At 36.9% G+C, this 72089-nt stretch overlaps 2 protein-coding genes and 1 non-coding gene across 7 annotated transcripts; 1 reads left to right on the top strand and 2 right to left on the bottom strand.

Annotated features, from left to right (window-relative positions):
• Window positions 1-13746: 13746 nt before the first annotated feature.
• LOC149067963 (RING finger protein 145-like) lies at window positions 13747-23164 on the bottom strand. 3 transcript variants are annotated; one of them, XM_089252177.1, is made up of 4 exons: window positions 23039-23126; window positions 22775-22815; window positions 15773-15941; window positions 13747-15668 (listed from the first exon to the last, which is right to left on the bottom strand). In XM_089252177.1, exons 3-4 carry the CDS (start codon window positions 15933-15935, stop codon window positions 14077-14079), a joined length of 1755 nt encoding a protein of 584 aa, XP_089108303.1. In that variant the 5' UTR covers window positions 15936-15941; window positions 22775-22815; window positions 23039-23126; the 3' UTR covers window positions 13747-14076. The 3 variants fall into 3 exon arrangements, with proteins under 3 accessions (XP_089108303.1, XP_089108302.1, XP_089108301.1); XM_089252176.1 differs by having other exon boundaries at window positions 22906-23111; XM_089252175.1 differs by having other exon boundaries at window positions 22775-23164.
• A 4945-nt stretch (window positions 23165-28109) lies between these two features.
• On the top strand, window positions 28110-60242 carry LOC149067961 (actin-binding LIM protein 1-like). 3 transcript variants are annotated; one of them, XM_089252290.1, is made up of 22 exons: window positions 28110-28277; window positions 30448-30543; window positions 30653-30836; window positions 32532-32701; window positions 32813-32939; window positions 33572-33665; window positions 35850-35940; window positions 37337-37437; window positions 37674-37742; window positions 40686-40851; window positions 42596-42643; window positions 44696-44710; window positions 47260-47427; window positions 47545-47678; window positions 47961-48102; window positions 48396-48509; window positions 49490-49590; window positions 53741-53810; window positions 54172-54203; window positions 54327-54461; window positions 54587-54658; window positions 59748-60242. In XM_089252290.1, the coding sequence occupies exons 1-22, from the start codon at window positions 28274-28276 to the stop codon at window positions 59859-59861; spliced, it is 2247 nt and encodes a 748-aa protein (XP_089108416.1). In that variant the 5' UTR covers window positions 28110-28273; the 3' UTR covers window positions 59862-60242. The 3 variants fall into 3 exon arrangements, with proteins under 3 accessions (XP_089108416.1, XP_089108417.1, XP_089108418.1); XM_089252291.1 differs by having other exon boundaries at window positions 49493-49590; window positions 59748-60017; XM_089252292.1 differs by lacking the exon at window positions 37674-37742 and having other exon boundaries at window positions 28140-28277.
• On the bottom strand, window positions 49037-49110 carry TRNAS-GGA (transfer RNA serine (anticodon GGA)). The gene has a single exon. It is a non-coding gene; the product is annotated as a tRNA-Ser (tRNA).
• Window positions 60243-72089: the final 11847 nt, after the last annotated feature.

Below are 72089 nucleotides of genomic sequence, written 5' to 3'. Positions count from 1 at the left end.
TTAATGACATTTGTAGGAATTCATATCACAAACTCGGTTGCCTTAAGAGAATAACTAAAGATTTCACCAATTTGGATACAATGATTGTTCTTTTCAATTCTATAATGCGATCAAAACTTGAATATGCATCTGTTGTTTGGAATCCTCATTACAATAATGCTATTGATGATATTGAAATTATACAAAACTCATTTATGCGATATTTGTATTTTAAGAAATTTAGAGCATATGACATTACAATTTCAACAACTTCTCTCCGACAAATTTTTTTAATTACCAGTCTCCAAAAGAGAAAAAACTTCTTTCTTTTGAAGTTTTTCTGGAATTTGGTTAATGGCAATATCGATTGTTCTTTTCTGTTATCAAAAATAGGATTCTTGATCACACGGTACAACACAAGGTCAAATTAATTATTTCATACAGCTCGCTGAGACATTGATTGATCTGTCTTGTGCTATAAACAGATTTTGTATAATAGTTTACCTGACTAATTTGATATATTTGCGACACCTATTGGTAAATTCAAAGAGCTGCTTCTCTCCGATTGATCAGCGATTTTTTTCTTAATTATTTACATGGTATTACATAATTATTTAAATGGTGATTTCTTGTATTTGACTGTTGAATATTTCATTTTTTATTTTATTTTTAATCGTCTCGTGTGTTATTTAATTATTTTCATTTTTAATTGATCTGGTGACTTTATACAGGCCTTTATTTTACTTATTTGGTATTAACTTGTGTTTGTTTCTATTTTATGTACTTTATATCTGTGTATTGCATTTTATTCTGTTTGGTTTTATTATGTTTAGATCTATTTACAATGTTTAGATCATACCTTGCTTTAATTGGATTGTTTTCTGTAGCGTAGTATTAAATAAATAAATAAAAATTTGCTGCAGAGATCAACGGAACTTACACCACCAACCCTTTTGAATTTAAACATCATGACCTGAATTTCAATAGAGTTTACTTGGATGGGCGCCCAATGCCCCACAAATCCCTGGAGCCCAACTTCCGGAACGTCAACATTGTTAGGGCTTATAAAAACCTGTTCAGGGTTGACGGAAGACCATGGAATGGATTTGACTCGAGAAAAATTTGAAAATGCATACTCATTATTTTCCTTTTCCCTGCTTCCTGATTAGTGATTGCGGGCCTTTGCAGTTGGTGAGACAAGGAAACCTCCGTGTCAAATTAAAATTCGAGAAAGCACTGTCAAAAAACATTTCCGTTATAACACACGGAGAATTCCAGAATCTCATAGAGATCACGAAATCAAGGAGCGTGCTGTGTGAATATTTCAGATACGTCGAGCTCTTCGAAAGACATTTAGAGATGTTTATGCAAGCAACGCCCTACCAGCGCATATAAGAAGTAATCCAGCTGCTCTGGTTGTGAACACAGACAGCAGCTTCGAGGGTGGAGAACCCTGGCTGGCAATATATCTGCATGACAACATTAATGCAGAGTTCTTCGACTCCTTTGGAAAAGCACTTACAAACTTCCAAAAATCGTCAGCTTCCTAAAGCAATATCAACGAGTCCGCTATAGTGATATAGTGCTGCAGTGACCGGATACGGAAGTATTCGAGCAATGCGTGATCATCTATATATATCGTAAATGTTTGGGGGAAAGCAGGCAAGTCATTGTCTCGCGTTTTAATGTGAATAACAACGAGCGAGTGCATACTTTTGTGAAATTGTTATTCAGCATGCAACCGTTAACGTTGCATCATCCATCCATTCACAGCTGTGCGTGTAGGGGAATACATTGGGAAATGTGTGAGGGGAAGCGGGAAAACTTTCTTTTTAAAAGAATTATTACAGCATAGTGAAAAACTTATGAAACCTATTCCAAATAGAGGGTGCTATGATTTTATAAAAAATATCGAATTCAAAGAAAATGGCGATTTCGATAACGTTTCTAACGCGCTTATTTTTGATGATCTTGTGCTGCCTACACAAACCCATTACGGTTATCTACCGCGAAGATGAAATCAAGCGTCATTCCAAATATTATTGATTTCGTGAGGTTCGGGTTATCTTGGGATGAATTCAACAGATTATGTGACCTTTTTAAAGTGCAGGAAGAATTTTTTTGTTTTGGATTTTATATTCATTGGCGCAAGGACCAATTTGGTCAAACTGCGCCATAACAAATAATTATATAAAAATAAGAAAAACACCTTTTGTCATGTCAAAAAATAAAAACTATGCATGATAAAAAGTGACATGAATTGTAAAAACTATAATTTGTTATAAAAACCAATGGCTTTAATAAATTTGAAAATGCGAGATTTATCGCAATGGTCAGATAAAATGTCACGAAGTGAAAGATGATTCTGACCAAAAGCAGTCGTAAAATGATGAAGATGATGTGAACAAGTAAAAGCATGAACAATGGACTTTGACAATGCACTCTGGTTGACTCACTCTTAATAACATATATGATTGTGTGAGGCGACTGTGTCCTATGCGTAACCGGGCAAGCAGATTTTTTTCTATGGATATGAGTGAGTAGTTGGGAGTACGTCCCAAGTCATCGAAGCGGGCAGCTGAAGCTTCATCAGGACTAGCATCTAAAAAGCAGAAAAAGACGAGTGTTTATCTAATGATTATGGAGGGATAGTTAAGTGACGTGACTCACGTAAAAGTAAAGCAATGTTAGCATGTTTGAAGCAATGTATATACACATTTTTAATTTATTTTCTTTATCAACTGAATCTTGCGAGGATTTAGTGAGATACCTTTTAATCAATAGCAAATCTAAAACCGGTAATATATAAGTATATTTAGAGTTTCATGTTTTCTATGGTTTTTAAGAATTTGAGGAATTTTTCATATGTAATTATTGATTATTTGAATAACATATTTGAGACGTTAATTTATTTTCTTAATGTGATTTTTTCTATTAGTGAACTTTTCCAAAGTAAATAACTAATAATTACAATCATTGGAAGCCTTGTTATCATGCAGTTAAATAATTATTAGCGTCTCAAATAAAGAAAGTTTCCTATTTCTCTGAAATTTATTTCCGGAAAATTACAAAAATTTTAATCCGTAAACAAAAACTATGTATGGTTTCTACTAGACCTCCTCCGTTCACTTTTCATGATTTGGTTTATATCATCACTGTAGCTTATTTTCTGGAAATTACGATAACACAGGAATCCATAATAATAAGCCCAAGTTAGGCTTTGGTATAATGGTATTTATTTTACATTGGTCCACTATAAAAATTAGTTTACAAGCCTTCCCGCCAACGGAATAGGTAAATAAAAGTTGTTTGTTAAGACATCATTACCATACCGAAGTTAGTATGACAGATGAGGGAGGTATTTCCTCGATAATGTAGCGTACCGACCTGAAGAAAAAGATTGTGATGCGAGACTGTGACGTGAGACTGTTCGGTAAAAAAAGAAAAGGATTATGACGTCACTCAGGCTGACTTTTTCCTGTATTCGATTCTTTGTGAATATGCTAATTTTTATAGCGTTGTTTCAAAAGTATAATAAGAGGACTAATGCCGTTTTCTTGTTGCTCACTTGATTTTTATTTGTACTAGCGCTGGTTGTCTTATTCAACTAGTAATTTTAACGTTTTAACATTTTACAACTGTTTGATTATTTTTTTATTAATGCAATTGTGTTCTTATTTTGAATTAAAACCTTCTAATTATTATGGAATCGTAGAGTGCTGCATTTCGCCTCAATAATTAAAAGGGGGGGGGGGGAGGTATCTTTTCTATTTCTTTAAGGGTTACACATGCAAGATTTGCGTGAAGGTTTTTCGAAGAAATTTGAATCACAATTCCACAACGCACATGCATGATAGGCTTTATGATTGCACGAAATATGGGGCTTATTTTACGAGGTGAGATAAGAGTCATGAAATACGATGTGCAATCAATCAACGTGGAGAGGGGTTGGCTCATCTGGGGATTGCCAATGACCCGCGAATGGCAGCGAACCAGTCAGCTGTCAATCAATATGGGGAAAGACCAGTTCATCCTGGAGCAATTGATCAGTCTGATGCTAGACCGCCGGCTTTCTCTAATCCGAGAGAAATGAGGGCGATTTAATGCATTTTCTAAATAACGTGCGAGATCAACTTTGGCGTATTTTACTTCACGAAATCCAAGTGGGGGAGGGAGGTAAAGTGGTGCATCGCAGTTAACATCCTTTTTCTCCAGAACCGACAAATCGGGGAAACGCAATTCATCGAACCGTTTTTCCGTTCCATATGTGAAAAGGCACTTTCAGAACACGATTTAAATAACGGTATCGATGTACAGTATTGAGAAAATTTTGCCGACATTTGAAGATTGCTCAAGTCTGGAAGTGGATGAGTGGTTTGAGAAGGCACTGAAGCTGGATATGAACATTGAAACATCTGAGCCGCTAGCAGCAGCATCTTTTATCCCCTCCCCCATCAGTCGCATGCAAGATGGGTGTCATCAACGTGCAGAACACAGATGTTTTCTCTGGAGTGAACTGGCTGCGCTTCACCCGTAAGTGAAAAACGCACATCACATCGCGTCACGAAATACTTACAACTCGAGCATGAGCTACACATGCATGGAATATCTTATCCTGTGAAATTATCGCAAATATCCCGGTTCGAACAAAACAATATCTCAATCAAAGTCTATGGCATCGTTGATGAACACGCAGTCCCAATGAGGGTGACGAAAATACCCGGTGCTCCCAAAACATGGGGATTTATTATTTCTAACTAATGAAACTGCATACCATTACGCATGGATAAAGAGTATGACTCATCTGCTGTGTACACTCACCAAACATAATTGCCAAGCCTTTTATTGCCCATACTGTCTACAAAGATACAGTAGTGAACGTTTACTGGCCGAGCACAAGGTTCACTGCGAACCACATGATGATGCCAACAGAGAACGAGAAGTGGCTCCGGTTCACGTAGCGCCAGTTTCAGCAGCGTGTCCCTTTCGTGGTGTATGCCGACTTTGAGTCGGTGTTGATGAAAATTGACGGATGCGCGTCTGACCAGGAATGCTCATTTACCACCAACATACAACACCTCGTCCCCAGTGGTTTCAGCTACGTGATCGTTGGACCAGATAACTCTCTATAAATCCCCGGTGGTGTATAGGGGTGAAGTGAAAACTGTGTTCCGGTGTTTATGAGTGTGCTCATGAAAGAACGAGATAAAGCCATTGAAGATGTCGCCCGGTGATGAACTGAAGTTTCAGCAGAAGTCCATCTGTAAAGCTTGCGGTAAACTTCTTGGTGCCGATAAGATGCGTCATCATGATCACCTGTCTGGAAAATTCATTGCCGCAATTCACAACACTTGTAATCTGCAGCTAAAGTATTCGAACCATGCGCCGGTTAATCACAGTCGGCGTGGCTATGATAATCATTTGATTATGCAAGCCACCGAGTCATTCAAGGACAAAAATATCCGAACAGTTTATTTGTCAGAAGCGATTATTACGCTGGTACTGAACAGTAAAATGTAAATATTTTTCTGTCTTCAGTACTTGACCTCGGTACTCATATCCACAATACTTCCTTGTTCGAAGACTGAGTGGATTTTAGCATAGTCCGTGACTCACAAAAACATTCAAGATTCATGTAGCAACAATTAGAAGCACCCTTTTGTGGCTCAGATCTATGTGGTATATTGAAATTTGCATAAATTTGATTCTGTGCCTATACTTTTGAAGCATGTGAAATTAAATTTTTTAATGTTTTCTACTATGTGGTCAAAGAACTCTATTTTCGTTTTCAAAAATCTGCCCTTTTGGGGAGATTTCATATATAATCAGACATCATATAATATCAGACATATTCACTAGAACTATGCTCAAAACAAAGGCCACTGAAGTTCCTGATCTGTTTCAGGTTTCCTCTATCACCTACTGTTTCACAAATATAAGTTCATGCATTTTTTTATGAGCTTCATGGAAGCACTTTTTATGTTTGTATCAATTTGGGTGATTTCTCCTAAAAGAATCTCCATTGTACTCGTCAGAAGCTGATCAAAATACACTCACCCTGGAAGCCACAAAATCTTAGTCATAAGAAGGAATACTTCATCTTAGTCTTAAGAGTGTTTCTTGCTCTCCCAATACGAAACTGATTGTCATAACAAAAAGCACGGAAATCATCACCAATAAAGTCGTTGGACACAAAGGAAACCACTACTTTATCACACATCAACTCCTGTCATATATCACCATATGCCAATTTCCAACCTATGGAGTTGGGTGGGAAATAAAAGCTCCATCTATTGGTGGTCGTCCCGTCAAATCAGTCATTCTGAACAATATATCTTTCTCCGGTTTCTAGACTCTGCAATTCCTACCTACATCTCAGGAGAAATTGATAGAAAACCTATCCCGGTGTGAGTTGGCTCATGGACAATGTTTTCCCAGTAAGAAATGTCGATATACGCGTTTGAAAGGGGGTCTACTCATAAGAATACATTAACACGTTCACCCGGTTTAATGAGACGGCTTTGCCACCCCGCAAAGAAATTTCCAATGTATTAACTGATGAGGAAACCAGTCAGCATGAAGAACTGCACTCATGCTCAGCTGATGTGGGAAAGAACAACCCAAAATGCCCAGATACTTTCTTTTATGGGTCTAAGGTCGAAAATGTACAGTATGATGACGATGGAGGAAGAAAATAACTGCAAATAGGGTGTGCAAACAAAAGACGTTAATAAAAAACAGCTGCGACACCACATGTATCGCTCTTCCATCGATGACCGCGTGGGGTATTGGCATGACATGGTGAAAAAATTGCACATCAAAGCTTTTCACCACATCAAGGAGGAAAATAAGTCTTCGTTTTTTGGATGATAAAAGATATATACTCTCTAAAACACCAGCAAGGTAAGCCACTGAGAAGTGAAGAAAAAAGAATCATTTTGTGTCTTTGAATAGATCTCAAAGAAAAATCCAACTTCTACTGTCAAAGACGTGGAAAATATGATAGCAGAACTAACAGGTGTCGGAAGAACCAGTGTATAGAGAGCTCGGAAAGTGTTTCAAGACACCGGAACAGTTGTTACACCAGGTAAGAAATGGAAAAAACAAAAACCAGTGCTCAGTAAATGTGATGATTTTCTGCGAAGTGCAGTTCGAATGATGATTCACAATTATTTTACAAGTGAAATTCCAATTTTGAATAAAATTCTGCAACTGCGTTAATGACAATCCAGATTTGCTGAATTTGGGAAGAATGACGCTTTACAAGTTAACTACAAGTCTTGGATTTGTGTATAAATCGAGGAGCAAGACCTGTCATTGTGGAAAGAGATGATATAATATTATGATAGAGGCAGTACTTGAGAGCAATCAGGCATTTTCGAGATGAAGGTAAAAACCATCCATTTTTAAGATGATACTTGGATCGATGAAAGGCGCACAACCAGTCAAGTGTGGTCTCACAGCACAATAAAGACAACAACAAGCGTACTTGGAGGATTTATCGACAGGGTTAAAGCTTGTTGAGAAAGGTAGAAAGCTAATCGCCTACATTGGAAGTGATAGTGGTTTCATCGAAGGCAGCCTATTGTTATCCAAGTTCAAAAAGTCTGAAGATTATCACGAGGACATGAATGATAAAGTTTTCAAGTCCTGGTTTGAGAGCATACTGCCCAAACCTCATCCAGATATTGTCATCGTCAGACAACAATCTATGCCACAGCATTCACATGAAAAAAAAAAAAAAAACAGAATTAGTCTTGGAAGAAACAGGATATCATCAACTGGTTTAAGCAAAAAATGAAATATTGGACTACTCCCTCATCAAAGTGGAACAGCTACAGCTTGCGGAAAATACCAAAGTGAATGTGATAAGTATGTGACCTGCATGTTTTGCTAATTCATCTGCAACAAAGTCCTTCGGTTACCTCTATACCATTGAATGCTGAATCAGATATAATTAATTTCGAGCCAAGTTTAGGGATTTATTGGTTGAAACAACAAAACATTCAAACTTCCAGAAGTCTGTGAATTATTAGCTACTGCTTTGGATGGTGTGATAGTGGACAATTGGCGAAATGTGATTTCTCATATCATCAAGGAGAAGCTGTGGCAACTGGACGTTAAGGTCAATCTGACGGTTGAAGAGCTAATCATCAATCCATCACAGAGTTCATCAACATCCAGTGAAAGCGAAAAATTGAAGGAATTTCACTCCTACCAGTATCTATATAATAATCTCCAACTAGTAGAATATTGAAATGCAGTAAAAAAAATATAGACCCGTAAATAATGAAGAATGGCAACAAAAGGGTAAGTTATTCATAATTTTAATTCATAATGTATTTGATAGAATATTCAGCTCAGAAAATCATGTATGTGTGAATCAGCTCAAAAACAAAATTTTAGGATTTTCAAAGGGGAAAAATGAATAGAAAATAAGTAAAGGATTTCTTAGTATCTGCTGTAAAAAACAGTTGCCATTTGGAGTATGTGACAAGTACGATCGCACCGAGCTCCCATGCTTTGAGTGGCCCTTTCCATACTAAAGACTTATGGTATATGAATTCTTAATTTTCATCAATTGTGGAATTATTTCATTTATTTTAAATTTTCATGGTGGGGGGAGTTGCTGGAATTACCACTCAATTATTTTTAATTTGATTCTAAATTTGCATTAATTTCAGATAATTTTTTTTTGTTAATTTAAATTTAATTTTGTCTATTTTATTTCTTTTTTTGTGTGTGTGGATATTTTGTAGCATTCCTGTATATTTTGTAATAATATATGAATATTTGAATCATCTCTGAAAGAAAAGTCGTCCCGTCTCCACTGGGACGTGAGACGCGATGACTTTTCTTTCCAAGTTCACCTCAGCATAATATTTGGGAAATAACTGTTTCCTTGATAGTTTTTTTTGATGTATTCACTAATATTCCCATAACTGGTAGTATTCTATGTCTACAACAACATCTTAAAACACACAATTTCTCACAGCCTGAAGCATGTGCCTTTGTAGAAGTCTAAATCGGGCCGTGGATCTCACTTTGGGAAAAACTCTTGCTTCCTGAAATTTGAATCCACGGTCCTCTTGCCAACAGTGAGCAGCGATAGTCAATTTTGCACATTCTTGATTTTTAACACAGCAAGCATGTTCATTTAATCTAGTTTTTATGGGTCTCCGTGTTTGTCCTAAGTAGCCAAGCGGGCAATCATCACATGGAATATAATAAATGTCCCATTGTTTATTTTGTGGTATAGCCTGGGAGAAAAATTCGGGGAAATTCACACAATGTTTGGAAATTTGACACTTTGTTATTTGATGTCATTGGCAATTTAACAATTGTTGTCTAGAAACTTTGGGGATTTAACACTAGTTTTTGTAATTTGTAATTTGTGTTAATTGCATTTTTAATTGGGTTGCTGTATTTTTGAAACATATGACAACCATATTTTTATGGGCATCTTTTTATCAGCCACCTCGTTGGGCATTTTGCCTGTTGTGGCGTTGTATTTGTATTTTGCTACATCAGCAAATCTACAATCATAATGTGGGAAAGAGATTGTCACTTTCCAAGAATACTGACCACATGTAGTTAGTGCTGCAATCGACTGGGGCATGCATGTTGATGAAAAGAGAACAGGTGACGGCAGTGTGTGTTACATCACCCAGTAAAGACATGTTTTTGTTTATAATGTTGCTGTAACATTTTTTGTGTCCGTATATTTCATAGCATTAAGTTTCCTGAATGTCACTGGTCAATGTTCCTTAAAAAAAGTTGGGGGCTCTAGTCAGGATCAAATGAGGACTACAATTTAATAATTATAGCAATTTTGTAAGGCACTGGTTTCTTTTTTGTGCCCAAGTGGCACAGTGATAAGATGTTATTCTTCCATTATCAAGGTTACTGTCAAGGTCAATGGGTTCGAATCCGGGCATAGAACGTCAGAAACAAGTTTGTTACCCACCAAGCCTGGGACGACTACCAATAGATGGAGCTTTTATTTCCCACCCAACTCCATAGGTTGGAAATTGGCATATGGTGATATATGACAGGAGTTGATGTGTGATAAAGTAGTGGTTTCCTTTGTGTCCAACGACTTTATTGGTGATGATTTCCGTGCTTTTTGTTATGACAATCAGTTTCGTATTGGGAGAGCAAGAAACACTCTTAAGACTAAGATGAAGTATTCCTTCTTATGACTAAGATTTTGTGGCTTCCAGGGTGAGTGTATTTTGATCAGCTTCTGACGAGTACAATGGAGATTCTTTTAGGAGAAATCACCCAAATTGATACAAACATAAAAAGTGCTTCCATGAAGCTCATAAAAAAATGCATGAACTTATATTTGTGAAACAGTAGGTGATAGAGGAAACCTGAAACAGATCAGGAACTTCAGTGGCCTTTGTTTTGAGCATAGTTCTAGTGAATATGTCTGATATTATATGATGTCTGATTATATATGAAATCTCCCCAAAAGGGCAGATTTTTGAAAACGAAAATAGAGTTCTTTGACCACATAGTAGAAAACATTAAAAAATTTAATTTCACATGCTTCAAAAGTATAGGCACAGAATCAAATTTATGCAAATTTCAATATACCACATAGATCTGAGCCACAAAAGGGTGCTTCTAATTGTTGCTACATGAATCTTGAATGTTTTTGTGAGTCACGGACTATGCTAAAATCCACTCAGTCTTCGAACAAGGAAGTATTGTGGATATGAGTACCGAGGTCAAGTACTGAAGACAGAAAAATATTTACATTTTACTGTTCAGTACCAGCGTAATAATCGCTTCTGACAAATGAAGCACTTTCATTTCTAGCTCTTTGCTGAGCGTTGCATTGTAAATATTGTTTATGCCTCTGCACACACACATGCCCCCTAAAAATGCAAAAGACAATTGAATGCTATATATCCAACTGCTTTATTATGCAAACTATTGTTTCACCTATACACAAAATGTGGACCATAATTCTAAACGATGAATGTTAGTTACTGTCTAAGACCATGAAAAAGTAGTAAATGAAAAATTATTTTTTCATGGTAGAAGTTTTTAATGACCACTCTACTTGTTAATTTCTCAAACTAAGCAATTGAAAAATTAATAAACCAAATGTTCCACATACACCCACCCTCCAAATAACCTGAAAAACAATACAATTTCTGCTTTGATAGCAGGGTTTAAGCTACATTTGCATTTTTTGCAAAAATGCGTACAGGAGGTATGCAACGAGACGTCCAACCATCAATCATTACATTAGCATTGCAGCATTTTGCAAAAGCTTTTCCCCCCATTTTCACTTTTTTGCTAAAGGAGTTTTTTATCCAGCTTAAACCCTGTTTGATAGAACAGACTACTACAATTGTATTATTTGGCAACATATTCATGATTTCCTCCCTAATTAAAATCAATTATATGAATTCTGTTGATATAATGCAGGAGACAAAATACGTTAATTTCAATCTTATACAATCTGATTTACATCTTAATCTTAAATTTCACACCCTCACTTGTGATTTTCAACCTCATTGTCATTGCGATGCAATTCATGAAGTAAATAGTATTAAATACTTGGGTTTAAATGTAGACAGCAATTTAAAATGGAAATCTCATGTTCATGAACTACTTAAAAAATTTCGTTTTGTTTTATATAATTTTTATTATATAAAGTAAGAAAGTTTCCGCTAATTTCTTAAAAGACCTTTACTATGCTTGGTTTTATTTACTTATAAATTATGGTACAATTATATGGGGTGGTGATTATAAAACTAATTTATTGCCTTTATTTTCAATACAAAAAAAAGAGTTTTCAAAATTTTGAATTGGGCTCAGTCTCATTCTTCTACAATTTTTAGAAATCTTAATCTACTTCCTTTGTCATAATACTCTTTTTCGTATTATTCTTTTCTTAAACCGTAATAAAGGCTTACGCAGTTTAAAAGATGTTTCAGAGTGAAGACCTCATATGATTTACCGTATTCCTACTTTTAGGAAAGAAATTTTTCGGAACATTTTTATTATTTAGCTCCGAAATTATATAATTCACTACCGCTAGAAATACAAAATATACCCACACACGCGGCATTTAAAAAATCATTATTCAAATTATTAATTTCAATAGACGATGTAGACTCTTATTTTGACCTTTAGGAGGAGCAATAAAATTTATTCAATTTAGCTTTGCCACTTTAATTACGTATATTTTTTCAATTAAAAAAAATTGTTCTTGTTTGTGTTTGTCTATGCATGTGCGAGTTTTATTTTTTTCCCTAATGTTCATATATTTTTTATCTAATGTTTTGTTTTATTTTACATTTTTCGCCAAGAATTAAGAACTTTGTCTTTTTTGTATTGTGTGTGTGTTATTTCGTTCTTGATTTTTTATCTTTACGTATTTTTTTATTTGACAGTGATAATTTTATGTTGTATATGAGTCTTTTTTTTTGTTTCTGTTCATGTCGTATGCTTTATATATTTTATTCATTAATTATCATGTAAATTTTCAATCATCCATACAGGCATCACAGCCTCTAGCTAGATTATGTTTTTTTTAAACTAATCTAAATCTCTATGTGTTGGAAATGAATAAATTTGATTTGATGTAAAAAACTGGTGCAGTTATTAATTTGCATGCATAATTAAATTTGTCCAATGAAATTTACACAAGGTTAGAAGAAAAATATATTTATTATCTGTAAAGCAGCTGTTCTCAACTTTTTTCCACCCACTGAGCTTGTAGTCCTTTTTTTGAAATTTATCTATCAAATTTACTGATTAATTGTAGCCCTAGAGAGTCCACGGAGGCGTGCTTCCCCCCTTCTCGCGAGAAGAACATACAGAGTACATCACTAAGGCAAGGGTCTGTCCAGACTTTATTTATAGGGTCTTATTTTTGGGAAAATTTCCCTTATTTTTGCGGGAAGTGAAATAATCTTGTTATCACAAAAGAAACAAAATGCCAAATTTATGGTTTCATAAATTTGTATTTTGTGAAGGGTCTGAAAAACAGACCCAAATTTTGGCCAAACAGACCCCTGCCTAAGAGCTCTGTGAAGCACATATTTAAAGCATAAATTATAACCTACAGTGAAACCTGTCTATAACGATATTGTAGGAACCTAGAAAAAATACTGTTATAGACAGTTTGAGCATTTGTGCTATTTCCTATTGAATACAAATTCCACTGGGACGAAAGAAAATATTAATATACGCAAGTTTACTATTATACGCAGTATCGTTATACACAGGTTTTCACTGTATATAACAACTTATCAAAGACAAACTAGTTTCTTCTGGCCACTTTTTTCTCGCTTTGGAAGGAACTATCCAAGGGTGGGTTCAGGCCCGTCATTTTAACTTTTTCTGGGGGGGGGGAAAGCAAAGAAAATATAGTCAATGTATGTGTGTATATATATATCAGTTTTTAAGCTACTGTCGCATTTTTCGCAAAATGCGAAAGAAAATCTTAGTGGCTACTATTTCTTTCGCATTCTTAAAATGCGTACAGGAGGTACGAAATGAGAAGACATCCAACAATAAATCATTAGCATTGTAGCATTTTGCTACAGCTTTTTCCTCCATTTTTGCTTTTTTTGCTAAAGGAATTTTTTATTCAGCATAAACCCTGATATATATATATAGTATACCATTCCCAGTGTATTTGTTAGAGCCAGATGATGGTCTGGCTGAGCCTAAATTAATCGACAGTCATCATACAGAAGACGTGTTCAAATCAACAGAGATAACCATCATTATATCACCTCCATGAATAAAAACATTTTATTTTCCACATGGCGACGGGTCGTCCCCGGCGTTAACAACCACACAAAAAATCACAACAGCGATAACAACATGGAAGAATCTCACAACATATACATCCATATATATATATATATATATTAAAGAAATGAATACTCACAAATTTTTGTCGTCCACGAATGATGATGAGGATGATACACGATAAAATCTTCTGGAAACAAAAAAAAAATGGGACAAGAACATGGTAAACATGTATATTTTTCTCCATATCACAATTAGTCTCCACTTCACTGCTGTTGCCGCAGCAGCTCTTCATCTACTCCTGGAGACTCTTCACAGAGGAGTAGCTGGAGGGCCCATGATACTGATCTTGTCGTGACACAGCGGACATTTATCCTGGACATACAGCCACTTGCGCAGACAGTTCCTGTGGAAGTAGTGGCGACATCGGGTGATGCAGGCGACATTCATTGATGAGTAGCAGATGCTGCAAACGTCGTCAAGCTGTTGGAGCTGCTCGCCCGTTGCAGCAGGCAGACAGTCAACCTTCTGCGCGGCCTCCCGCCTCAGCAGGAAACTCTTCCAGCCTGTTCGCAGCCGCTGCCACACGTTGAAGTAACAGTGCACTGTCAAGATCGAAGCATGTACATGGTTCCATTGCGCTGAGACCAGGACCCACAGCCCCATCCCAACGACAACGACAGCCACAAAGAACTCCAGGATCTTGGTTATCGCCCGAGTGTAGTAGACGATATCATCGAGATTCTCCCAGATCTCTTCCTGAACAGAGTCGTACACAAACAAGCAGTGGACAACCAGAAGGTCAATGACATGGACTGAGGTAAGCATGCAGCTCGACAGAGCGACCATCATCCAGAAATCTATGAATGTGCCAGGAAAGATCTGTATCAGCTTCCATGTCAGGTATAGGGGGAAAATCAACAGCACCAGACAAACGCTGAGAGTGCGCAAGTGCCTGAAGATGCTGCGGTTTCTAGAAGCACTCAGTGCTAGCACTATCGGCTCAGCTATCTCAAAAGTCGACTGGAGAAGTGATGACAGCACGATGAACAGTATTATCATCATCACTGCAACCCTGTGCGGCATCTCTGTCTCAGCCACGCCTGTCTGTACTGCGAGGAGTATCAGGGAGAGGCCCTCAGTCCAACCGTTATGCATCGGGTTACCCAGGAAGTCCAGCTCTCCAAGGAGAAATGCCCTGGTTCCATTCAAGACGAAACAGGAAACGTAGGATACAGTGACAGAGGTGGCCAGCACGCTAACTGGACTATTACAGACATAGCTGACTGCGGTCAAGACCAACAGGTACCACGAGTTCACCGCCTCGTACTCATACCTCACCCTCACAAGCTTTACGCCGAACTGTATAAGCCAGAACACAGCGAACTGACTGGGAACGAACAGCTTGTTAAACAGTCCCATCAACAGGAACAGGAGTCCCGATGCGTTAACAGTCAGCACTGCATCATTGTAAGTCACCCACAGGAAATCATACATTTTCGGCATCTTGCACGTGAAGTATATGCTGACACTGCTGACGACAACAGCACAAGCGCAGTTGTGGATGAGGTGCAGGGTCTTGAAGGGGAGGCCGCCCATGTGGGAGATGATTGGCAGTGTGTAACAGCAGAGCAGAAGCGGGAAGTGCTTCCACACTCCTTCGACAAGGTATGGGATGATGTTGCTGTTGATGATGTGGAATGCTATGAGGGTGAGCTGCCTCTGGTAGTAGCTCAAGCTGAACATCTTTGCCATTGTCAGAGACTCGCCGTCCTCACCAGCAGTGACATAGTTAAGTGACAGGAGGTGACTGACCACCATTAGGCAAGCACACAGGAAGTGGTTGTGCAACGACTTCACATGAGGCAGGGGAAGTAAAAGGAGCAGGAGCCCAAAGAAAACAACTGTAAAAGAACGACACGAAAAGGAAAAAAGAACTCATCACACACATATATACATAAAACATTCATTATAACCAAATTACGTAAAGAAAGACAAAAATACTTACATAAATTAGTGACTAAAGCGTTCGTGATCTCAGTTATGTCTAGAGCTTTGGGAATAGACTTCTTCCGCTCATACTGCCACCAGTAATCCAGTATAAATAGACCGGGTGCCCTAAGAATGACAGCAACAACTGCATCCAAGTGCTCTCTGGTGATAGATAACATCTTTTCCTAACAAGAAGAGAAAAACAACCCTCATGATATGTCATCATCACTATAACTTTTTCTTTCTCTCATCATTGGTTATACCATTTTTTTTCACTCCACCTTTATGCTGCCAGTCATTTCAAACCCATTTCTCTCTCCATAAGGAAGTGATATCTGCTGTGCAGCATGACCACACATAAGACGCGGAACCTAGATTAAAGAAACATCATGGGCAGAGATATAGGAGGCATGGGGGAGGGGGCAGTGTCAAAGGTAAAGCTGACTGAACTACTGTATACATGAATTGACATCTCATCATGCCCCCCCCCCAGAATTTCAAGTTTATCTCCGCCTATGAGCAACATAGCTTGTTTCTTTAACGTATAGATGAAAAAATGTGTCTGAAAACTTAAACTAGTAATGTTTGAAAAATTCATAGAAAATATAGGCAACAGCCAAAGTTCAAAGTTCTTCGGAGCCAAGCACTATTTTCTTTTTTTCGATTTGACACTGAAACCCTTATGCTGTTATCAAGGCAGCAACAACATGGCAGCAGGCGATCTAGTGCACAGCACCGGACTAGAGAGGACATAAATTTCATCCTTGCATCTCTCCTTCAATATTACAAGGGGATGCCAAAATATGTACTTGGCCCCATTTGACCAAGCATCTAGTTGCGGCTCTGGCTGTCATTATATACACAGACATGAATTCAGAAACTTCTACGTTCCAATTTAATGACAACAACATACAAAATTTTAAGTGCAAATAACGATTTTTTTATTGTTATTTGCAGGTGCACCTGAGATTTGTCAATCGTTTTACTATTCTCATGACATAGTAAATGAACAAATCATTCGGTGATAGTTCCACTTTTTTTCACTGGTCTTTCATTAGCACACTGGGTTACCTTTTCCTTTCTCTTCTAGAGCTTTCCTTCTATCTGTAAGCAGGTGGTGTTAGTTCCACGGAGTTTTCCTTTGCATGGTTTTTTTTTTCTCCTGTGGCTATTATTATTATTTCCTCTGGAGGTTCACTTTGATTATAATAGGCCACAATATTTGAATTTATTCTGTTACGATAAGCAAATTTATTTATGCATGTTTTCAGAGCTCAATTTTTGTTGTTCGTTACATGTTGCATCATATATACCGTTTATATGATTCAGAGATGTCATTGACGTGTTATAACGCGGCAAATATCAGAATTTTGAAAAAGGATGCGTATAAAAATTTTGTAGACTAGAAAATTTCTTTCCTAGTTCTAAGAAGAAAAAAGTAGAGAGAAAAACCTCCCCAACTTTTTTTTCCCTTTCTTTTTTTTTACCGTGTATCATGATCGCGCGACCTTGAAAAACTAGTTTTACTACTTTGTACACTGTACTGTATTGATATACACGCGGGTTGTTGAAGAATAAAGCTGGGTTTTCCTAAAAGCAGATTTACTGTGCTGCGCGCAAAGCAATTCGCCCAGCGCGACACGCCGTCCACTCACTGATAAGAAAAGCAGCACGACTGTTTTCCTACAGAGCGCAATACGCCTCACGACAGTGCTTTACATCGGGCGTGATTGGCCCACTGCTTCTGGAGGAGTCAAAAGCGTTGTGTGCGTTTTGCCGATGTTCTCTTCACTCGCTCTCTCTTTCTCTCTGTGTGTTTTCTTTTGCTTCCCTTCAAACCGGAGCATGCAGACGACAGAGTAGCTGATACCAAGGCCATATCATCCACTCAGTAGCTCACTCACATATTCAGTAGGTCGGTCATTCACTCAGTAGCTCGCTCGCTCACTCAATCCCTTGATCACTGACTCAGTAACTCAATTGCTTACTCCCTCGCTCACTTCCTCGTTTTCTGACTCTCATCGAACTGTTGTCGGTGAATTTTTCTCGCTGTGAATTTTCTTAGCGGTGAATTGCATGGTGGTGAATTTTCCGTAAACCACAAAAAACTACACCTCAAAACTGCACTTACTTGCAAACAGTATGCTTTCTAATGATTTTATTGCATTGTCATACTCTATCCATGCTTCCCCCCCCCCAAGGGTGGAGCTGGCAGGGCTCTAGCCCAGGACAAATAGTAATTTTAGTAATATATGACATCCATACTTGTTATGGGCATCTTTTTCTCAGCCACCTCGTTGGGCATTTTGCCTATTGTGGCCTTGTATTACATTAAAATAGTGAAAAAAAATAATGCATTCTTATACTATGTGTTAATTTAAAATTATTTTTTTCTTTTTTGGAAGAAATCTTTGTCCCCCTTTAGAGGCAGAGTCTGTGTGATGGTTTTCGCAATGCAAAATGGTGACTACTGCGTAGTGGCTAGGTGACAAACCTGTGGATATATTACTGCCAAAGCCCGAAGTTTGCCACTTCTGGCTTTTTTGCTAAGTGGCCAGCCCAGTTGACCCAGACATTCACCCAGTCCTATATGTCGATATATTTCTACACATTGCTATATATAGATCACTAAGATATTTGTATGTCACCCCAGAGATGGAAGAGTAGCCTACCTTTGTCTGGGTCTTTGTTCTCTCTCTTTTTTTCTTTTTTTTTTGTAAATATTGTATATACTTCTGTAAAAGTCAGTCTAATAAGCGTGTCCGTGCGAGAAGGTTGTGTTTTATGTCTCTCTTTATTTTAAGAGTTTCATAGTAGTTTTCTCATCTTTTTGATCCACACACAAGCTATTGACATTCGGTCCATACAATATTGATATTCATATTCCTTTGTATATCTTCCCATATATTTGTAATCTTCCTATTTTATATCCCTAATTATCTCCAAAAAGGCACTGAAAAGATCAATATTTTTTTTTTCTTTGCAAGACAGCCAGAACAACAACATAGCCAAATAAAATTTGAAATCCCTCTGCCTACTATATTCCAGTAGCAAAGCCTGTGCCCGAGTGGCATGGTGGTAAGATGCTCGTCTACCATCGTGAAGGTTGTTGTCATGGTCCCAGGTTTGAACCCAAGGGAGGATATAGATAAGATATTTTCCCTTCCGCCAGAGTTGGTGTTTGGTGAAGTAGTAGCAAAGCCTTGACGTGTTGCCAAGCACTCTCATTAGTGTTTGTATGACATCCTGTTATGGAGTCAACAAACTCCACAATATGGTTCACTTTCAGATGGTTATAGTATTTATCCCCTAGATCAGGGGTTCCCAACCTTTTTCAGCTCGCGTAGCCCCAGCTAACTCAGTTCCTTTCCGCGTACTCCGACCCCGAATCCTCCGGGCATCTCCCCCCACCCAATCTGTTTTACCCATTGCAGATTCCGAAAACTTTTCTAAAATAAGTATATGTTGAAAATTAAATTAAATGATCTATTTTTTCATTATATAGTTTTCTATTTTTGAAGTAATCAAAAAAATTAACACAAAGATTGAAAAAATATATATATGATATTTGGGAGTGTATTGAATTACGAAGTTTTGAAAAATTTGGCTAAAAAGAGGATTAATACAAACTCATATCTGGAGCTGCATTCAATTTGCTTCTATATTTATTTTTTATGTAAGTATACGAAGAAAACGCCTGTTCAAATAGCTTCGTGCTAACAAACGGCAATAAAAACATTATGGCTTTTTTAGAAAGTTCAATGTATTTGACCGCGGCAAGAACAAAAACTGACTAGGTTCATCATTCCACCATTGAAGAGAATCTTCAGAGTGGTATCTGATGTGAGCTCTATCAATTTCTCCTTTTCTGGAATCGACAATGAAGCAGCAGTACGGCAGCTAATGTAGTAGGAGGCCTCAGTAATTTTGACAATCACTTTTGGCAAATTCAAAATATGTTTTCACGTTCACACGTGCACAGTACTTCATTTTGGTGTTTCAGTCAACTTCCGCACCGATCCAGTTTTTAGCCACTGATCCATAGCGTAAATTACGTGAGTAGTAGGTGCTTGATAGAAAAGTTGACGTAAAAAATTATAGGAATAACACGCACACGCCTCAATACAAACACCCACAACAAGAATTAATTAATTCCTATTCATTTTTATGCACAGCCTGGCATCATAGGCGGAGATAGGAGATAGACTTGGAAGTCTGGGGGGGGGGGCAAGTTCATTATTGCTGGGGGGGGGGGGGGCACGATGTTAATTCCATATACATATGTACATTAGATCAGTCAACTGAACCTTTGAGGCGGGGGGCATCACACCTCTCTTATCTCCGCCCATGCACGGCATGCGTCAACAATTAAATTTAAAAAGGCGAAGAAAAATCCGCCGAGAGGAAAGAGTGCGCAAATCTGGATCATAGGTTGGGGACGGCAGGAGGAGGAAAGGCCGATCCTTCCAGCGGACGCAGCCTCTCAGTTATAGAAGATTTTATTGATAGGGAAAGTCAATATATTACAACTGACAATATTAATAAAAACCTCTACCTACTTTTTAAAATTATTTTTAATCTTTTGTAATTATTTTGTTCTTTTTTAAGATGGGTGGCCGCCATTACCATTTTCTTTTCGCGTACCCCCTAACAGCCTCCCACATACCCCCGGTTGGGAACCACTGCCCTAGATGATGATGAGCTTTCCAACAATCTGAATAAATTGTTGTACCCTTCTCTATAAATGTCTCAATGACCCCCTATGAGAATATCTGCAGACCTATCGTGTGAACGGCTACCAGAAACATCTTCCTTGAGCACCTATCTCTTTGCCACCAAAAGCCCACTACCCCTCCGCCCTATGACCTCTATTGGATTTCCTCTTCTCAAACTTTGATTAATCTATCTCTACCATCTTCTCTGTGCCGCCTATTTTTTCCGACTTGAGCTCAATGTGATTTAGAATCATTTTATGGATGAATTGCTGCCAGTCGGCCAAGGTGCGAGATGAAAAAAAAGTACTCCTCTACTATCCTACAGGAGCTTTTACCTTGCACAATGGAATAGGATAGCAGCCAAATCTCATGGAGATTCAACTTGCTGCAAACGAACCACGACCCATGCCTAACTGACTTCTGAGCTCTACAACTCATAACTGTGCATTCCCAAACGAAACCATCGGAAAGTTTTTTTTCTGGACCAACCTCATGGCACAGTTACATTTACTGCAAAGCATTTGACTTAATGAGCCAGGGTTTGTTCAAGAATTCTAAGAAAAAGGGCTTATTTCGTCACAGGTAAGACAAATAAAAAATGATGTTGCCCACTCCCTCTTTTCCCAAGGTTGGCCTACCATTAGAAAATGTCAGATCAAGGTCCTTCGAAATTATGTCCTGATATTTCATCACCACGTTAAACACAGAAGGCATGACAATCAGGGTTGTAAAAAAACCCAGCCTAGGTGGGTTTTGTGGGCAAAATTGAATTTAATTTTTCCACAACATTAAAATATCTAACTTAAACATGTATGTATATCCTGTATGTATATCCTTGCATTATATCTAAATATACATTTCAGATGCATGTTAAACTATGCATTTAATCAATAAAATTGACCAAACAATAAGGGAATAATTGTTCACTCACAAACACCCACTTCTGCATAATTGTATCTGAACCTCGAGTTGTATGCAGAACTGCAGCAAGAAAATTATTTGCAGTAGAATAAATGAATTTGGATAATGAAAATGCTCAGAAATCAGGATGGTGCCTGAATTTTTGTTCCCCAAAATTTTTCAAACCCTGCAGAAAATGTATCCAAAAGTGTGTCCTGATCCATCAAAAATAAAATTTTTAGCTATGTAACCATGTTAACCATAAGGTTTTTTTTAAATCTAACTCAAACGTTCATGAGCTAAAGTCACAAGCTTCTGTTTCTTGAATTCCCGATTCATTAAATTAAATTCTGAAATATTTCAAAAGGAGCAGTAATAATTAAATTATCTAGCTATATTTCAGTTAAAAGTTAATAAAACTCATTACTTCAATCATTTATAGCCAAAAATTCTATTAAAACATTTAATAATGATTCATGACATTTGAATTTTACCAAAACTTGGAACTTTAATTGAATTAAATCCAAAATGGAATCATTAAAAACTGAGACTACGTCAGAAATCCATTGAATCATTAATTTAATATTCTAATTTTTAATTTATAAGAAGGGGAATCAGCAAAAAAGTATTCCCTTGTGAAAGGATACTGGTCCCCCCTTTCCTAAACCGTTCAGAACATCCGAAAGCTGCGCAAGTGTTGGCCATTCTAATCAAAAATAAGACAGCACGTGTAGATCGTCATACGAATAGCTATAAGGAAAGCATTGAAAGCGAGATTCCCTGACCAGCCTTTTGACCGGAGTCACGTGACTCCGGATCTTTGCTTCACATTGTAACCCCTCACGCACTCTCTATATTATTCTTACTCTGGGGATTGGTGCCATGCCAATTTGTCCCCCTTCTTTCCCTCGTACTAGCTTCCTTGGCCACTTCTTCCTCATACAGTCAGTGCTCGATATAACAACCCTCTCCATCGAAAACGGAGAGTTTTTAAATCAAAAACACAACATATGCGATAGTCATTCCATGGAAACATTTGGGATTTATCCTACCGGTAATATTAATTGTCGCTATAACAAACGTTGACGACTATATCAGCCACCCATTCGAACTTGACACCCCCCCCCCCCGAAATACGCCAATGCTCCCACCTGACTTGCTTGATTGCTTCCAAATTTGTATGCTTGATCTCATTATTCTCTTTAGGGGCCCTCTCTGTGCTTGAGCATCCCCCTCCCCCGGCAGTGCCCGGGTAGACCCCCCATGCATTAAGACAGCACTGCCCCAGATCATCACTTTTCCGGGCGCCCCCCCCCCCCCATTATTGAGATACCCAGCGTCGGATTTTTGTGGGGCTTTACAAACCGAAAATGAGGAAACCACTTGTAATAAAACAAACTCACCTCGATTCAAATGGCGACGATGAATGTCTCTTTGGCACAACCTACGGACAAAAAAATGGGAGATCAACAACAAATGGTGTCACATTTTACAATTTCACAACATCAACGAGACACAATCAGAATTCACTCACGATATGGACGTTCTTACGATTAATCTCTCCCCGATTATTAATTAATCCGATCAATATAATTAATAACTAGATTATCAATTAATTAATCGATCAATAGAGTCATATCAACAGTTTCGTCAATTAAAATATATACTTATGAATATGTAAAAAAACACTTGTTCGATTTCACAACTGAGCAACAAGGTGTCCATTTTCCGCTTGTTATCGTGTTTGGCCGGCGGTCGCGGTTGGTGGGATTCATCGATCGATCACCATCATCGTCATCTGCTGACAAATATCAGAAAACAAAAACAATTTCTATTTATAGCATAAATGAATATAAATAGATACGAATAATTTTTTTAACGCGATTCTAATTTTTATTGAATTTAATCAAATTAAGGTTGCGTTTAAAATTTAATAAAGACTTAATTTGGAATCAGTAAAAAATGCATAAAATTTTCAAAACAATAAAATTTATTGATTTTTTTTATGCGACGTTTGATGAAATTCCAGCACGATTGTGATTAATTGCGTTGACGTCTGATCGATGGTGTTTATTACGACGAATTTCTGGATCACGTGATGTTTCTCTCTTTCTTGAGGGACATACAAGTCAACAAATATGGCGACTTCCTGTGGAGACTTATAAAAGGAACCAATCTAAATTAAAGAAACATAGAAATGAATCGTTTTTTTTCCTTTTTTCCGAGAGGTAGATATTTCGAAATCTTTTTTTCACTTCAAGTTATCGATCTGCCTCATTAGTTTGTTCACTGACTTTTTGATCTGATCTATGTTAATGGCCAGGGGCGGTGCCAGAAATTTCGTTTGGAGGAGACCACTTTCATTTCGGAGGGGAGACCAAAGTGATAGAACAATAGATTTGGCCATCTTTTCCCCTTTTTTCGGTCATTTCCTCACATTTCGGGGGGACCAGACCCTAAAGTCTTTTCCCCCTCGCTACGCCTTTGTCAATGGAAAATGTATAAAAACAGAAAAAAGATTTTCTCTCTCAAGTAAGACCTCCAAGTGGGGATGGGGGCCTGGAGCAACACCACACTAGAGATATTTCTAGTGTGGTATTGCCTGAAGACCCTGATCACTCACCCAACGCCGCTTGACGTGAATAAAAAACGTTTTTTGTAAGTCATAATATAGCTCCTCATTGTTGAATGATGCTGACTACAGTTATTTTAAAGAATCCATTGCTTGCATGTTTTTTAACTCTCCTCACAACGACAATTCCGATATATCTAGGGTTCTTAAAACCCTCTCTCATATCGGCAACCCGAACCCGGATATCGTTGTAATGCTTATAAAGTTTGAGATTGACAACACAGGAAATAATAGGCGTTTTGTTCATGTACAAAATTATGTGTTTACATAATACGTCCAGATATTGCATTATTTCCTCAGTTCAAATTGGAAGAGCAGCACCTTGTTTATTCTGTGGATAAAAAAAATCTCCTGTGAATGCAAGAAAGTCAAATTTTCATTTTAAATTATGGCAGAGACCTATTCCACTTATTATATTTTTCAGTGATGTTTCTTTTTCACAGTTTTGTCAAGCCTATTACATATATTACATTGTTTTCATTGAATATCTGTGTGGCCCCTTACTGGTACATGGGCTGTAAATATTATTTTATTTATATAATTCTTAGCAGTCAAAATTTGATCTAGTAACAATAACAAACGAGTTTGAATTATAATAAAACAAATTATTATACAAAATAATTACTTAATATCAAAAACAACTGATTGAATATTTTGAACTGGCTCACTATTGTTACATTTACCTTTTGTAACAGTAAAGTTCTATTTTTTACATTCAGAGCACATAAGTGTTAGTAGTACTAGTATTCATAAACTGAATTCTGAACTTCACTAGAACTTTACTTATGCATCAGAGTTTTTCAACTAGTGTGCTAGGTAAGAATTGTAGTTGTGCCATTAAAATTTTTTAAGGAAATTATCAGATTAATTTTTTAAAGAAGTTAAGCCACAGATATTGATTATACAGTATCTGAGTACTTAAGTGCGAAGAATTTATTTAATTTTTTATTTTCAAATTAGAGAAGTATGTGTAAAATTGAGCAATTGAGAGAAAACAATAGTTAAAATATTGGTCATGGTTCATTTCTGTTATCACTTAATGGAAGAATTATCAAGAATTGCACAAAAAAAAGGCATATAGAAATATTTCTGTCCTTGTTATTTAGCATACGCTATTATATTTGTGGAAAGCAGTCTTTTCTGCATTTCATTTGATACTATGGAATACAGAAATCTATTACAAATAATAAATTTTACAAGAAGATATTTAAACCTAACTTACTCGGATTTAACGTTAAATTAAATTAATAGCAGAATGTCTGAGTTTTTAAATATTAATTTATTTTCTCTCTGTAACCAATTATAGTGAATATTTTTTAAAACAATTCTGTGACTAAATCATAATAAAAAATTATTTTTCTACTAAGTCAAGTGTGCCGCAGGATGAAGAAAGGGCCGACTTCTCGAAATAGAACTGTGTCGACATATTTTATATTATAATAACGTAAACAAGGGCGTAGCGATGGGGGGACTTGGGGGAGTCGGGTCCCCCCTGAAATGTAAGAAAATGACCGAAAAAATTAAAATTCAAATTTTTCAAATTTCCTTTATTTAAGATTTTTAAACACAGTTACAAAACATTTAGGGCTAAGCAAGCTTGTGTGCTCACATCAAAAAGGGAAAAAGATTGCCTATTCTATTGTTCTATCACTTTGGTTCCCCCCCCCCGAAATGAAAGTGGTCCCCGCGAACGAAATTTCTGGCTACGCCCCTGAACGTAAATAATAGATAACGTAATCGTAAACGTCAAACTACGTCGACAAATGTATGATATTTTTTTCGTCGAACGCTATCGAGTCAGATATAGTTCGACGTCGGATTCGCTACGTCGAACTATACAGACCAATATATGTCATTTTTACGTAGAACGACATTGGTAAACGACGTCGAACGGTATCTTGTCAGATATAGTTCAACGTTGGATTTACTAGGTCGAACTGCGTCGGTAAATGTATGCCATTTTTACGTCGAACGGTATCGAGTCAGATATAGTATAGCATAGAACCGAGCACACCCAGGCTCTGTTGCTTTTGCAATATAAGCTCATTGATCGTGAGATTGTGGGAGTGCCGGGAAAAACTCAAACCGGCAAGCCGACCGGGAAAGCACACCCGGTTCGGACCAACATCCCGTCAATCCCCAAAGCAGCACAACCACTCCCCCACACCCAAACCCCCAATCCCAGGCACATCACCGCTCGACTAAGCCAGGACAGCACCGCAGGCACGACCCCCCCCTCAGCCCCGACAAGGCCCGCCGGCGCGGTCCACAGCACCCCAACACGCCCCGCGAAGGAGACCCACGACCACCCCCAAGAACCTCCACCGCGGACACGAGAGAGAGTCTGCCACAGGATGGGAACACCACGCCTCATCAAGGAAAACATGGAAGGCCTCGCGACGAGGGCCCAATCGGCGTGCCACTCCCGACCACGCAAGAAGTCATTTGACCCGCCGACACCCAATACCGCCCTTCTTGTCACTTCCCGCACCTCCGAACGGTAAGGCCTCCCGTTCCTCTTTTCACCCGAGGAGTCACATGCGGGTGCGACAGTCAAAGCTGCAATTTGCTCGGATCAGATATAGTTCGACGTCGGATTCGCTACGTCGAACTGTACAGACAAATGTATGCCATTTTTAGAACGACATCGGTAGACGACGTCGAACGGTATCGAAATCTCTACGTTCTATATCGAAGGGGAAGGCCTTCTTCATTCATCCGACACTTCAGACATCGAATTACGTGTTTATACGCAGAGATGCCGTGAAGCCTTCACTCGAGTGCATCTATGATGACCCATTTCAAAAGTGATGCAGCGGACGCCCTTCATGCTCTTGATAAAAGGCAAACCTGAAACGGTGTCCATAGAGCGACTGAAGCTAGCATTTTTGCTGCAAGAATATGTGCTAATACCAGAAAACCCTCAACCAGTGACGACGATCACTGAAACTACAACTTGTGTAGCGGCAGTGCCGTCTTAACGCATGGGCCCACCCGGGCACGGCCCGGGGGCCTCAAGCCAAGGAAGGGCCTCACAAAATGAGATTTCGTTGAAATTTTCGAGAATTTACCAGGTGGGCCTCGCAAAAATCACTTGGCCCGGGGGCCCATGATGGTCTTGAGACGGCGCTGTATAGCGGGAGGAAACATGGGCGAAGATACGCCCCCCAGCGTCAAAGGTGGAGCCTACTGATCTAATGTATATGCGTATATATGCACTGACATCATCACCATCCCCCCAGACTTTCATGTCTATCTCCGCCCATGGGAGGAAAGTTCAATTCTCCAATCGAGACTGAAATCTACGGTACTGAGGAGTCCACAGTTAAATAAAAACCCGAGAGATGGCAACACGGGTGCTAACCGATGAGAACAAGGGAAAAAGGGAAAAGTTTTTCTCTCTGTCGACACAACTTTCTTCGACCGTTGAGTTCGCCATGTGGTGTGATCGACGCCAACGCATTTTTCGTTCTTGTGCAAATATGTTAAATAAATAGGCCTAATTATATTCATCATGAGCACTGTCACCCCCTCCAAGTGCTGCCATCTATCTAACTATGAGTGAAGTACGCTGATTGAATATTTGTATCGTTGTTGCTCTCTGAGGTGACAGGCCTACAACTCTCAGTTTCACCTCAAAGTTGGGAACCACAGAAAACCAATTGTGGACCCGAAGTCAGATTCTTCACGGACTATTTTATAGTTAAATTATAGCATGAAAAACAAAAAAAAGTTTAAAATCCTCTTAGCCCCACCCTTTCGGAGGCCATGTCTTTGGCGATAACTTTGCTATTTCCCATGTTTGGAAGGCCGATTTCCGTACTGTTTTTAGCAAAATATGGTCAGATAGTCTATCATGTCAAGGTATAGCCTGGCGCAAAAAAAAAGCAACAACAACAATTTCTCCGATAAAATATCTACCAAAAACAACTGAAAAGATATACAGAAACAAAAGACAAATATGTTTCATCGGACATGTATCGATTATGTGATTATTAATTTTTTCCCCCACCTTGAAAATTTGATCAACTTGATGAAAATTTGAATATCATGCGCAAGGTCCCTTCCATCATCATCATCAAGGACGGAATCTGATTGGTTATCAGGAATCGGTTTCGGGTCGCGAGGTGTGGTGTCCCTCCTGTAACTAAGGCAGCTGTTTACAAAAGAAAGAAAAGAAATAGTGCGCAAAAAACGCCATTCATTAATATTATTAATGATTATTAAAACCGGACAATTAATAACAGCGTTGGGTAAATATTAATAGAAAATGGGTAAGTTGTTTATTTGCTGTTTGTCTTTTTTTTGATTAATCTCCCGGCTTATCATGTAGGCCTAGAAAACTTTTCAAAGTAAAAGTAAATAAACCTCCTTGTTACGTATTTTATTCGTGGACAAATTTTATTCAGTTCGAGATATTTTATAATTTAACAAGCCATAGATGAAGCTCTTTAATGGTAACCATTATTATGAGATCTATCGATTCGATAGGGTGTGATGTCTTGCTGTTGGGAATGGCCACAATCAATTGATGAGCGTGAACTTACAGCCAAGTAGGGGGTTCTCAGAAAACCACACTTCCCCTGGGGTCCCTCACAGTGATAAGGCTGACGGGGTTCCAGTCCTGGGACCAGAGACGATTCTCATTTTTTTCTTGGTTTTTCACTATATAAATTCACTATAGATCTGGCCCCATGGCAAAAATCCCAGCGCAACTAACAGAGATTAGGATATTATATAGATCTTGTTGTACCCTTAGCTTCAATATCAGTGCACATTGAACATCATAAGACTATAAATTCTAATCAGTGTGATAATGGCCTCTAACCCTGTTTACAGATATTGGGGGGGGGGGGGCACCACGGGCAAGCGTTGATCCAGAGGGAGTGCGATCACCCCTCCCAAGAGCCCAATGATATGGGAAAATACAACAGGATCATCTGATGCAACTACGCGATATGTCTATTCCCCATGACATATATCCGCCCTGGATCTGTCTGACTCCGCTCTATTCGCAGCTGAAGCTATCTTCCTTTGCTACAGATTTCAGCTGAAGATGTCTATCTTGGCTTCATTTGCAGCAGAAGAAATCTTCATCACCTTCATTCGCAGCTGAAGACATCTGCCTCTGCTTTATTTGCCCCCCCCCCTTCTTCTGTATCTCTGCCTATGGATGATATAAGGACTATTTTCAAGGATTATAAAACGGGATTAGCCAAATGCTGGAAACTTATATGCATGGTACTCAGGGTTTAAGCTAGATAAAAAAAATTCTTCATAAAAAAACAAAAATGGGGAGAAAAGCTTTTGCAAAATGTTACAATGCTAATGTAATGATTGATGGTTGAAAGTCTATTCGTTCTGTACCTCCTGTATGCATTTTTGCGAAAGTGCTACCACTTCTTTCGCATTCTAAGATTTTCTTTCACATTTTGTGCAAAATGCCTCCGTAGCTTAAACCCTGATGGTACTATTACTAGTGTAGCCAGGATGGAAGCATGTAAGAGAGTAAAGCAATTATAAACTTTGCATTCTGGTTTTTATGTAGTATAATGATCTTTTCCATAATGCTCAAGTTGATAATCGCAGCAATCGAAATTTAAATTCGCCAATTCATATAAGAATCGTTCAACATAAACTTTGAACATGTTTACACACTAAAGGACAACTGAGAATGAAAAGATTTCTTTGGCATGTGTAGTATTTTTTCATTATTGTTAAGGGAAATGAGCTTGTTAGAAACCTATGCTTAAACAGTTTTGTTCGAAATACACACCATTTTAGATAAAAAGCTTCGGTAATTGTTATTATCAATATTTTATTGATTGACTTCAACGATATCAATAGAAACATAGGAAAAAAAACAGATTTTGGAAAATTGTAGTTTTGATAATTGGTACAATATCGTTAATGAAATATTGCTTTTAATATTTTTTTTTTTATTTTTTTTTATTTTATCCACTTTTTGCCACTGTCCGGCCAAAAATTAGATCCTGATTAGCTCTAACGGAGAGTACTTTCAACGCAATTGAAGAATATTTGTAAAATTGAAAACAAATTTATAAAAGAAATCATGGTTGTTTTTAGGTATCCCCCTCGTAGTTCCACTGTTCCCTTTTGCACTCGTACACAGTCTGGTTATGTAAACATCCACAGCCTTCTGTTATGTTAGATGCGGAAGTTTCTTTGATAAACTGGAAAGATACTAATACTCGCTTAAATTAATCTGCCAAAATATCACTGAGGATTCTGAATAAAAATCAGATGCATTTAAAATCGGGTTTTATTTTAAATTGTTTCTATTTAATAAGAAGGAATATATATATATATATATGTGTGTGTGTGTATAGATGACACAAGATATGTGGCCTCTACCTCTCATTCATCACATTATATTTTGATTGTTTTTCTTTTTTAAATTGATTTGTTCTTTTCTCTTTAAAGGAAAAGTTTTATGTGAAGTTTGCAAGAAGAAATGTTCCGGAAATGCCCTTAGAGTGCAGGAGAAATATTTCCACTTGGATTGTTTCAAATGTGCGGGTGAGTTCGTTAATTTTGATAAAGTTGTATTTATAAGTATCAATTTGTTTGTCATTAAAGATTCTGTTGTACAGATGTTACTCTAACTTTTATTTGTTTGTGTTAACAGAATGCACATTGTCGCTGGCCCAGAGTGGATTTTTCGTCAATGATGGACGTTATTATTGTTCGAAGGATTACCAAAGGCTTTTTGGTACCAAGTGTGTGAAATGCGGGCTGTACGTGGAAGGTGAGGTGGTCTCCGCGCTCGGGAACACTTATCACCAGAAGTGCTTCACTTGTGCTGCTTGCAGGTCAGATTTTTCCCTTTTAAAGAACCATGTTTTTCCTGTAACAAAATATAGACACACAAATTCTTACTATTGGAACTATTTTGCATTACAATGTTCAGGATTTTCTGAAAATAGATCTAATATCATACTTGGTTTAATGTTCTCTCCGAACTCTGTATAGTAGAACCTTGCTGTATCATCACTCTCTAGAGCAGCCACTCCATTGTATATCAATTTTTTTTTTGTTCATTTTGGGTTACTAATAGGACAATTAAAACAGAAGAATGACAGCCTTTATGCACAGGACAAGGTGGCCCCGATATCTTATAAATTTTATTTGGTGGGGAGGGGGGGCAAGGATTCTACCCCTCAGTCTCCTATGCCCAACATAGTCATGTTTTTGGTAGGTTTTGAAAAAAGGTTGGCCACCCCTGTGGTATATTGCATGAGTTTTCAGGTACACATTCCTCTGAGGAATTTCTAATGACTCGGTACATGTCAGGATGTGTTCCGTGAGTACTCTAATGTATTTGTGTTGTTAGATCTGTGTCTCATGTTCTTGGTAGTGCTGCTGTCTATGTTCCATATTTTGAGGTTCACTAACCGAGAATGTACATAGACAAAGATATGTGCCGAGCTAACAAAAGGAGCAAAGAACATCTTGAGAGAAAAAATGAGAAAATGTCTTATAATTTTGGTGCATTATCAGTTGAGAGTAAATTTTGGTTGACATTTTTCCTTAATTAGATTCAAAATTGTAACAAGTGTTAAAAAAATTGATTCTTTAAGTTGTATTAAAATACAATATATCGTTAAATTTGATTGTTAGTATCATTGCAATAACAATCTTTCAATTACCAGTTTTTTTATATAATAATGAATAATATATAATTGGTGTTTTTAATAAAGACACCAATCTCTTATACATAACTGTGATGAATTTTAAGAAAATTGATATTTGACTGCGGAATATTATTATTTGGCCAAATCACTGTTCATCCCATCGCTAGTACAAATGTTTCTCGATAATTTACAGCTGTTGTTCTTTAGGTCATGCAGATGCCTACAATTGGAAGAGCTTTAGCCATGTCTCGGGATGGAAGCAGATGATAACCTGATCCAAAGCTTGACAAATTCTATGTCACCACAGTGTCTAAAAGTTTGGCATTGGCACATAAAATTTTCTATTTGCTATGAATGTCTGAAGGAAAAGAAAATTTAAAAAATTCCAAAATGGCACCAAACCTAGTAAAAGTCTGAAAAACGTGTTTCGACTTTCTCTCTAAAAGAGCTTGTTTTCTTAAGGAAACTTTTGACTGATGCTTAATTTATTTTCCCATTAATTTTAGGCCCTTTCCTGAACCTTAACTGAGCTTCATGCACAAAAGATGTCGACAAAAACAAATTTTAAGAAAACAAGAAAAACTGACTAAGACGGTAACCTTCTCTGCATCAAGTCGAAAACTTGTGCTATGAATATCTTTTACCAGACATTACACAATGATGTGTTTTTGTGAATGTAAAAGCATAATATTTAATTGAATAGGCTAAAGTAAAAAATGCACAAAGTTCCTGAGGTTTTTTTTTGCTTAGAAGTGATTTATTTATTCAATATTATAACACCTGTTGATTTCATTTATTTGCCATTCAGTATGAATTTCATTAGTGTGTGTCTATGCATGATTTTTAACATTTTCTGTTTTTCTTTCTCAACAGGCAACCATTCCCCTCTGGCGAAAAAGTCACGTACAATGGTAAAGAGTGCCTTTGTAGTAAGTGCATTCAGATTCCAATAGTTTCTCCCCAATCTCCCGAGGATAACATCTGTGGCGAGATCCAGGTTTCTGAATTGTGTTACTCTTCTCAGAATGGCTCTGGACACAAAGGTGGGGTGTTGATTTTATTCAAATGTTATATTGACTGTTCTAGCTAAGCACATTTCAATGTGGAGAAATTGTATTGGTCAATATTGTTAAAAAAAAATTTTCTTTCTAAAGTCTGCGCTGGGTGTAATGAAGAGCTAAAAGAAGGCCAGGCTCTCATCGCTCTTGACAAGGAATGGCATATTTGGTGCTTCAAGTGTTCGACTTGTGAGGCTGTGCTCCATGGCGAGTACATGGAATGGTGAGGGAAAGTTTGCTGCGTTATTAACATTTGTTACCTTCCAAAATGACTTGTGCTCATTATGCTCTCAAAATAACTCTTGCTTTATTATGACTTGATGTCTTTGCCAATATTTCGAGTGACATATCCTATCGTACAGGGTTCAATTTATTGCATACTTTGTAGAAAAAGAATTGGGGAGATTTTCGTGCAGACCAGGATTTTTATACAGACAAAAATAAAAAGGGTTTTTGATTATCAAAAAGTATAGTTGTAAGGAATTTTTCCCTTTTGGATGAACGTGAAATTGTGCTGGCCATCACCAATTAATGCTAAGTTGTCACTTACCACTGAACAATAAATATTATGTCATTAGTGTACTCAAATAAAAAATCATCCTTACAAAACGTCATCTGGCCAAAAAACAAAGAAACTGGGACACCCAGACTGAATGGGACGTATGGTCATCCAGTATACCGGTCATCTTGCAAATATAACTGTGGAGGGGATGAAGTGACACTGGCTGTCAAGCCATTTTTCTTATCCCCACCAAAATGAAATGTTTCCTGGTGATTTGAAACAGTTCAACATATCGTGCAAGTTTCTTTCCATGTTAGTGTTCGTTTCATTTCCTTCGAACTTTTTTTTTTCAGTGACGGAGTTCCATATTGCGAGAAGGACTATCAAAAACAGTTTGGCGTGAAGTGCAATCATTGTGAGAGATTCATTACCGGAAAAGTATTGAGGGTAAATGCTTATTAAATGTCAAAATTATGTTTTGAATGGAGGAATGTACAAATAATAAATGGCTATATTGAGGAGTTAATAGACTCTGCATGTCTCAAGGCAGAGATGCACAAAATTTTCAATCCTCTTTCCAGATACAGTCAATGCTTGTTTTTATAAACCAGTACAGATTTAATTATTAAGGTTTTTAATAGTTGACTGATGCGAAAATGAATTTAAGAAAGAGAAAATTCAACCGCTCTTGCAGGGAATTGAGCCCATGCCATCTCACTTGCTGGGTGAGCGCCCTATGCTACAGAGCAATGAATGTCTCAAACTTTCTTTAGAGCTTTCGTGCTCTGAACAGGACCATACATAGACTGTCAGAATTAGGTCAGATTGTCTATGTATGGTCCTGTTCGGAGTACAAGAGCTGTAAGAAAAGATTGACATATTGGTTGCCTTTGCAGTCTAGTGGTATAAAAGCCACTGTGTTGATCGAGTGGTCACAGTGATGACTCTCATCGTGAGGACCCGAGTTCAAGTCCCACTGTCGCCACAGTTGTGGTCGGCTGAAGTTGATATCGTGTGTCTCCCAACTTCAAGGAAAGAATGCAAGCCGATCTCCCTGTTAAAGTCTCGCCACAGAGAAACAGTCCCACAATGGTACAAACATTCAATCATTACGCTTCGGTTTTGAAATATAGATGGCAGTACTAGAAAATTAGACACTACACTCAGACTATTAGGTACACACTCTCACACTTCTGGTACAACTCACTCTGTTGTAAATTGCCCTTGGGGATAGACCAGGGTTATGCTCCGTGTGAAAGACAGTCTAGTGGTCTCGGGCAGTGTTTCTCAACCGCCGTGCTATCAGTCAAACCAGGCTGACAGTGAATGACTTTAATTTTTTCCCATTTATTTTTCATCAGTCATGTGCATGACTGGGCTTTCTACTTACAAAAAAAATATCAACCGAGCAGCATGCTTTCAAAGGTCGAGAACCACTAGGCACTCGCCCATTGAGTGAGAGGATGTGGGTTAGATTTCCCCCGTAAGGGCAGTTAATTTTCCAATTTTTCTAAATTCATCTTCGTACAAACTAGCTGTTAATATTGCTGGTTTAATTGGTAAGGAACTTTGTTATCAAGGTTATACTGTACCTTTTTGATGACAATGGTACATTGGGATGACCAGAAGTTACTCAAAGATTATCTTATTGATATGCAAAGGTTACTGATGTTCATGATATCGGTATGATTTTCTTAAATGTAATGGATTCATTATTAAATAAGCATTTTTGTCAGATTAGCTAATGAAATAAAAGGAGATGCATAGCCATCCATTTTTACTTAGTGTAATTTTGAAATATTGTTATTAATCTGTAATTCGTATCATAAACCAAGGGCTTGACAAATCATAAAAAAAAATTTATTTGCCAAGAATGATTTTAACCTCAGGAAAAGCAGTCCTAAGTAGTTTTTTTCTTTTATGGTACTTCATATCCTTCACCTTGTTAAAAAGAGACTGTCGTGAACTCAGAAAATTTTGTCATTCGTAGTTCATTTTTCATTCGATTCCCCCTTTTTTGTAACCAGATCATTACCCGTGCTGTGTCTCAATAAAGAGATTTTAGCAGATGGTCGAAGACTTTGGCCATGCTGGGAAATGTATGTGTTGTGAACCTCATCACAAAGTTTGTTTCTGTGTAATGCTTGTTATGACGCTTCAATCTGCCATAAATTTTTCAAGCTACGAGTGAAGTGTAATGATTGTATCGTTGTAGGGTTGTTGCTCTTTGTGGTAAGACTTTTAACAAAGAGGTTGGCTTGCATTTGTGGCTCAAAGTTGGGAACCACAGAAAACAAACTTTTAACAACTTGGTGATGGGGTTTGAACCTGTGTCCTTGAGATAAGAGTGCTTCACTATTACCACTCGACCACTGCAGTGGTTTCATTTGTAGACTAATTTTGCAATCACATTAAATTTTAGGCGCCAATACCAATGTTATAGTTACCATGGCGACCTGACACCTGAGATTTGCCAACCCCTGTCAAAAAAACCCTCTTTTGTAATTAACAATTACAATGCATGGCATTTCAGGTTGATGTGTGTGTGCATTATTTTTAGCATCTCAGCTGTGTATTTATAAACGATTACTTGTGAACCTGTGCTAAATTTTGTATCTGCTCTATGGTCAGGCTGGAGAAAAGCACCATTTCCATCCAACCTGTGCCCGATGTGCTAAATGCGGTGATCCTTTTGGCGATGGCGAAGAGATGTACCTACAAGGTAAGGATACTAATGCATTACGGTTGAGTATAAGGAGTTGTAAGCGATTGAACAGCCTTTTCAAAAAAAAAGGTGTTCCATTCATATTTCTGATTTTCTGAAACACTTGTTCTGGAATGAATTGGCTTTTTTTTACCAGTGTTTTTCAAAGTGGGTGATATCGCTCCTTGAGAAGGGTGGTAAAGGCTACAAATTTAACTTAGGGATCCTATGGGTTTGCTTAACAAGGAGAGTTGTGATGAGGAAAAAAAATCTGAAAAAGGAGGTGGTGAAAGTTTTAAAGGCTCTGTTGTAAACTAATACAGTGAAACCTCGATATAGTGATACTCTGTGGATCAGGAAAAAATATATCATTGTAGAGGGTATTATTTAGAAAGGCAATAAGCAGCTCAACATTAGAGAATAGACCAGGGGTATCTTTCAAACATAGTAGACAAAATTGAGATTTGCCCACGGAACCCGCAGGGCTATCAACTCATTCTGAGATATTTACAATTATAAGAAGAATTGGCACACACACACACATTTACTAGGGTTTGCTTGTGTAATTTACAGTGGCATCTTAATAGTGGTGCCCAGTGGTGTCCTTGAGTTAAACACTGGCAATAACTGCTGAAGGCTTTTATTTATTCCGAAATTATTTTGTTATCAGTTTTGATTTAGTTCTGAAATCATTTTTTGATTAATTCTGAAGAAGTTTCTGATTAATTTTAAACTGAAATTACTTAAATGATTGTTTAATTATTTGTTTTGGTAATTCTGAAATTGCCTTCTTAATACAGCTAAAAGTAATTTTCAATAATTATGCGATTATTCTTTTCTTAATTTCGAAATCATTCCTGTCACAAATTACAAAATTATTTTTCCTATTGACCTGTTTTTCCACTGATTCTGAAATTATTTGCTATAAAAATTCTAAACTCTTTCTTTCAGTAACTTAAAAATTATATCTTCGAAAAAATTCTGAATTCCCGTTAATTCTGGAATTGTTTCTTCCGTCGACTAATTCTGAAATTTTCCCTCATTGGATCCATAACTCTTTCATTCTAAATTTAATTGATTGTAAAGTTTTCAACAATTTTTCTGAAAATGATGAGTGGGCTGCGACAAAGCTCCAAGGGCCAAATGTGGCCATGCATTGCAGACCCCTGGTATAGTCATTTCCAAACAAGACGAAAAAATATTGTTGTACAGAGGTTTGTTATATCGAGTACCCTTATAGCAAGGTTTCATTATATATGTACTGTAAACAATAGTTTATTTTCTTAATTTAGATTCCTAATTTTTTAGAAGCCTTTAAGGTTTGTTCTGTTTTATTTGCTGGTGAGTGGCATGTAGATAATTAATTACCTTTTTGTTTAATTTTGAGAGATATATATTCTTTGGTTTTTTGAAGGTGAAGCTATATGGCACCCAAGATGCGGACCCTCACCAGATGGTAAGATTGATGACGATTTCTTGGAAGATCAAAAAGCAAATGGCATCTTAGATGGGCATGTAAGTTGTATGATGCACTCATGAAATTGTTCATTTATTACTAAAACAGGCATGTCCTTTGAAATTAACAGTCACTAATGCGATTGCGATGAAATTTGTATTAAATATTTCCGAGGATTATTTGCCAAGTACAATTTTGTTCATTTTCATTACCCAGAATGCTTTGTATTTAATCTGCTTCAAACACTTTTTTTTCTTTTATTCATTTTATGATTTTGTTTATTTTTTGTTACCAGTACCCTCCTTATTCCCCGAGTTTGTCAAGTTCTCGATCCACGAGTCCTTATAGTTCGTTGACCAGACAGGTTTGTTCCGTTTTTTTTCCCCTTTAATACGTTATGATTTTTTTTAGATTGTCATGCCTGCTTGTAATTTTTTTTATATTTTATCTTATATTGCTGGATATCGATGGTTATAAAATCAATTAATTAGATTCCATAATGAATCATTCTAATTTACTCCTTGATAATTCGTAAGCAAAATTTTTTTTTTCGCTCATCAATTCCCATTTTATTTGTTTTACAAAAGAAGGAAAAAATCGGCTACACTTTTTGACATCTTCAGTGTTTTTGCTTTGTGTGAAGTTGAAGTGCTTAACAATACAACAGCTGGAACACTGGCACCATAATGCGTGACAAGACGAGAGTACTGCTGTTTCCAAACATTATACAGGGTGATTCTATAATTCCCTTTGCCTCTAGGATCAATGGTTTGCCAGTAAAATGTGGCAAACCATTGATCCTAGAGGCATACTTCCAGTTGGAAAAAGTATCCAAACAATGTGTAAAACTCGTATACGCCATTTATGTTGCAAGGGATTGTGTATCGGGTCTATATAGTAAGTGCGGTGTCATCCCTTTGAAGTTGCTCTTGCCGCCTTGCCCTAGTGGGCATAGTCTCGGATCAGGTGTGTGACTAATACTGCTCTAATACTTTAACTTGTAACATTTTAATTGCATTAACATTTTGTATACGTCGCTGCAAGTGACCAGGCAAAGACACATCAACGATGACCAACCAATTTATTAGGTTTCCTAACAAGCAAAGAATTTTGAATAGTAAAGTTTTTCTTTTCCACAAGTCAGGGAATTCGAAGAGGTAGAGGCAAGTTCACAATCAATCAGTCCTCTTGACAAGTAGTAACAAATCTGTAGGCTCCGGTTTGTGGAGATGAGAGATCGGTGAGATGGTGAGTTCATAGGGTCCAGTCGGTGATGGGGACGAGTGTTTGAAGATGAGTCCATAGGGTCCACTCTGCAGAAACGAAGTAGTAGGGTCCGATTGGCAACAATGAGTGTTTGGCAAAGACTAGTCTATAAGGTCCACTCTGCAACGAGGTAGTAGGGTTCTGGTCAGCAGCAAAGAACGATCTGTGATGACGAAGCTGTAAGGCCGGTCAGTGGTGATAGATGCATAGGCTCCCGCTAATATGGCTAATCCATCTGATGATGAAAAGGGTGTTCAAGAACAATAGATTAGTCCAATGTAGTAGGTATATTTATTTTTGTATAATATAATTTGCTAGCCAATCCTTATGTTGTGTGGGGAATGTCTTGTGTGCAGGGGGGTTTAAGCGGGGATGCAAGGGGTGCGATGCACTCAGCAACAGGTTGTGAAGGGTGGCATCCTACGCCTTTGTTTATAGACACATAAAGTTTTAAAATTTTGTATTCATAAAATTCATGAGACCCCAAGGGCGTAGCCAGGGGGGGGGGACTTGGGGGTCTGGTCCCCCCCCCCCCCGAAATGTGAGAAAATGACCGAAAAAAGGGAAAAAGATGGCCAAATCCATTGTTCTGTCACTTTGGTCCCCCCCTGAACGAAATTTCTGGCTACGCCCGTGCGAGACCCCACACACTGTCACTTTTTTTGAGCCATACCTTGACAACAAAGATGTCGCGAAAACTTGAAGGAACAAACAGGGCCTGGCCAATACCTCCGAAATATTACGCATAAGCTATGTAGAAGGTATTGGCCTTAATACAAGAAATACGAATGTGGACTATCAATGGGGGCAAGTGTGCATTGTGGTTTCTCCGCCCAGTAATTTTTCAGGAGCGGTCATGGAAAAGAAAATTCTGGTTTGCATTTGTCCAGGGCCTTGAGCACCAGAACCCCCAGCACTTTCCTAGTTTCGACCCTGGGAATCTTGGAGTAGATATTTTGGTGTTAACAATGTTCAACCCTACATGGGAGATTTGTGACTAATTTTGAACGACTTTTTAAAAAAAATTCAAACCCTAAGGGAAGAGAAATACATATGATAGCTCATCAATAGAATTTGCAAAAATAGGACAGTTCCTTGAAAAGCGGTCAAGTGTTTCGTTACATATAGAATGGTGTGCATCTATGAACAGTTTAAAATTTCAGGGTTGTCTGTAGGGGCAGCACGTGAGGCTTTGCACCCGTTCTGCAGGTGAGCTTGAGATGCCTCTGGTCTTGCATAAGAGACAATGCTATGTATACAAATATATTGATGGGGCTCCCGCTATTGAGACATATTTTTTAATGGGTTTTATTTCATAACTAGGAACATTTGGCTGAATAACAGCAGGCATGATCAGATTTTACATAAACCTTGAAAAACCATACCTTTTGAAACTGCACTTATTCAGAGACAGTGTACTTTCTAATTTCTAATGGTGTTATAGCATTTTATCATACTCTGTCTAAAGAAGAATTTATAAATTTATGTATTAAATGCTATTTTTTTAGATCATAAGGGTTAAAGGAAAAACCCTTGAAAAAACCCATGTTACAAACCCATTATAATAAGGTGCAAAACAATTTTGGTGCCCCTTTCTCAAGCTTTCTGTAATGAGCCGCCAATGATATAATTACACAAACAATTGCCATGTATTACTAAGTCTATTATATTTATGTAGGCTATTACATTACTTTCTTCCTCGTGCTGCAGTATGATTAACCCAAAAAACCTGGGTTCTTGCCAATCCTGAATAATGGTCTATGCTACATTTTTGCAAAATCAGTTTTTCGTTTGAATAATGTTCCATATAGTTTCTGTGTCACTGCAAGTCAGTACTTGCAGAAACCAAAAGATGATAGCGTTGCAGTGCCACTTTACATAGCTGCTATCCAGGTAAAAAAAAAAGGAGGGATGTCTCCTCTAAAGTTTAACAGAACCATCTATGTGGTTTTTTTAAACGTTTCAATTTTTTTCCATGTAAGCTGGATGTGTGACTTGTGCTCCCTTGTATTGCTTTATATCACTGTTCTGTTACTTACAGTACGGCCGAGGCAGTCCCGGACTCTATCTCGACAAAGATCCTTTGATCATGGATCTTAGCAGAGTGTACACATACCAGTACTTGACTGCTGAACCAACTCAGGGATATCTACGCCGCCCAATCCAACCTCACCCACCAAAGTCTCCGCAGTTTCATCGACCTCCAGGTAAAACCATTTGTTGCTGATTGGCTTGTTATTAATTATTCAGTTTTTGCCATGGTGTTAAAACAAGCAATATTCTTGAGTGAGCCCTGCATGTCATTGAAATGATAAAAGCATAATTACTATTATGTGCCTGTTGAATATCCTCTTGACTTGAAAAGAAACCAGGGTTAGCAGGTTTTTGACGCATGGAAGTTTTTGATGGTTTAAACGGTCACGTCAGAAACCTTAAATATTGCTTTTCAGTATAAAAATTCCTATTGAAAATACACATATTCACTGCATGTAATGTTTAAAGCCATTATATTATAGAGAATAAATACCTAATATGATTGTAAAATAATTTTATGTTCTCCACTGAATTATTTTAGACAATATGTGTATTTTTTGTGTGTAAAATATACAATTTGAATAGAGTATAGCATACTGAAGGAAAACCATAACTATTTGATATTCTTCAAATTCAAGATGATTCTTGACCTCCCAAAAATTTTTTAACTGCTTATATATGCTGTACCCTTTTTAAAAGTTCTTGTGTGCCATGTTTCTGACTCTGCTATGTTAAGTGGACTGTATCTGAATAAAGTTCTCACTTGTTGAAAACTTAACAAAACTTCAATCTTATATTATTGGAACGTACAACTCAAGACAGCGACGGAAAGCCTGTGCTCTTTCTCTCATGCTAAGGCAGCAACTCTTGTCTCCCGTGCAGTGGGAGGGTTTGACGCATGATGCAGCTTGGTGGTCTTAAAAAAATCCCTCTGATTTGAAATTACATATGATTTCAATTACACTACAATTACAACAATGAATGTTGCAATAAAGAGTTGCAGGTCTGGGTTCGAATCCCGGGTCAGGCATGGATGTCTACTAACACTAACAAATTCCCTGGACAGATCGTAACAATCTCTTGGGAATGCGTGCTGATCACGTTTATTAAATAAAAAAAAATTATACACAAATACAAAACTAATTCTTTTACTGAATAGGTAGAACACAAATGTTTCTCTCGCTTTTCAAAATTTTGCCACTGGGCAAACGTATATTTATAACTCTTATCTTTCCATCATTGCCGTGGAACACTTTGGTGATTCTGGCAGTACTCCATTGAGTGCTTGGTAAATTCTCATCTTTTAACAGTACAAGTGAACCAATGTTTATGTTATCTTTTACGAACCTCCACCTGTTTCTTTCTTGTAGATTATTGAGGTAATCTTGTTTCCAAACTTGTTGGAAAAATTTTGTTACCATCTGCTGAGTCTATTCTCATTGATATCAATAAGTTGGGGCTCGGAATAGAAGTTATAGGTCAGCCAATCAGAAAATGACCTGGAGTTAGTCTCAAAGTTGTCAAATTCTGATGGCAAAGGTGTTAGTGGCCTGGAGTTGAGAACCCCTTCAATTTTTGAAAAGATAGTAAGAAATTCTTCGAGGGTAAGGTTTGCATTACCAACAACTCTCTTCAGGTGAAATTTGAACAACTTCACACATGCCTCCCGAAATTGGGCGGTGTGGGAGGAATGAACCTCCACAGTCAATCTTCTCGTTCATTAGGTGAATAGATAAATACTTCATCTGGATTTTTCATGATTTTTTTTAGATGTTTCAATTCAGCATTTGCGCCCACCAAAAAATGTCAAATTTTTTTTAGTAATTTATTGGTTAATCCAAAATGCTTATTGATTTAAAGTGATAAATTTATTATCTTTTAGATTATTTCTGACATATGTTTCTTTTTTGTTTTCAGAAGGTTTTCATAAAAGACAAGTGGTGTACAAACCTCAAGTGAAAGCAGGTAAGAGTTTCTTTTCAGTGCCAATCTGTTATTTAAACGTTTTCAGGTGAACATTCTGAAACAGCATTTCCTTGTTTATTTCTTCGAATGTGGTTGCTGCAAAGCAAAAAATAAATTAAATAGCAGGCTCGTTCTAAAAATTCATGAATTGGAGGACTGAGCTGCCGTGAATAGTTAGATACAGGACAGTGGTTCCCAAACTTTTCAAGTCACTGATCACTTTTTTAGGCAAAAAGAGGTCATTGCAGGAGAGCATTAACAGTTGACAAAGATACCAGAAGTCACATCTGACTTGTGCGAAACTAACATTTATTTTTTTCAATATATGTCAGACCATACAGCAAGCTCGTCATTTAGGAAGGGGGCGTCCCCTCCCCCCCGGCTTTTGAAAATACACTAAAAATGGTTTGTGTGTGTGTATGCATATATGTATATATATATATATATGTATATGTGTATATATATATGTATGTGTGTGTGTATATATATATATATATATATATATGTGTGTGTGTGTATATGTATATATATGTATGTATATATATGTATGTATGTATGTATATATATGTATATATAATATATATTAATTACACACTGAATACATGTTCTTTGTCCCACCCACCCGGAAAAAGTTTAAATGATGGCCCTGCCATACAGCTCAATTTCAACTATATATCTTGTTTATGGAAAATGGAAGTAATTTGGTACAATTCGGTTTGGTACAAGACCCCTGCACTATGCCAACTTCTCAGACAGATTGGTGATGTGCCATTTTAAGAATTACTACTAAACCCAGACATGCACCTCGTCCATATTCCTTTGCGGAACCTCTAACGAATTGGTATGTGCGTGTACGTGTAGTGAAACCCGATGTGAAGTTTGTTTCTGTGTAATGCTTGTTATGTGTAGTGCTGCCATCTTCCACCAGTTTTTTCTAAGGATGAGTGAAGTGTAATGATTGAATAATTAATCGTTGTAGGACTGTTGCTCTCTGTGGCGAGACTCTAATGGGGAGATCAGCTCGCATTTGCGACTTGAAGTTGGGAACCACAGGAAACCAACTTCAGCAGACCACCACTGCGGTGACAGTGGGGTTCGAACCTGGATCCTCGTGACGCGAGTCCGTCATTATGACCACTCAACCATCGCAGCGGCTTTTTTAAGAATCACTGGTTTAATTCAATAAAGTTGGATTTGTCAGGACTGATGGTTTCCTTTAAGGGGGACTGACTCGGGCTCTACTATCCCTGGAGCCCCCGATATGAAAATATTTTTTGCACTAAGAAATTCACTGTAGAAAGACCTGTGGAAGATTTTCGGCACTGGGGCTCCACCAAACACCTCAACCTAAGGATTAAGACCTCTTAAAACTGAAATCACTTGCATTCATTGGCATAATCAAACAAAAGAACTAACATAAAGCACTTTCATAAGGAATTGTGGAAATTTCAGCACCTCGTATTATCCAGAGTTTCGAACTTTCTCAAATTATCAAGACTTTGCACAGAATTTTATGTTATTTAAATACAGCAAAGACATGCAGTGACATGTTTTACTCTGCTACGATTTAAAAAAAAACACCCAAAAAAATGTCAGATTACTTGACGGGCCAGATTAGAGACTCTCTTTTGTAATTTGTTAGTGTTGCCATATTATGTTATAACATTCAAAATACAGTCTCTCATCATTTGCTACTCTTATTTTACCATCAAAAACAGGCTTCTATATCAGAAGTAAAACATAATACAGTTTTGTTATATAAAGCATTTGGGACTTATAACAACCTTTCCACTGCAACAACTGGTATGAGTGGGACTGTTTGCATAGTGAAATCTCTTTATAATGGACACCACGGGACCAAAATTTTTATCTGCTGATAAAAGGAGTGTACATTAATATGTACGAGATTTTTATGGCTGATTTTAATTTTCCTGTATCTGTAAGATTCAAGATACAGATAATACTGATTTCATAATATAACTTTATTACGTCTGATATATGGCTTGAAAAGTAATTTTCTGTGTTTTTTTTTTCTTTTCATGAAATTGCAAGGAATGGAAGCATTAGGTAAGTTCTTTACACCCTATCAATTTGTTTTTGATTAAGAATGGTAATGGGATAACATTAAAGAATATTTTTGGAATAACTTCTGCATCTGCTACTACTGTTGAACCACACATTCACCTTGTCCATTCTTTTACGGAATGTCTATTGAATTAGTACAAGTTCAAATGTGTGTCTGTGTTGTGAACCTAACGTGGTTTGCTTCTGTGTAATGATTTTTGTTATATTGCTGCCATCTGTCATCAAATTTTTGAACTATGGGTGAAGTGCAATTATTGAATGATTGTACCAATGTAGAGCTGTTGCTCTCTGTGGAGAGACTTTTTAAAGGGGAGATTGACTCACATTTGCATCTCAAAGTTTAGAACCACAAAAAACCAACTTCAGCCAACCACTGCTGTGGCAACTGTGGGATTCGAACCCTGGACCCTCATGATGCTTCTACATCTGTCGAAAAATCCTGGGTTATACAGTGAAACTTGTATAAAATGGGAGATCAATAAAGTGAAATTATTTTCCGTTTCAGACACGTTTTCATTTTATGTAGGTGCACATCAAAATATATGCAGTGATTTATTTCTTTCATTTATGAGCTCTAGTTTTCAGAACATCAGCCAACTTCTGTAAGCCAACTAGTGTTAAACAGAGACATACATCTTACTATTTTGAATTCTTTCATGCTTGCTGTTTCAAATAGCTATACATTTGAAATTTCATATTTATTGCACTAATAGTTGAACTTCAATATAAAAGGTTCTCCTGAATAGCAATAGAATGGACACTTACTTTTAGTAAAAATGAAAATTTTAATACAGTGAAACCTTTGATATAATGATATTCTAAGGATCATATCGTTATAGAGGGATTATCTTTATATCGAGAGGCAAAATTATCCTTACGTGAGATCAAATTTATGCTGCTGTTTTCATCTTTTCTACATCAGCATTGTTAATCCATCAGAAAATGCTCTTATGTATGTATTCGCCACAAAAAATTGCAATTAATTTGTTATAAAAATTCATTAAGGTGCATTGCCCCTGTAAAAAAGTTTACTGTATTGCATTTTTGTGTCATACACAGAAAATAACTCCAATACCTTTTTTAGCTTTCAGTGATTTTTTTTTTTTTTTTTTTTAAATACAAAATATTGATGTGATCAGATGCCTTCGGAAGAAGGAAAACAAGTGACGAAGTTAAAATTAAATTCAGAACAATTTTGAACAAAATATTTAAAAAATATTGTTATAGCGGTTTCAAAATTTTCCTAAAAATATCGTTATAGAGGAATTTATTGTAGCAAAGGATATCGTTGTAGCAAGGTTTTACTGTATTTGAAATAAAAATTGAGAAATTACATACCTTTTTTTTCTTTTTTTTTTTTAAAAAAAACAGTGACAAGGAGATCACCAACCAATGACATTTGTGAAAGAAAGAGTCTACATGTCTATAACACAGAAATTTTGTTCTTTTACGCCTCTATGAACTCTACTTTTGTGTTCAAATTCAATATGCGTTTGTTATGGTTGGTGACCATCTCTACACTAGCCAAAACGCAGTATCACTAAATTGTGATCAATAATTTAGTCTCCCCTCACATATGACTCTCCCGAAATGATAGAATTTTTTCCAAGAAATCAGACTCTTTTTAACAAAAGTCACCATTTCCATCATAAATGAAATGTTAAACAAACTTTTACTAAATTTTGAATAGTAAATCTGCTTTTTCTCAAACCCAACTCCCAGAACAAGTTAAGATAGATAGTAAACATTAATCTTTTTTCAAGATGTGAAAGTTTGCCTAACAAAAGGGCGATCAGAACGACTTTCCTCCCATCCAAAGGACAAAAACTTGCACTTGGACAAAAATTATTTCAATTTTAGCAGGTTTTATATCTACAAATAGACTAAATACACATTGTTTCCATCTTGAAGAGATTTTCTATTATTGAAAAAGCATTACTTATTCACAAGACTATATTTGTTCCATTTAAGACAAGTTTCCATCTCGTACAGTGTCCGTCTTAGACAGGCTTCACTGTATCAGCTAGTGATATATGGGAGTAATTTGTGTTTATATAATGAGCGTTTATATCCAATGTTTTAGTCACGCATGTTAGAAATTAGTTTTCATAAATGACCAAAGAAATAATCAATTGTCACCCAGCAGTGATTACTAGAAGAGGTCGCAGTCAATCTTGACCAGTGAAGTACTTTGTGGCTTTTACCGCTTACTCGATTCCTGTGTATGGTACTGATTTCTCAGGCAAATACTTGGAAGGATCCCCTTAAAGCCTGGGAGCCAAATCTAATGATGGGAAATAGTTTTTTCCGGTACAATATGGGGCACAGCATGGTCAATGTTTTTCAAAAAGTTGCCTGTCCCTTTCTGTCTCGGCACATCACTGTGGATCACTGACTTTGCACCCACTCCCCAATGTTTTGTCTGTCTTATTACCACTAAATTCAGTGGAAGATTATTCTCACGGGAATGAGATTATAACCAACCTTTTGAGTTTAGATAAAAAGTTTGACATCATTTTTCTTTCGTGCAGTATATACAATTCAAGCAAGCACGCCCAGGCCTCGATCACCACATATGAATAATGAAGAACCAATTAGCTTGGCCCATTATCCCGATGCAACTAAACCTGCTCCAAACGAAGTTGCACGCATTGAAAGAGATGATTTCCCAGCTCCGCCTTTCCCATACACAGACCCTGGTGAGTTATACCTATATTATTTAAATGCTTTTCTTTGCATAATTTTAGTTACTGATACATGTTTCTTTATCCGAAATATATATATATATATATATATTGCTATTTCTTTGGGGAAAGAACGGAGACGCAGGTGGAGTGGCAGCTTCAAAGGCGACGAGTTTGATGAAGCGGAAGAAGAACTGATCGAAGAAGATCCTCAGCTGAAGAAAGAGGAAGAGGAACTGTCTAAAATTGCAACTGGGATTGGCCAGGTCTGCTCATTTTCTAGTCAGTGTCATTGATGGTGTCCCTCTACAAGGGGGAGGCTTACGGGACTGTGTCCTAATTTTTTAAATACAATAAAATTCTACTATCAGTTCAGTATAAGGGGTCTGTTAAACGTCCTGGCTCACTGAAATTTCTAGTTGAGGAGTCCTATTCAAAGATGTGGGGCATCCGTTCTTGAAGTTTAAATTAAGACCAATTGCCAGCATACACATTCATGTCCACAATGTTTCTTTTAATAATTTATATTATAATATTGATTTATTCAGGTGTTTCTGAAAACAGTGAAAGAGCGGGAAAAACTCAGAGCATGGAAGAAAGCCAACCTAGACCCGAGAAACGCTTCTAGAACGCCATCTGCAAGTCACGAGCCTCCTATTCGTCTCCGCTATGGCAGCGCTATTCATGCTTGTAAGTGTGTTTCCCACCTTTTTCTTGCATTGTGTTAACAATTTAGTATAATTTTAGCTGCTGATATCTATGATACACAATATATTTTTTCTCTGTATTTTTGGCCGGGCACACACTCGACAGATACGGAACCGACACAGATTGGTTAAAAACTTGTATTTCAGGTTTTTTTAACCAATCTTTGTTGAGTTGCGTATTGTGTCGGTTATTGTATTGGTCCAGCACTCTGCCTTACTCTGAAAGCTGCATGCAAATGTAGAAATAGTAAAATCAATTCACATATTGTGTTGCAGCGCCTTCACGTGACATTGATAGACCGAAACCGTGGGAAGATGAAGTGGACAAAGGTTCTGGATACAGATCGTCGCTTGGTCATTCTAGTAGTGGGACAGCTCCGTTCTACAACGGTAAATTTGATCAATATTTAGTTCAGAAAACTATGCCATTTTTTTTAAAGATAATGTGACTTTGCACTTGTCGCTTTAGAGTCCCAGTTACTCTGGTCTATGTCTTGTGATCAAATGATCTATGGCTACACATCTTTGAATAATGATAGTGAAAAAAAAAATCCTTCCTGCCAAACCAGTGATTTTGAGGCTCTTAATCCATCACACTACAAAATGAGCTAATGGCTTATTCCAGTCTTCGTGGTGTCTTCCTGTGTACCTATTGGGCGATCTATTTCTCTTATTTGAAAAGCAATGTTATGTAAATAAGTGATTCCCAAAAAGTGCATAAAAAAAGACAAATTCAGATTTGAAAGAAGGGGTGTGGGTAATTGCCATATTGGGATGTATCATTGATCACATTGAAACAAAGAGTTCATGGGACACAAAAGGTTAAGAATCCCTGTTGTAGAAGGAATATCGTTATACGAATGTTTTTTTAACAGCTGGCTGATGCGAAAATATATTTAGGAAAGAGAAAATTTATCTGCCCTTGTGGGGAATCGAACCCATGTTCTCTCACTTTCCAGGTGAGTGCCCTAGACCACTAGACTACAAAGGCAAGAAATATCTCAATCTTGGAGCTAGTTCTGTCAATCTCCAAGGATATATATATTATCATAATACCGAGCGACATCATAATGATGCTGCGGTCTTGCAACTAAGTTTATGATAATGTTGACCTTTTTTTCAATCAAGATGATTAGTAACCCCAGAAATAATGCATGTGAGTGTTTATAGCAACAATTGCAATACTTAAGTTGGGGACATGGGGCCAAGTGTTGTAAAGTACTGATATGATTAGATGCCCTCAGGAGAAAAGAAACTAGCAAGATGTTTGAAAATTAACAGTTTTAAATTTAGACTAGAAAGTTAATTAATTTTTGTTTGCTTGGATTTTTTTATGTTGCGCATATCTTGATCATGGTGCTTTTTTTCAGTAGTATCATCGTTACGACAAGTGCCCAAGCCAGGCTATGGATTTGGCACCAAATCAGCTACTTTGCCGGCGGCAGGAAGGGAAGGTGGGATGGGATTTATGGTGAGTGATTTTGTGTCTTGCTCTGTGATAAACGCAAAAATAACCCAGTCTGTGTCCGTACATTTACACCAAGCAGGGCTCGTAAATATCGGTTAGCCAATCTGTTGTTGGTTATGAACATTTTTGGGCATGATAGAAACTAACAGTTAAAACATATTCCTTAATCTAAAATAACATTCATCTGACATTTTTAATGTTTTTTAATGCAATTTTTTGAAAATCATCATACAATATTTTCATTACAACAGTTAAGCTATCACAGATTACAGTCGAATCGGTATTTGTTTAAACAGGATATCGTGGGAAAAAAATCTCATTTTAACAAACACTTTTCTAATCTCCAGATGGAAAATACATGGAACAATGCAAAAACCTGGAATTCCTTTTATAACAAAATTTTGCTATAGCGAAGTGATTTCTCCAGTCTCTTGGAGTTTGTTATAACGGAATTCGACTGTAAATGTTTTCAACCAGCAGTTCTCAAACCTTTTTCACTCGTGGAACCCTTTCTGGTATATAATTTATATGGCAGAGCCCTGTAGGCCATGTATTCATCAAAGTTACTGATTAATTTTTATCATTTAAAAATTATAACTATTATTTTTTCCAAATGTACTGGTTTTTTTTATTTCCCTCGAGCGGTCGCAGAGCCTCCAAGGGCACCGTGGAGCACTGGTTGAGAACCGCTGGTGTAAACTAAAAATTAAAACATTTCAAACTAGACATCAAGATTTAATGTTTATTAGTAAGATATTTTAAATCCCTTTTCACATTGAACACTAGAAGCGTCGTTGGGGGTCATTATGACTATTATTTTCAGTTTCCCCTGCATTATCTCAACACACAATGGAACATTGAAACTGATGTTTTCTGACTTTTAATAAAGCACTTCAAGAAACACTGATAAATTTTTATATTTCTGTTAATTATTACAATAAATAATTATAGAAATACTTAGAACAGCCAACAAGGGTAATTTTGACCCCCATAAGAAAAATGATCGATTTTAAAGTAAATATCTGTAGATGATTAGCGAAACAAGTATTGGGGGTCACCTGTGTTCAAAGAAACAATGTCACACAATCGGTACCATGAAATCATGCTGTATCTTAGACTTGGCCCCCGAAGCATCAGAGCTAAGCACCTGGCTACTTAAAGATTTGCTCTCACTTCAGACATTTGGTACAAGCTGACGAGAAACCTGTTATTAGCGCATAGTCCTGGACCAAAAATAACCCTGGATGAGCAATTGTTGCCATGGAAATAATGATAAATTTATCTAATACATGACAAATATGCTGGACAAATTTGGCATCAAGTTCTGGTTAGCAACTGTTGATATCCACATATGCGTTGAATGACTATCTGTATTTGGGCAAAGATAAGAGCAACCAATCAATGCACAACTTTGGGGGATAGTGGTGTTACTGCAACCACATCTAAAGTCTGGATGCGGCATCACAACTGACATCTATTTACTTCTGTGAATAAAATTACAATTGCATGTGGCACTTCAATACCACAATATTGTCCTGTTGTACTGAGAAATGTAAACAACAAACTTGAAATATATAGGTGCAAGAGCAAAAGTAATGTAGTAATTCTTAGCACCTTGCACACGAATGTGTCTGCAGATGACAGCAAAAAAGAACAAAAAAAAACTGAACACTATCACTTATTACGGTAGCTCTAAATGCAACATAGATGTAGTTGACAAGATTCTGAGGAAATACACTACAATATGCGGAACTCGCAGGTGGCCGGCTCATGTATTTCAACCTCCTTGGCATTTTTACAGTCAATGCTTGCATACTTTCCAAGGAATCCTCAGGCTCCACAGTATGGCGCCAAGGATTTCTTCTTGTGCTGGTGCCTTGCACAACAAATGCCCTCCAATTCTCCTACACACCAAAAAAAAAACAAAAACAAAAGATGTGCCTTAGCTGTGCAAAAAATAGAATAAAGCTTCTGATATTTAAGAGTTTTCTGGTTTTTTGGCCGACGTGAAATACAGTTTTTGTCTTCTGGCATTTTGTCCGCCACTCTTGCGAACGAACCGTCGGAAGACAAAAACTGTATTTCAAGTCGGCCAAACAAACGAGAAAACTCTTAAATTTAATTCGAATTTACTCGATGGCCACAAAAGCCTTTTTTTGTTTCATTAAAGCTTCTGATAGCTGTGAAGGATACCAATGTCAAGCGTGCATGTTCAAAGTTGTGCTGATGTCTAACAAACTTTAGAGCACATTGTGGATTCGTTCATATTCATGAGTATAATTTCACTTTGAGACATTAATTTATGTGTTGAGCGACATCTTCCTTTTCTGCTTTATTATTACTTTTACTCATGCAAAAGCACACTGTGAAAAAAGTTAGATCTTATACAGTCAGATCTCAGTATAACGTCATCTCTAAAACCGAATAAAAATGACTGCATAAGTGGAGTGGTACTTTAACAAGTAAAATACTTTTTTCCAATTATGCTAGCCAAACTTTCGAAAAACTGGCATTATAGGCAGGGTGATGTTAGCAAGTGGTCAACACTATAGAGAGGTCTTACTGTATGTATGTTATTTCAATATCGTTTATCAATCAAGCAACAGTTACTTTTAATGGGGCTTGAATTTCTTACGGGAGTCAAGTTGATCCCTAACAGCAGGTTTAAGTACAAGATTCATCGAAAGACTGGTTATTTGTGGAGATGAAGATTACAAGGAAGAAAATTCATCACTGTCCCCACGGGGACTCGAACCCTGGTCTCTCGCTTGCCGGACGAGTGCTCTACCATCTAAGCTATGGAAGCAGATAGAATATTTCGACCTTGGAGCGTATATATATCTGCTTCCATAGCTTAGATGGTAGAGCACTTGTCCGGCAAGCGAGAGACAAGGGTTCGAGTCCCCGTGGGGACAGTGATGAATTTTCTTCCTTGTAATCTTCATCTCCACAAATAACCAGTCTTTCGATGAATCTTGTATTGACAAGTGGAGAGGACGTTTCTATATGCAGCGTGTTTAAGGTCTAAAATCCGGCTGTTCTGGTGTTAACTGGAGCAGCAGGTTTTGTAAATATGATATTTTTGAAAATATCCCGTTTTTTTTTAACTGAAGACCATTCTTTTTGAAAATATGAAACTAAAAATATCAAAACAATTTCGATCGAAAATAACGTATATCATGAATTTTGAAAAATACTGAATATTTTTATACTATACAGTCACAAACCTCTTTCTTGAGAATCTGTCTCGAAAAATAAAAAAAATCCTTGCATTTACTGTTTAAATCAATGCAATGATAGTAAAAAAAAATGTGGGAATTCCTTTTCTTTTGCACAAATCTGTCTTTTCTCCAGAGGTGAAAAGAAAAGATGAAAAAGGTGAAAACTGATAAGAAAGGATGATTCGTATTGCAGCGTATCGTGTTGACAGATCATGTCAATCATAAGCAGATACTATGACTGACAGCATGGCAAAAAGCCAGCTGACAGACAATTCAAAAATTTCAAGGAAGCTGGGTTTGAAACAAGTCATCTCAGTGATGAAGGATCAGATCTGGTGGTACACTCAAATTTCAACGCATCTCAGAACAATGTTGAAGTTGGAATTTCAGAACATTGGGACGCTTCTAAAAAACATTTGAAGCTAGAAATTCCATTTTCCCATTTTGTTGAAGTGGACAAGTTCACTCCCAACTTGCAGCACTTTGTGGAGAACATAGGGCCCAAAATATTTGCAGCTCTTGCTAGTGTAGATGAAATTTTGCTCAAAGAGCAAAAATATGCATCGATCTAAGCTTATGGATTATTTTATGTATTATTTTATTACATTATTTTTGTGTAATTAAAATTTAACAAAAAAATGCAAACATATTTTGGTGCGTTTGCATATAGTGTGATTGAGCATTGATAGCGTAACTTAAGCAATAATTTCATATTACAGAATGTTTTAGTTGTTATCAGTCAACGTTTTTGTCATTTTTACTAAAAAAACACATATTTCGACATTTTTTTGGTTCAGTCAGTTTCGATCTAGAGAGGTTTAACTGTATATCGATTGATATCTATCAACGAACCCTGATACCAAGTAATAATGTTATCCTATATTAATACATCCTCCAAAAATGAAGACTTAAGTTGTAAATTTTTGTTTCAGACGAGTGATTTGACTTTTGCCGAAATGAAACAAGCGCAACAATCAGAATATAATGGTGAAATAAGCGATGGTAAGGCTTAGTTTTGTTCAGTTTTATTTAGGTATTTTAAAATAACGTGCATATTCTCACACACACACACACAAAAGTTAAATGAACAGATTTTTGTCCCAGGAAATCATCCCCGATTTCAATTGTCTAGAAATGGCCACAAAGCATAACACATTTTGAGTTTTGTATTATAGAGGATGCATATGTATGGATATATGCATTGCTTTATCCCGAGAATTCCCTCCTTTGTAAGTTTGTTCAGAGTATCACAGAGAATCTCTAACATATTTGTATTAAATCGTGCTATTTTATTAAGAATTATATTTTTTAATGCCTAGTTTGTTTTCAAAAGATACTGATTCGATTTTTCATATTTTCTTAGTTTCGCCGGTGCTAGAACAAGGAAAAAACCAGGTAGGTTCTATGTGAGCCGAAGATATATTTGTTGACACATGCATTAGAATCGAGAAACTTTCCTTTGCTTCTTCAAGATTTATTCGATATGTTTCTGATTCTTGTTCTTGTGTAATTTTTCAGACTTTATCGACCGGGACAGCTTTCCGTTCGACACCACATTCAGAAGCCCATGGTTTCAGGCATGCTTCATACAGCCCTCACCTTCGCCGTTCTATGCCTAATGTAAACTTGCATCTATCCAGTGAGCCACCTAAGGTGAAATACAGGCCAATTTTTCATCAGATTTTTGTTTTATTGAAATATGGAAGTTATTAAATATTTTATCTTTTTCAAATTTAAAAAATGTATATTTCTGTAAAAAATTATTTCTGTTCCTTCAGCTGTATCCGTATCATCTGCTGGTGACAGAAAATTACCGTCTCCCTGCTGATGTTGACCGCTGCCACCTGGAGGTGAGAGAATCAAATTTTTTGACCATTTTCTCAAAGAGAATTTCTAAGTACCTCCATTTAAAAATTGTATATACAGTAGAATCTCCATACCATTCTAACCGAAAACAATCTAGACCAGGGATTCTTGACCTATTGGTCGTGACTCAAACTTGGGTCGTTATGTCTTCTGAGATGGGTTGTTTAGATCAGCCAACAGCCAGAGGCTCTTGAGTTATGGGTCCCAATGTTAATGAGAAGTAATTTTTTTTTAACATCAGATTTATCACTTCAAAATATTTCAACTCACTCAGTGAATCCAGATAATTTGCATTGAGGACAGGGATGGGGTTGCTGCGCCATTAGCAATTTCCTGCTACATACTGCACCATAACGTTGATTTTCGGAGGAAATTTGGTGCTTCTGCACCAATCGAGGCTCTCTGAAATTTCCCTCTTTAACTTTTCCTTTTGATGACATCATTTGAGTCATGCTGTGACATCAACCTCGGCGTTGGTACTGTAACTTATAGAGTGTGAACATGGTGCATCTGTATTTAAGATTCCAGAAACCCGCGTCGTCTCCGATTGATTAAAAAACCTAATTTTTCAAGCAAAAAAGTTAGGGTTTTTAGCCAATCGGAGATGGCCAGGGCTTTCGTAACCTGAAATATGGATGTATTATATTTGCACTTAAGGCGACTGTATAAGGATATAGTGGCTGTAGTTTGCACCATCGAGCTGGAGGGAGTATGATGTCAGCAGTTTTCGCCATGGCAATGCTAAGAACGTCATCCGCAACATCATTCGTTGGAAGATCATGTGACTCTGTGAAAACACATAGAATCCCTCGTTATTTTCTTATGGCATAAATAGGAGTTTAAAACGATAAATGAAAGAAATAATTTCAGCATCGATGAGAATTCCAAAATTAATGAGGTAATTCCAGCATTAATAAAATTCCAAAAATTAATGAAAGTGCTAATTTTAGCATTCACGAAAGACAATTCCAGAATTAATGAAAGAAAATTTCTAGAATTAATGAAATAGATAATTTGAGTTCCAAAATAAATGAAAGTGATAATTAAAGCATTAATGGAAGAATTCCAGAATTAATGAAAGATAATTTTTCAGCATTGATAAAGGTAATAATTTTTCAGCATTGATAAAGGTGATAATTCCAGAATTGATAAAAGTTATACTTCCATAATTAATGAAAGATAATTCCATAATTAATGAAAGAGGTAATTCCAGCATTAATAAAATAATTTCAGCATTAGTGAAAGAAATAATTAATAAAGGAAATAATTCCAGAGAGTTATTGAAAGAGAAGTCCAGAATTAATAAAGGAAAATTCCAGAATTAATGAAAGATGATTCAGCATTGGTTTAGAAGTAAGGAGTCTAAATCAGACTCATCTCGACTGCATCAAATCCAGGAAGTCCTTTCAGATAAAAGTGTTTTGATGAAAGCTTTGTTTCTGAAAGAAGCATCAGAACTTTTCAATGGCTTTCTGATATTTTAAAAAAAGGAGCCCCTCATACATATTTTGTATGTGGAGCTAGGAGCTCTTGTTAGAAAAATTGTGACGACGTTTCCTGACATCTGAACATATTCAGAATGTTAGAATTGCTGAGCTCTAGAATGTAGCTTGATGTTCTCAAGAAAGCAGTGAGAACTGGAGGAAAAATTTGGTTGTTGGTGATGAAATCTTGCTGAGCTGGGGAATGGTCTCAAGAAAAACAGGGGTGGGAACTCTGCGCCTCACTGCGCCAAAACTAATATCTTGCGCCATCCTGCTCCAATAGTGTATTTTCACATTTTTCTGCGCCAAATAGCGAATTTCGTTTCAGTATGCCCGGAATATCGGAAAGGATGCCAAAAAATTTTTGTTCCAGCTAGCCACGAAATGTTTCTTTACGAGAAGAGCGTGTTTTATTCCACTATACTTAAACTATCGGCCCCTGATCGGGCTTTCCATCGCGAAACCCTGATATTGTCCGTGATCATGGAACGGAAGATGGTTTGCAATGCCTTTTCAGCTTTAAAGTGCAAATTTGAGTGTTTCCGCTTAAAAAAAATGTCGTCACTGGGAGCAGCAGAAATTACTGTAGTGGATTGTCATTGTGCTAAATCCCGATGTTTCGTGAAAAAAATTTTCATTCCGGAAGTAAAAAGCGCAAGTCCGCCGAATTACGAATGTTAGTTTAGAAACTTTGCCGAATATCGGCAATGTTGCCGAATAACGAGTGTCAGATCTCCAATCTCGCCAAATAACGAGTGTCAGATCGCCAATCTCGCCAGATAACGAGTGCAGAATCGGCAAACATAGAGTTGATTCTTCCGAAATTCTCTCCCATTTTGCAACAATTTTTTTCCAAGTATAAAAAAATTAAAAACTTATAAAATTTTTTTAGCTCATTTGAAGTGCTGCTGTTCAAGGCAGCAAATAGTGCCCTCAGTAAGCAAAAATCATCTTAAATAGACGGGTGCAAAAAATTTTATGACAGCCGCTCTTTCAAACAAGGTGTCAAAAGCCTAAAACACCAAAAACAAAAATCAAGCTGATGAAAAGATGTTTGATAACAAAAGACAGTGCAGCTTTATTTTGAAAAGGGTTGAGGGTAAACAAAAATATTCTTGTTAATTTCACTGCTCCAATTTATAAATATCTGCTCCGAATCCCATATTTTGCTGCTCCAAAATTGCTCCAAATCCTGAATTTGCTGCTCCAAAACTGCTCCGAATCCTGAATTTGCTGCTCCAAAACTGCTGAGAATCCTGAATTTTGCTGCTCCAAGGCTGCTCCGAAATGGACTTAGTCACTTCCCACCCCTGGAAAAAATTTCTATTAGATGCTAGATTACTTGCACTGGTGCTAGATCGTCAAGCAATTGTTCAAAGTTTTACCTTTTGAGAACACCCTGCAGGAAAAAATGAAGTGTTTGCATCCCCTTTTCTGACTGGAAAACTTCATTATCATGTATCAAGTATATTTTTTCAAAGCTACCGCAAGTTGTTTGCCCTTCAGATACCCCTGTTCTCTTGGATGAATGGATTTCTTTGCAGTGTGAAGATATCTAACCTTTCAGAACTCACCTATATAAGTATTGGGAATCTATATTTGATCTGAAAAACGGATGGAAGTGCAAAGTTCAAAATTTTGCTTGTGCTCGTTAAAGTCTTATTATGTCTTGCCCACATGGAAATGCAGACTGCGAGAGGGGCTTTAGTGTAAACAAATATTCCCTGCAACATAAATCAAATCTTTCGTTTGAAAGTATCAATGGCATTGGGCAAATAAAATCTTATGCACAGCATTCTCAAAATGCTAAAGATATTGATGTCAATGCCAATCTTCTGAAAGCTGTTCACAGTTCGCATCAGAAGTACCAAGACAGACTTCAGCATCAAAAAACTTTTGATAAGAAAGTTCCAGGACCAAATGAGAATCAAAGACTAAAAGCAGAAGAACACTGCAGAGAAAATGATGGGGATAAAGAGAAAAAACTTTGTAGATATCAAAAGTGGGCAAGTTTGTCTGAAAACACCAAAAGAAAAAATGTGTAGTGTTCTTGAGAAATTGGAGGAAAACAGTCAACAAAATGACATGGTTTTTTTTATATATGCTTATTTGTTTGATCTGTAAACTTTTACTTTTTCTGCCCAGCGGGGATTATGACTAATTTTTACGTCCCTACAAGTGGATGCAAGTTTTATCAAACATATAAAACTAATTTTAGACGCTGGAACCCTATAACTGGTTAAAATCTTCAAAATTTAATAATCTGATTATCTCGGTTCATTTTTTCACAAAGGTAATGATTCTGCGTACTGCTCCAAAACTGCTCCGAAAAGAGTCGACAGCAATCCCATCCCTCCAAGGGTCACAAGACAATCCTCAAGTGTCATTGGGTGGAAGATAAATTTTATCCAGGTTATTTAAACACTGATCTGTATGTACAGTGTGTGTATGTGTGTTAGACTTCCTGCAAGTGTGAAAGTAAATTCTAAATTCATCATTACAAGTGAAGAATATGCTGTTGATCATGTAAAAGGGAAAAATGTTAAGTGACAAAAGTTGCAGAAAATTCACAGAATTCAGTTTGGAATTTCCAAATTGACCATTTTAAATCAATGATTTTTTAAAAAAATCTCGTGATTTTAATCATTATTTAAATCAAACTGATTTAAATCGCTGTACCCTGGTTCCCAGTAACCTAGAAAGTCAAAGAAATCAAAAATGGTCAAGGAACTTGAAAAAAAACTTACATCCGAAATTTTGTAGTTTAAAATTTTGAGTTGTATTTCTTCTGGAGTTTTGGTCAGTGAAATTAAGCAAATTTTGCTGATAACCTGAGCTGTCGCCATCTATTGATTTAAACACATGCATGTGCAGGTAGAGCTGCTATATCTGTTGATAATCTGTTCCTATCTCCCTTCTTTTTTATTATGGGCATCTTTTTCTCAGCTATTTCATTGGGCACTTTGCCTGTTGTCAGGCCCGTCATTTAGGGGGGCGGGGCCCGTTGCCTCCCTGGCTTTTGAAAATACACTAAAAATGGTGTGTGTGTGTATATATACACACACACATACATACATTGAGTACATGTGCTGTGCCCCCCTGGAAAAAAGTTGAAATGACGGCCCTGCCTGTTGTGGCGTTGTATTTGTATTTTGTGGATGGGCAGAATGTGGAAGGAAAAAGACTGAGGTGGAAAAGAGAAAACTAAATGTGTTCAGGCATATGAACAACATTTACTAGAGAGAAAAAATGAACATACATGTTAGTGGTCAACATGAGAGAAAGAAAACCAAAGACCCTATGTGAGAGAAACATTGAGCCTATCGGAGGAAAAACATGAATATACATATAGTAAGAATGGGAAAATTATATTACTCCAACACCTTTTTTAACACCCAAAACCATGGGTAATGATAACTACTTTTGTGACTTAAAATGTTGGTACACACGCTTTGCATTGGCGTCAGAGCAGATAACAAATCCATCTATATGCAGTAGCCCTTCTGTATAGGAAACTGCTTACTATAGAGTAGTATCAATGAATGTTTTAGCCCTAACCACCTTTTTATATTTTCTTTCTTCCTTCCAGCGCCATCTATCAAATGAAGAATTCCAGATGCTGTTCCACATGACTCGCCTAGAGTTCTACAGACTCCCCGAATGGCGTCGCAATGATCTGAAAAAACGAGCCAAGCTCTTTTAGGAAAGAAGACGAAGAGATTAAAGAAATTTTCCTTTTATTTTGCTTCACATCATGTGTGTGGGGTGAATCCTCGCAAATCGCTTTATCGTGGTTTTTTTTAACACTATTTCTTTCTCTCTTCATTCTGCTAAATATGGACGAGCACTTTATTTTTTTAAGCCATTATTTTTTTAACATTTTTTTTTCTGTTCTCTGTGAATTGTCAGAACTATTCCCGCTTGAATTATAGGTTAGCATTTTTATTTTTATTTCTGTTTTTATCGTTATAACTCGCGAAGCTTTATTATCAGAAGAGCCATCACATCAGTTGCGAAGATTAGTAGATCATGATTTCCATTTAGCCGGTGGTTTATTTTCTTTTTTTTTATGTATATATATAAATATATTCCGGTTTTCCTGATCCTAATAATGAATTTGTTCATGGTGTTCTAAACCGGATAATAAAAAAAGATAATTTTTCACAAAAGATAATTTTTTTTAGACTTGAAACCTCTTGTAAACTATTTATAATCACGGAGATTGTAATTGGAACCCTATGATGTAATGTCAGAATCTTTAACTTTCGTCACTGAGGTGGTTTCTGTGAGCTCTTATCAGGCAGAACTAAAGTGAATGACTAATGGTAATACCTGATGCTTTCAAACTCATGGATGAATTTAGAACTTGCTATGTTTGTTTTCTCGATAGCTAAAATCTGAAGTTTTGATCTTGTAACTAATCTGCAATTTGTGAAAGGGGTTTTGTGGCAGCTGGAAAAACTCTGAGAGGAATTTGAATGTAGTCTAAGGACTTGGCTGATTCAAGGTGACTTCATTCATGGATTCGTCATGGTGACGTGACTTCAAAAACTGTTATTAGCGAAGTGTGTGTGATCATCTTTTAGTGGAATCTTAAGATCAATTTCCGAAATTTGTGTCCGTATTTCTACCAACATGGATAGGAATAATTCTAAGTCGCTGAAAAATCAGGAAAAGGAAATTTATTGTTTGAACTATTTCCCCTGTAAAAGAAATATACCAAGCTCTCAGTAAATTTGGCCACGGAATCGAACTTCTGGACGTCCTCAGCCTAATTTTATCAGTTATATACAGAGAAAACAATCTCACTATGCACTGGGGGAGTCTCGGCCCTAGACACTGGCTTCCCGCATTCTGGATAACCTATCATATGGTATGGTGCTTGAATTCTCCAGTGGTACTCTTTGCATAGCTGCCAAGTCTCCTGGATTTCTACCTCATCTTGCATAGTCCCGAAAAATTCTTATATTGCCCATGATTGCAAAAATCATTACTTCAGGAACTTTTTTTGTGACTTAGTCATTACTTGTAAAAATCTTTTTTTTTTTTGGACAAAAAAAGAAGTGTCACAAATCATTGCATTAAATCATGAATATTTCATTTTGGCAAGGAAAAGACAAAATTCATCAGACAGCTAGCGTCAGTTCGGCCTTATGACAGTCGAATCTGCAAGATGACTTGTTATATGGTATGACCATGTCTAATTGTGTCTCCAATTTTTTGAGTTCGATAGAGATTTCTTTTTCTCCTAACATGATTTGATTTAAGTATCGTGATGACTGGTCATTTAGCCTTTGTTTGGTGATGATTGGCGACTGTGAATTTGGGAGAGCTAACACATCATGGTTTTCTAAAGGTAAAAATATCTAACAATGTATTTTCATGTATGAGGTAGTGAGAAGTATACCTACGTCGATCTCTGTAGTGGGTCGGGTAGTAACTTTACAGTTTTAGAGGGGGAAAAAGACAAATACTAACAGCAATCTTCTATGGATATTTTATTATGGACATTTTATTTTTCTTGATACGGTCTGTTTTTCCTGATCCATTCAGAAATCAATTTCATTTTATTCAGTCAGTATTTATTTCCAAATTTTTTAGAAGTTCCAGTAAGAGAAAACTATCATTCTCACTCAGTAAATCGACAGTATTGTTACTGTTATTTAATCAGAGTATTTAAAGATTGCAAATTTCCCCAATTCTAGTAAGAGAATCAGTAGTTTTGGTAGCTTAATCATACTCTAATCCAAAACACTATTAGAACACCTTGTGCAATATTCACTATAAATATATTTTTACAAATAGATTTATATATATAATGAAAAATGAATTATTCTTTATCGACAAAAGTATTCCTATATGCAAAGCTTTAGATTTTTAGTGTAATGTTTGATGCCTATTTTTTATCGTCATGCTTTTATGTGTATTTTCCTTTTTGAATATTTTTGTCTGTATGTGTTTCGTAGTGTATACGTTTCTTTTATTTTAAATTGCACATCCATGTACCTTTTTTGCCTTATTTTCCTCAGAAATGATCCTAGTGTGTAGTTTGAAAATTACTCAGATATTTTGGTTTGTGTGTGTATGTATATGTTTGCTCGGAATATCTCTCGTGCTGGACAATTTGAAAAAAAACTAAAACCTATTTTTTTTTGGATGTATATGTAGTTACGTTTGGCAGCCATGATTGAATTTTTACTTCGTATCAGAGATATGTTTCTGATACTGCTGTGGCACACAAGGATGATCTATTGAGGGGAAGAAGGGTTACAGAGAATGAACATACTTCCAGTTTTCTTCATGAGACATCAATATTTTCTTTACTTTTTCATTCCATCAATCAATAGAATAAACACTTTCCTTTTTTTCTAATACAATTTTCTTTTTTTTTTTCATGATTGTCCCATCAACAGATAAAATGGATGGACATATGGAATGACCATTTTTTTTTCGTCATACGGGTACCCTACCATCCAGTAAAATATATATTTTATGGGACAACAAATTATTCGTAATTCGTATATGGTTTTCCCATATTTCAGATATGGTTGTGCTCTCAACCATACCTGCCAACTCTCCAGATTTTGGCAAAAAATTAGATTTTACGCGTGCTTTCACATTGTCGTGACGTCAATGACTGCCGTCATCGTTGGGGAAAAAACCCACAGAGAACAGCTGTAAAAAAGTCTTGGTGACCGCATTTAAGCAACTGGCAAAGACATAACTTTGTTTGTGTAGCGTTTATTGGCAATCGTTTATCAGGGGCATGACCTTGGTTGCCGAAATTCCTGTATAATCATTATATTCCATTAACAGTCGTGCGGTAAACAGTTTTTTTGTCAGCAGTGTTGTATTTTGAAGTTTTTTAAATTGTTTCCTCCGATTAAATATGTCCTCAGGAAGAATATATAAAACTGCTTTTAAGAGTTTTCATATACCCAAGATTATCAATCACTGATAGCATCCACAAAAGAAAACGCTCATGTTTTATGAACAGTATGTAGATGTGATTTCTCTATTCTGCATGGAAAGACTGACATGGAATTTATATTTTCTCAAGGGCAATGCAGAACTTGCCTCGAGGGTGGGAGGAATGGAATTAAGAGATTAAGTTCAATCATGGCTGCTATACATGCACTCGTTCGTTTACTCAGCTATCATCGTGCCATGATTCACTTCCTTTATTTACCTCTTATGGTATGGTGAAAATATTTCACTAAACTGATTAATTTCATTACTTCCTCTTCGACTTTAGAGAGTTCGACTTGTTTATTTCTTAGAGATGTTGTCTTTAGGAGAATAAAAAAGTATCTAGACATTTCAATGTATTTGTTTCTAGAGCGTAAAATAATCACATGTTGAATCAAATACACTATATATTGCATTATGTTCTGGATCAGTTTAGGTTTCTTGTACCTTATCAGTAAAGTGTATTTAGAATTCATCGAACAGATTGATCTTGTCACCGTTTGAAATCTATATTGACTTGCTGAAAAGAATCTGTTTGGAAACTGATGCAAACAGTATTTGCACCATCGAAGTGTGTTGACGATAGAGTTCTGTATACAGGGAACTGGATTGTGCATAACCATCAGGTAATGTGATTTCTTTTTCTCTCCTAATGTTTCGGAATGTATCACGGGGAAACATGATGCTTATTTGTTAAGCCAAAGAAAAATAAGGTATTTTAGAATATGCATTGTAATGACATATTTTGGTATCGTTTTCCATTTTATGGGATGATGTATGTACATAGAAATCGAAGTGTCTTTGGAATGTGTGACAAAAGATGGTGATCATATTGAAAAATGTGTATCGTGAATATACTTTTCCATTTCTTTGAATCCTCATATTTGCCAAAAGACAGTGCTGCTTTTTACACGGCGCAGTGCGCAAGCTATTGATATAATAATTATTCTTAGACTGTAGAAAAAAGATAAGATCCAAACTGCCTGTATTATCACGACTCTGAACATAAAATTGCTGAAAGGAAAAAAAAAAAGATTAGAATTTGGATATTTTTGCAACTGTTCGGATCGCTTTATTAAATGAAGGCTTCCATGTTACGATTTGTGTGTTTTAATTTTCGTTTGTTTTTTTAGTGTGTATAAAATGTTTTTTGGTCATAACGCACATAAACTAGCACATTCATTAAGGGAAAAATATGAACTTCAGTTTTGGTTTCGGATGTGGGGGGGGGGGAAAAGTTTGTATAAGCTACTCGCAATACTTACGTCTTAATTGTTTAACTACACATTTTCTATGAATCGGACAGTTTTTATTTACAAAAATATCCGATAAAAATTATTTCTTGTTTTCTATGATATATATATATTTCAAAGATGAACTTAGTCGACAAAATTTCGAAATTGTTCATTTTCTGCATTTTGATTAAAAGTCGTCAAAATTTAAATTTTGAAGCAGAATTGAAAATTTTATCTGTATTTACCTGGATTTGATATATTTAGTAGTAAATTTTTTCAAATCAAATTTCTTTGCACTGTACTGGTGGTACACATGAACATGCTACCTGCATTTGAAAATGCATGTTCCATTTGTGGAATATTGGTATTTGTAACAAGTAGAATTCGCAGCCATTGTCTGATGTTTGTTGGGCTGCTTCAATGTTCTTGTTTGAACCAGCGTTTATATTTATTGGAAGCCATTGTGTGCAGAGGGATGAAGTTTAGGTAAGATTAGCTTCCAGACATAGAGGAATGAGCTGTTTTAATTGGATTGTTTATATTTGGTCTTTTTTTTCTTTTTGAAGTGAATAGTCTTCAGCGAGGCCATCTGCTTTTTTTTTCATAACTTGTCCCTTGCTGAAGGACAATTTTGCGCAATTATTTTCTATTCGTTGAAGATTGTCCTTCAGACCACGTGATACAAAAAGTATGTAAAAATTCTTTGAGAGTAGTTCATCTTACCATTCAGTGCTACCTTGAAGAAATGCAAAACAATTGTGTTTTTAGAAATGAAATACCTTTTGGGTTTGATAATACGATTGAGTAATCGACGTTTGCTTGTACCCAAAATTCCAAAACGAACACTGCTATACGCGTTTCGGAACTATATGAAGTTCCTTCATCAGTAGCAGAAACAAAGAAGAAAGAAAAATATTGGAACTCCTTATAGCGGGAGTTACTCGCTGTTGTAGACAAGAGTCAAATTCAAAATGAATCCATTCATTTGATTGAAATTAATTCATTTTGAATTTGACTCTTGTCTACAACAGTGAGTAACTCCCGCTGTAAGGAGTTTCAATATTTTTCTTTGTTTCTGCTACTGATAAAGAAACTTCATATAGTTCCGAAACACGTATAGCCGTGTTTGTTTTGGAATTTTGGGTACACGCAAATGTTGATTATTCAATCGTATTAACTGGTGTTTTTTTTTATTTCGATTGTATTTCCTACTGGTGGCAACAGCAGCTTTCTGTTTTACTTTCTGACTGTCGCACGTGCTTTTTCTTTTCCAATCATAAGAAAAATAAAGGTTGTAAAATCAAAGCGCCAAGACCATCGCCGTTCAGTATGAAGTGATGATCAATTTCTTAGAAAAGCATTAATAGAGGGGAAGCCGTCATCGTACGTCACTAGTAATGACAAAAACAAAACATGGTCACAAGACTGGCGACAAAATTAAATGACATTCCGTATGGTCCCAGCAAAGATGGGAAGGAGTGAAAAAAGGTGAGTACTTCTTTGTTGAATTTAACCTTGTAATTTATGATATGTAGTTAATTTATTAAATATGTTTTGTTCATAAAATCAAATTTTTTTTTTTTCGTGCTGATGTTGAAAAAATTGCAAAAACGAAATAAGGAAATATTGTATTTAACCACTTAAATTAAATTTTTTTATCAACATCTCAAAGGAAAAAAAATCTAATTTAATTATTTTTTATATGAGCAATAGGGTTCATTAAAAGTGGTATACACAGTAAACAGTAAAACCTCTATTTCATGGACATAAGCAGGGTTAAAAAAAAATTGCCTGTGAAAAAGAAAGTTCCCATTGAAGCTTTTGAAATGGAAATTACCTCTCCTAGTGGCCAAGAATTAACTTGAGGGCATTCACCGTTTCAATATGAATAATTTGTACAGTTCTGACGTTGACTTGATTGCGGGTAGGTTATTCATGTGGGCTGCGTGTCAGGACCGTTACCAGAAATTTCTTTGGGATTGTGATCAAAGTGGCAGAACTTAACTATGCTAATCCTAAAAATCAGTCATTCTCTTTTATTTTGGGAGAGGATCAAACTCATAGTAAAGCACTTCCCTTGCTCTGTGTCTGTAATGAAATGATTTCATATTTTTGTTATTGTGTAGATTTGAATTTCATATTTACTAGTGGCATTTCTTGTTATTTTGTAGTGTGTTGCTGGATCATCCACAACAACGTCTGGATCTTTGATTGTTGAGCAGGAGCCTGTTAAGGTTTTACTCTCGGCTTCTGCTGAGGAATTTCAAGATTTTGATGACTCCCACCTGTCTGAAGAAATGTTTGCAGCCATCTAGCCTGATAAGAAAATATGTAACACTTCTCTTTAAGGAATATGAAATTGTGAGTTGATGTGTGTGGCTGGCACATTAAAAAATATACAATGTGTGAAGTAGCTACAAAACAAAGGAAATGGCCTCAGTTGCATCAAATTACAGGACGCCACAACGCAAAAAGGAGGATGCAATGATGGAACTGATAGAGGCTCCGAAGGAAACAGCATTAGCCTTCAAAAAGGTGGCTATATCAATAAACAGTCTTGCATCAGATTTATCTAAAATGTTCAGAGTGTTCATTAAAATTCATTTTAATTGATTTTTGCCTTATTGATTAAATTTGTATTGTATTTCATTTAGGTAGGTCAATTTTTTTTTTTAAAGTGCAGTTTAATCTCACTCAGGGGACTCAGAGACTGGAGGATGATATGGCCCTGTTTATAGTTGAATTCCATCATGTACAAATTCATGAAATGTATGCATTGGCTAATCGATGTCAGGAAATAGGGAAGGATCACAATAACCATAAAAAATATTTTAATAAAAACTATTTCCGATTTCTTTTTTAAAACCAAAATCAGTTGAACTCTTCAAACCTTGATTAAGTAATGAGCAAAACAACCCTCACACAGTTACATTTAGTTTCATTATGTTTATTATTTACAATTTCTTTTCTTAAAAAATTTTAGGTATTGCAAGAAATTTAACTGTCAGGTCAATACATTGCATCATAAAACATTTTATACAAGACATTTTATAAGCAATATTTTTTTTTCACATATTTTTAGCAGTCGTTTAATTCTCTAGCGCTGCACCAAAAAATTTCAAATTAACTTCCATTGAACAAGAAGCATTATAAAAACACAAACTTCGGCAGGGCTGAGAAAAGAAAACATTTTTCTTTTACGCTATGTATGCTTTGCCCTTGGTTTCACAGAATCTTTGGTATATGGGAAAATCCATAAATAGGCATACTACTACACAGTAGAGAGAGAGATACCACAAATAAGTTTCTCTTATAGTGTTTAGACAACATAAGCGTATAGTACTACAAGAACGAATTCTGTTTAATAGTTTGTATAAAGATATCACCTTTTATGTCATTTCATAGTAACAGTTACTTAATGAACATTATTAGTGGAACGCATCGTAAATGACTACTAAACCACACATGCACACCTCTGCCATATTTCTTTGCGGAACTTCTAACGAATTGGTAAATGTTTGTATGTCCGTGTTGTGAACCTAATGTAAAGCTTGTTTCTGTAATGCTTATTATAGTGCTGCCATCTGGCACCTATTTTTCAAACCATGAGTGAAGTGTAATGATTGAAGATTTTACCGTTGTAGGCCTGTTGCTCTCTGGCGAGACTTTCAACAGGGAGATAGGCTCGCATTTGCCCCTCGAGGTTGGGAACCACAGAAAACCAACTTCATCCGACCACCACTGTGCAGGGTGTCTACCGTCACGGAAGTCCCGAAAAAATCGCAAAATTTTAGTGAAAGCCACAGATTTTTTTGATTCTCCAGATATTATTCGATTTCCCTTTAAAATCTAGGCTTTGAAGAGAAGCTGTGGCATTCGATATTTTTTCTTCTCTCTGGTTTTTTTTTTGCTCTGGAGGGATAGATGGGTGAGTAGCAACAGAAAAGAACAATGTCCATGTGCAGGTTGGGACAAAAAATCTGTTTAGCTTGGATGAAGAACAAAAAAACTTTTATTTCTTTGCTTAGGACTATTCAACATCTGTAATTCCCCAACAGCAGTGTTCTCAGGATCGCATGATGATTGCTGACGGTGGGGGGGGGGGGGGGCTCTTGACTGGCACGAGGCTTAGTTCGTCCGAGACTCGAGTATGCTGTAAGGTTTTGGATACCATACCAACAGAGGGATATCGACTCTGTTGAAGGGGTGCAGAGAAGAGCTACGCTTGTCATTATTGGCACACGGGGTTTGAGTTATGTAAACACCAAACATGGCTCCCGCTCTGTCCCTTGTAGGATATAAGCAAGCTACCTTGTGACTGGGCCATGCTGGAAAAAGAAAAAGCTCCGCCAGCCACCAAAACCATAGGCCGAAATCCGACCCACGCAAAGGACAACAAACACTAACACCAAGCATGGCCCTCGCTTTGAAGCAGATTACCTAGAGGCTGGGCCATGCTGGAAAAACTCCCCATACGTTTTTCACTTTTTATCGATAAACTCGATTAGTGTATCTGGGATGGTGTTAGCAAATTCGCAGATGAAGCTAATGAGGGGTAGTTGGGAATAGAAACGATAGGGAGTTGCTCGAGACCCACTTGAACAGGATTAATGTGATAGGCCTCCTCGTGGTGCACCCTGGGTAACGCTGAATCTATCACGTCATTGTCTTCGCATATTTGTGCTCGTGCTCATATTCACATTTCAATAGCCCAGATTACATGTTTCCACAGACCTTACAGTACTTGTCTTGCGTCTGTTTGTCCTGTACGTGTCCCTGTCTTTTGTTTACAACCCCTCATTGTGGGAAGGGTCCTCCCAGATAAGGCATACGCAAGAAGCAACGCCCCATCTGGGATACTGTCTACTCGCGTGTTTGCTGTGCGTGGAGACCCGTAAGGCTGGAGATGGGGATCCTGATAAGCCAGATGCGCTAGCTTTGGCCTTGGATTAGCCTTGTTTGGGTCAATCGGCTGGTCGCCCAGGTTTATCCGGTGGCTGAATGGGTTACACTACTGAGCAGTTAGAGGAGCCAGGCCTGCCGGACATCGTAAGGTTTCTTGGTGCTGCTTCAGGTCGCTCTTGGATATGGAACTGCTCGCCTGTTTCGGTGGTGTATAGTTCTTACCTAACTTGGCATTGTTACTAACCTTCATTGGTTACGCGTGTGCGTCTCCTTGGTGGGCATGCTCGGTAAGGGCCGAACAAAGTATCTCCAAAATGGGGAAAAATCAAAATGCACCAAAACGCCAACAAATAGCCATGAGTGAAACAATTGTCACTGAACCTGCTCCTATTGTCTTATTTTTCTTTTTGCATTCTCCTGATACTAATAAACCACTCGCCAAAGTACAGTATCACCATTCATAATAGATAGGGCTCTCTATGGCGCAATAGGTACATTAACATTAGAACTACCGGAGCGGTTTTTTTGACCGTAAAATGCATGATACAGCTGTAAATATGGCACTTGCTTCAATCGAAAATAAATCCATAAGGACTAGGGTTGTTTGCCTTGAAATATTGTCATATGGAAGTTTTTGGGACATGCAAGGCTCTGGGGCCCCAACCCCGTGAAAAAAAATCTTATGTTTATATTATGTATTGCTCATGGAATGTTTTCGGGAACTGTTTCACATTCAGCGGGGAATTTTGTTACCCCCTAGCTGAATAAATTTAAAAACTGGTTTTGAAGCAAACATTTAATATATTTTTTTATAATTTTATTTTGATTAGCAAACAACCGAACAGTCTCAGTTAAAAATTCATAAAATCTCAAAAATAAACAAAATAGGAAGATATACGGTGTTTCCCGAACTGTGGTCCGCGGAACCCCGGTGATCCATGAGTAGTTTGTAAGAGGTCCACGGGGTCATTTTCATTTACTATGACACATTTTGTGATGGCGAAATAGCAATATATTGATATGCAAACTAAAAAAAAAAATAGGTATTAAATTTTATGAGGGATGCGTCCAAATTGACCTGACGCTACAGGGGATCCGCGACATCAAAAGGTTGGGAAACTGATATAATACATACTGTATACGGGGTGATTATAAAAAAACTATCCCGACATATACTGAATGAAATTTTGGCATAAGGTATTTTGAGGTATGCGCTCAAGAGTGATATGGAAAACAACAGTGTCACTCTAACAGTGATAAAATATCAAATGGCAACACCAAGTTTTTTGTATTGGAATGCGATCTCCATACTGAAAAACACTAAATAGCGTTGGAATGGCACTAGCACGAAAATCCCCGGAGCTAGACAAGGAAAAAGTAAAAAGGACTTTGCCGTGCACCAGAGCATTAATGTCCGTTTCTTCGGATCCCAGCCTGATTAGTCCTCCACAAGGTCATGTGGAAAATTTGTGAAACACAATAAAATGCTTTATTTTATGCTGCTTCTCTGTCCTTATTGGTTGTCCTCACTTTTAGCCTATCTGCCACCGGTGATTTTCATGCTACAGTTGCCGTTCGAACGCTATTTACGGTTTTTCACAATGGAGATCACATTCCAATACAAAAAACTTGGTGTTGCCATTTGATATTTTCGAAATTTTCTTACTGTAACCGTAACTGTTAGAGTGACACTTATGTTTTCCATATCATTCTTGAGCGCATACATCAAAATACCTTATGCCAAAATTTCATTCAGTTTCTGTGAATGATATGATAGTTAGGGGCCCATATGTCGGGATAGTTTTTTATAATCACCCTGTATATATGATTTGAATATACATATATATTACAATATATATTTTAAATATTATATAATAATACGAATAGTTGCATTACTGAAAAGAAACAAATATTCGGACTTCGCAGAGAAATAAGCATATAGTGATCATATATCACTTAGCGGTTTGGCTATTGAATCATCATTTCGCAATGCTTTCCAGAAACTGGATTTTTACACTTTCCGCACAACATCAATGTGTTTTTGAATTTGTTTACGTAGCGTTTTCTGAATTTCTGTTTATCGTCAGAAAAATCTGGGGGGAGGACATAAGCTAATTTTAAAATGAGGTTCCTTCGAAAAATGTCCTGGCACAAGTTTACCATGGGAATCAATTCATCAACTTCATCCAAAATCATTTGGGACCGGATCCGAAAAATAAATGGTCATTATCAGTCTCATCCGATCACTATTTTAAACACCAATGGCACTATCATCAGCGATGTGAGGGATATTGCGGACACCATCGCCGCACATTTCGCCGCTGTTTCCAGTGTTGCGAACTGCAAAAGTTTAGATGAAGTGGATGAATTTATTCCCGTGGTAAAGTCATTTGGGACCGGATCCGAAAAATAAATGGCCATTATCAGTCTCATCCCATCACCATTTGAAATACCAATGTCATCAGCGATGTGGATATTGCGGACACCATCGCCGCTGTCTCCAGTGATGCGAATTATCCCCCATCGTTTCATCCCATTAAATCATCGGCCGAACGTACATCGTACACCTTCCGGCCTTTTACACCGGAGGGGTACAATTCATTGTTCACCCTTCATAAGTGGCTTTAGACGGTTCAGGTCCACAACATGCAATCTCTTACGCCTTGAGACATCAATAAGACAAGCATTTGTGAGCCATATTTTTCGACATAGAAAATGCCTACGACCGTACTTGGAGGCACGGAATTCTTTCCGACCTCTATAATAGCGGCTTGCGGGGCAACTTGCCCATTTTCATTAAGAACTTTCTCGCTCGCCGCATC

This window comes from Pholcus phalangioides, unplaced genomic scaffold, assembly GCF_987345545.1.
Source record: "Pholcus phalangioides strain wild (caught in Gottingen) unplaced genomic scaffold, Ppha-v1.0 ptg000028l_1, whole genome shotgun sequence".
Lineage (NCBI taxonomy): Eukaryota > Metazoa > Arthropoda > Arachnida > Araneae > Pholcidae > Pholcus > Pholcus phalangioides.
This window is presented reverse-complemented; position numbering and strand designations above follow the sequence as displayed.

Excerpts from the sequence above, each read along its gene's own strand:
- LOC149067963 (XM_089252175.1), bottom strand. The coding sequence starts at position 15,935 with ATGTTATCTATCACCAGAGAGCACTTGGATGCAGTTGTTGCTGTCATT. Across the intron at positions 15,669-15,772 it reads CGCTTTAGTCACTAATTTAT|TTGTTTTCTTTGGGCTCCTG; the intron begins GTAAGTATTTTT and ends GTTCTTTTACAG.
- LOC149067961 (XM_089252290.1), top strand. Across the intron at positions 32,702-32,812 it reads GAATGGCTCTGGACACAAAG|TCTGCGCTGGGTGTAATGAA; the intron begins GTGGGGTGTTGA and ends TTCTTTCTAAAG. Across the intron at positions 54,462-54,586 it reads TATCCAGTGAGCCACCTAAG|CTGTATCCGTATCATCTGCT; the intron begins GTGAAATACAGG and ends CTGTTCCTTCAG.